Source organism: Gnatocerus cornutus, unplaced genomic scaffold (genome assembly GCF_029298725.1).
Source record: "Gnatocerus cornutus isolate USDA-ARS CGAHR unplaced genomic scaffold, icGnaCorn1.1 ctg00000103.1, whole genome shotgun sequence".
Lineage (NCBI taxonomy): Eukaryota > Metazoa > Arthropoda > Insecta > Coleoptera > Tenebrionidae > Gnatocerus > Gnatocerus cornutus.
In genome coordinates this window covers 18,911-90,454 of record NW_028275443.1, presented here as the reverse complement: position 1 = coordinate 90,454, position 71,544 = coordinate 18,911, and positions in this window count along the sequence as shown.

Here is a 71,544-nt window from a genome sequence, read left to right as displayed (position 1 = left end):
TTTCGTGCTCTTCTTTGCGAATTCAAGCCAGAAAACAACGAAAATCGGCGAGAAATCGTTGTTTTGCATCGAAATATGCGGTTTTCTGTAAGAATTTTGATGATTTCGTGCAGAATTCTGCTGTTTTCTTGCAATTCAGCTGTTGAATCTTGGTAAAAAGTCATGATTTTGTAGATTTCGTGCTCTTATTTGCAAATTCATGCCAGAAAACAACGAAAATCGGCGAGAAATCGTCGTTTTGCATCGAAATATGCGGTTTTCTGTAAGAATTTTGATGATTTCGTGCAGAATTCTGCTGTTTTCTTGCAATTCAGCCGTTGAGTCTTCGTAAAAAGTCATGATTTTGTAGATTTCGTGCTCTTCTTTGCGAATTCAAGCCAGAAAACAACGAAAATCGGCGAGAAATCGTCGTTTTGCATCGAAATATGCGGTATTCTGTAAGAATTTTGATGATTTCGTGCAGAATTCTGCTGTTTTCTTGCAATTCAGCCGTAGAATCTTGGTAAAAAGTGATGATTTTGTAGATTTCGTGCTCTTCTTTGCGAATTCAAGCCAGAAAACAACAAAAATCGGCGAGAAATCGTAGTTTTGCATCGAAATATGCGGTTTTCTGTAAGAATTTTGATGATTTCGTGCAGAATTCTGCTGTTTTCTTGCAATTCAGCCGTTGAATCTTGGTAAAAAGTCATGATTTTGTAGATTTCGTGCTCTTCTTTGCGAATTCAAGATAGAAAACAACGAAAATCGGCGAGAAATCGTCGTTTTGCATCGAAATATGCGGTTTTCTGTAAGAATTTTGATGATTTCGTGCAGAATTCTGCTGTTTTCTTGCAATTCAGCCGTTGAATCTTCGTAAAAAGTCATGATTTTGTAGATTTCGTGCTCTTATTTGCAAATTCATGCCAGAAAACAACGAAAATCGGCGAGAAATCGTCGTTTTGCATCGAAATATGCGGTTTTCTGTAAGAATTTTGATGATTTCGTGCTGAATTCTGCTGTTTTCTTGCAATTCAGCCGTTGAATCTTCGTAAGAAGTCATGATTTTGTAGATTTCGTGCTCTTCTTTGCGAATTCAAGCCAGAAAACAACGAAAATCGGCGAGAAATCGTCGTTTTGCATCAAAATATGCGGTTTTCTCTAAGAATTTTGACGATTTCGTGCAGAATTCTGCTGTTTTCTTGCAATTCAGCCGTTGAATCTTGGTAAAAAGTCATGATTTTGTAGATTTCGTGCTCTTCTTTGCGAATTCAAGCCAGAAAACAACGAAAATCGGCGAGAAATCGTCGTTTTGCATCGAAATATGCGGTTTTCTGTAAGAATTTTGATGATTTCGTGCAGAATTCTGCTGTTTTCTTGCAATTCAGCCGTTGAATCTAGGTAAAAAGTCATGATTTTGTAGATTTCGTGCTCTTCTTGGCAAATTCAAGATAGAAAACAACGAAAATCGGCGAGAAATCGTTGTTTTGCATCGAAATATGCGGTTTTCTGTAAGAATTTTGATGATTTCGTGCAGAATTCTGTTGTTTTCTTGCAATTCAGCCGTTGAATCTAGGTAAAAAGTCATGATTTTGTAGATTTCGTGCTCTTCTTTGCGAATTCAAGCCAGAAAACAACGAAAATCGGCGAGAAATCGTCGTTTTGCATCGAAATATGCGGTTTTCTGTAAGAATTTTGATGATTTCGTGCAGAATTCTGCTGTTTTCTTGCAATTCAGCCGTAGAATCTTGGTAAAAAGTAATGATTTTGTAGATTTCGTGCTCTTCTTTGCGAATTCAAGCCAGAAAACAACGAAAATCGGCGAGAAATCGTTGTTTTGCATCGAAATATGCGGTTTTCTGTAAGAATTTTGAGGATTTCGTGCAGAATTCTGCTGTTTTCTTGCAATTCAGCCGTTGAATCTTGGTAAAAAGTGATGATTTTGTAGATTTCGTGCTCTTTTTTGCGAATTCAAGCCAGAAAACAACGAAAATCGGCGAGAAATCGTCGTTTTGCATCAAAATATGCGGTTTTCTCTAAGAATTTTGACGATTTCGTGCAGAATTCTGCTGTTTTCTTGCAATTCAGCCGTTGAATCTTGGTAAAAAGTCATGATTTTGTAGATTTCGTGCTCTTCTTTGCGAATTCAAGATAGAAAACAACGAAAATCAGCAAGAAATCGTCGTTTTGCATCGAAATATGCGGTTTTCTCTAAGAATTTTGATGATTTCGTGCAGAATTCTGCTGTTTTCTTGCAATTCAGCCGTTGAATCTTGGTAAAAAGTCATGATTTTGTAGATTTCGTGCTCTTCTTTGCGAATTCAAGCCAGAAAACAACGAAAATCGGCGAGAAATCGTCATTTTGCATCGAAATATGCTGTTTTCTGTAAGAATTTTGATGATTTCGTGCAGAATTCTGCTGTTTTCTTGCAATTCAGCCGTTGAATCTAGGTAAAAAGTCATGATTTTGTAGATTTCGTGCTCTTCTTTGCGAATTCAAGCCAGAAAACAACGAAAATCGGCGAGAAATCGTCGTTTTGCATCGAAATATGCGGTTTTCTGTAAGAATTTTGATGATTTCGTGCAGAATTCTGCTGTTTTCTTGCAATTCAGCCGTAGAATCTTGGTAAAAAGTGATGATTTTGTAGATTTCGTGCTCTTCTTTGCAAATTCAAGCCAGAAAACAACGAAAATTGGCGAGAAATCGTTGTTTTGCATCGAAATATGCGGTTTTCTGTAAGAATTTTGATGATTTCGTGCAGAATTCTGCTGTTTTCTTGCAATTCAGCCGTTGAATCTTGGTAAAAAGTGATGATTTTGTAGATTTCGTGCTATTCTTTGCGAATTCAAGCCAGAAAACAACGAAAATCGGCGAGAAATCGTCGTTTTGCATTAAAATATGCGGTTTTCTCTAAGAATTTTGACGATTTCGTGCAGAATTCTGCTGTTTTCTTGCAATTCAGCCGTTGAATCTTGGTAAAAAGTCATGATTTTGTAGATTTCGTGCTCTTCTTTGCGAATTCAAGATAGAAAACAACGAAAATCAGCAAGAAATCGTCGTTTTGCATCGAAATATGCGGTTTTCTGTAAGAATTTTGATGATTTCGTGCAGAATTCTGCTGTTTTCTTGCAATTCAGCCGTTGAATCTTGGTAAAAAGTCATGATTTTGTAGATTTCGTGCTCTTCTTTGCGAATTCAAGCCAGAAAACAACGAAAATCGGCAAGAAATCGTCGTTTTGCATCGAAATATGCGGTTTTCTGTAAAAACTTTGATGATTTCGTGCAGAATTCTGCTGTTTTCTTGCAATTCAGCCGTTGAATCTTGGTAAAAAGTCATGATTTTGTAGATTCCGTGCTCTTCTTTGCGAATTCAAGCCAGAAAACAACGAAAATCGGCAAGAAATCGTCGTTTTGCATCGAAATATGCGGTTTTCTGTAAGAATTTTGATGATTTCGTGCAGAATTCTGCTGTTTTCTTGCAATTCAGCCGTTGAATCTTGGTAAAAAGTCATGATTTTGTAGATTTCGTGCTCTTCTTTGCGAATTCAAGATAGAAAACAACGAAAATCAGCGAGAAATCGTCGTTTTGCATCGAAATATGCGGTTTTCTGTAAGAATTTTGATGATTTCGTGCAGAATTCTGCTGTTTTCTTGCAATTCAGTTGTTGAATCTTGGTAAAAAGTCATGATTTTGTAGATTTCGTGCTCTTCTTTGCAAATTCATGCCTGAAAACAACGAAAATCGGCGAGAAATCGTCGTTTTGCATCGAAATATGCGGTTTTCTGTAAGAATTTTGATGATTTCGTGCAGAATTCTGCTGTTTTCTTGCAATTCAGCCGTTGAATCTTCGTAAAAAGTCATGATTTTGTAGATTTCGTGCTCTTCTTTGCGAATTCAAGCCAGAAAACAACGAAAATCGGCGAGAAATCGTCGTTTTGCATCGAAATATGCGGTTTTCTGTAAGAATTTTGATGATTTCGTGCAGAATTCTGCTGTTTTCTTGCGATTCAGCCGTTGAATCTAGGTAAAAAGTCATGATTTTGTAGATTTCGTGCTCTTCTTGGCAAATTCAAAATAGAAAACAACGAAAATCGGCGAGAAATCGTTGTTTTGCATCGAAATATGCGGTTTTCTGTAAGAATTTTGATGATTTCGTGCAGAATTCTGCTGTTTTCTTGCAATTCAGCTGTTGAATCTTGGTAAAAAGTGATGATTTTGTAGATTTCGTGCTCTTCTTTGCGAATTCAAGCCAGAAAACAACGAAAATCGGCGAGAAATCGTCGTTTTGCATCAAAATATGCGGTTTTCTCTAAGAATTTTGACGATTTCGTGCAGAATTCTGCTGTTTTCTTGCAATTCAGCCGTTGAATCTTGGTAAAAAGTGATGATTTTGTAGATTTCGTGCTATTCTTTGCGAATTCAAGCCAGAAAACAACGAAAATCGGCGAGAAATCGTCGTTTTGCATTAAAATATGCGGTTTTCTCTAAGAATTTTGATGATTTCGTGCAGAATTCTGCTGTTTTCTTGCAATTCAGCCGTTGAATCTTGGTAAAATGTCATGATTTTGTAGATTTCGTGCTCTTCTTTGCGAATTCAAGCCAGAAAACAACGAAAATCGGCAAGAAATCGTCGTTTTGCATCGAAATATGCGGTTTTCTGTAAGAATTTTGATGATTTCGTGCAGAATTCTGCTGTTTTCTTGCAATTCAGCTGTTGAATCTTGGTAAAAAGTCATGATTTTGTAGATTTCGTGCTCTTCTTTGCGAATTCAAGCCAGAAAACAACGAAAATCGGCAAGAAATCGTCGTTTTGCATCGAAATATGCGGTTTTCTGTAAAAACTTTGATGATTTCGTGCAGAATTCTGCTGTTTTCTTGCAATTCAGCCGTTGAATCTTGGTAAAAAGTCATGATTTTGTAGATTCCGTGCTCTTCTTTGCGAATTCAAGCCAGAAAACAACGAAAATCGGCAAGAAATCGTCGTTTTGCATCGAAATATGCTGTTTTCTGTAAGAATTTTGATGATTTCGTGCAGAATTCTGCTGTTTTCTTGCAATTCAGCCGTTGAATCTTGGTAAAAAGTCATGATTTTGTAGATTTCGTGCTCTTCTTTGCGAATTCAAGATAGAAAACAACGAAAATCAGCGAGAAATCGTCGTTTTGCATCGAAATATGCGGTTTTCTGTAAGAATTTTGATGATTTTGTGCAGAATTCTGCTGTTTTCTTGCAATTCAGCCGTTGAATCTTGGTAAAAAGTCATGATTTTGTAGATTTCGTGCTCTTCTTTGCAAATTCATGCCTGAAAACAACGAAAATCAGCGAGAAATCGTCGTTTTGCATCGAAATATGCGGTTTTCTGTAAGAACTTTGATGATTTCGTGCAGAATTCTGCTGTTTTCTTGCAATTCAGCCGTTGAATCTTCGTAAAAAGTCATGATTTTGTAGATTTCGTGCTCTTCTTTGCGAATTCAAGCCAGAAAACAACGAAAATCGGCGAGAAATCGTCGTTTTGCATCGAAATATGCGGTTTTCTGTAAGAATTTTGATGATTTCGTGCAGAATTCTGCTGTTTTCTTGCAATTCAGCCGTTGAATCTAGGTAAAAAGTCATGATTTTGTAGATTTCGTGCTCTTCTTGGCAAATTCAAAATAGAAAACAACGAAAATCGGCGAGAAATCGTTGTTTTGCATCGAAATATGCGGATTTCTGTAAGAATTTTGATGATTTCGTGCAGAATTCTGCTGTTTTCTTGCAATTCAGCCGTTGAATCTAGGTAAAAAGTCATGATTTTGTAGATTTCGTGCTCTTCTTTGCGAATTCAAGCCAGAAAACAACGAAAATCGGCGAGAAATCGTCGTTTTGCATCGAAATATGCGGTTTTCTGTAAGAATTTTGATAATTTCGTGCAGAATTCTGCTGTTTTTTTGCAATTCAGCCGTAGAATCTTGGTAAAACGTGATGATTTTGTAGATTTCGTGCTCTTCTTTGCGAATTCAAGCCAGAAAACAACGAAAATCGGCGAGAAATCGTTGTTTTGCATCGAAATATGCGGTTTTCTGTAAGAATTTTGATGATTTCGTGCAGAATTCTGCTGTTTTCTTGCAATTCAGCTGTTGAATCTTGGTAAAAAGTGATGATTTTGTAGATTTCGTGCTCTTCTTTGCGAATTCAAGCCAGAAAACAACGAAAATCGGCGAGAAATCGTCGTTTTGCATCAAAATATGCGGTTTTCTCTAAGAATTTTGACGATTTCGTGCAGAATTCTGCTGTTTTCTTGCAATTCAGCCGTTGAATCTTGGTAAAAAGTGATGATTTTGTAGATTTCGTGCTATTCTTTGCGAATTCAAGCCAGAAAACAACGAAAATCGGCGAGAAATCGTCGTTTTGCATAAAAATATGCGGTTTTCTCTAAGAATTTTGACGATTTCGTGCAGAATTCTGCTGTTTTCTTGCAATTCAGCCATTGAATCTTGGTAAAAAGTCATGATTTTGTAGATTTCGTGCTCTTCTTTGCGAATTCAAGATAGAAAACAACGAAAATCAGCAAGAAATCGTCGTTTTGCATCGAAATATGCGGTTTTCTCTAAGAATTTTGATGATTTCGTGCAGAATTCTGCTGTTTTCTTGCAATTCAGCCGTTGAATCTTGGTAAAAAGTCATGATTTTGTAGATTTCGTGCTCTTCTTTGCGAATTCAAGCCAGAAAACAACGAAAATCGGCAAGAAATCGTCGTTTTGCATCGAAATATGCGGTTTTCTGTAAGAATTTTGATGATTTCGTGCAGAATTCTGCTGTTTTCTTGCAATTCAGCTGTTGAATCTTGGTAAAAAGTCATGATTTTGTAGATTTCGTGCTCTTCTTTGCGAATTCAAGCCAGAAAACAACGAAAATCGGCAAGAAATCGTCGTTTTGCATCGAAATATGCGGTTTTCTGTAAAAACTTTGATGATTTCGTGCAGAATTCTGCTGTTTTCTTGCAATTCAGCCGTTGAATCTTGGTAAAAAGTCATGATTTTGTAGATTCCGTGCTCTTCTTTGCGAATTCAAGCCAGAAAACAACGAAAATCGGCAAGAAATCGTCGTTTTGCATCGAAATATGCGGTTTTCTGTAAGAATTTTGATAATTTCGTGCAGAATTCTGTTGTTTTCTTGCAATTCAGCCGTTGAATCTTGGTAAAAAGTCATGATTTTGTAGATTTCGTGCTCTTTTTTGCGAATTCAAGATAGAAAACAACGAAAATCAGCGAGAAATCGTCGTTTTGCATCGAAATATGCGGTTTTCTGTAAGAATTTTGATGATTTCGTGCAGAATTCTGCTGTTTTCTTGCAATTCAGCCGTTGAATCTTGGTAAAAAGTCATGATTTTGTAGATTTCGTGCTCTTCTTTGCAAATTCATGCCTGAAAACAACGAAAATCGGCGAGAAATCGTCGTTTTGCATCGAAATATGCGGTTTTCTGTAAGAATTTTGATGATTTCGTGCAGAATTCTGCTGTTTTCTTGCAATTCAGCCGTTGAATCTTCGTAAAAAGTCATGATTTTGTAGATTTCGTGTTCTTCTTTGCGAATTCAAGCCAGAAAACAACGAAAATCGGCGAGAAATCGTCGTTTTGCATCGAAATATGCGGTTTTCTGTAAGAATTTTGATGATTTCGTGCAGAATTCTGCTGTTTTCTTGCAATTCAGCCGTTGAATCTAGGTAAAAAGTCATGATTTTGTAGATTTCGTGCTCTTCTTGGCAAATTCAAAATAGAAAACAACGAAAATCGGCGAGAAATCGTTGTTTTGCATCGAAATATGCGGATTTCTGTAAGAATTTTGATGATTTCGTGCAGAATTCTGCTGTTTTCTTGCAATTCAGCCGTTGAATCTAGGTAAAAAGTCATGATTTTGTAGATTTCGTGCTCTTCTTTGCGAATTCAAGCCAGAAAACAACGAAAATCGGCGAGAAATCGTCGTTTTGCATCGAAATATGCGGTTTTCTGTAAGAATTTTGATGATTTCGTGCAGAATTCTGCTGTTTTTTTGCAATTCAGCCGTAGAATCTTGGTAAAAAGTGATGATTTTGTAGATTTCGTGCTCTTCTTTGCGAATTCAAGCCAGAAAACAACGAAAATCGGCGAGAAATCGTTGTTTTGCATCGAAATATGCGGTTTTCTGTAAGAATTTTGATGATTTCGTGCAGAATTCTGCTGTTTTCTTGCAATTCAGCTGTTGAATCTTGGTAAAAAGTGATGATTTTGTAGATTTCGTGCTCTTCTTTGCGAATTCAAGCCAGAAAACAACGAAAATCGGCGAGAAATCGTCGTTTTGCATCAAAATATGCGGTTTTCTCTAAGAATTTTGACGATTTCGTGCAGAATTCTGCTGTTTTCTTGCATTCAGCCGTTGAATCTTGGTAAAAAGTCATGATTTTGTAGATTTCGTGCTCTTCTTTGCGAATTCAAGATAGAAAACAGCGAAAATCAGCAAAAAATCGTCGTTTTGCATCGAAATATGCGGTTTTCTCTAAGAATTTTGATGATTTCGTGCAGAATTCTGCAGTTTTCTTGCAATTCAGCCGTTGAATCTTGGTAAAAAGTCATGATTTTGTAGATTTCGTGCTCTTATTTGCAAATTCATGCCAGAAAACAACGAAAATCGGCGAGAAATCGTCGTTTTGCATCGAAATATGCGGTTTTCTGTAAGAATTTTGATGATTTCGTGCAGAATTCTGCTGTTTTCTTGCAATTCAGCCGTTGAATCTTCGTAAAAAGTCATGATTTTGTAGATTTCGTGCTCTTCTTTGCGAATTCAAGCCAGAAAACAACGAAAATCGGCGAAAAATCGTCGTTTTGCATCGAAATATGCTGTTTTCTGTAAGAATTTTGATGATTTCGTGCAGAATTCTGCTGTTTTCTTGCAATTCAGCCGTAGAATCTTAGTAAAATGTGATGATTTTGTAGATTTCGTGCTCTTCTTTGCGAATTCAAGCCAGAAAACAACAAAAATCGGCGAGAAATCATAGTTTTGCATCGAAATATGCGGTTTTCTGTAAGAATTTTGATGACTTCGTGCAGAATTCTGCTGTTTTCTTGCAATTCAGCCGTTGAATCTTGGTAAAAAGTCATGATTTTGTAGATTTCGTGCTCTTCTTTGCGAATTCAAGATAGAAAACAGCGAAAATCAGCAAGAAATCGTCGTTTTGCATCGAAATATGCGGTTTTCTCTAAGAATTTTGATGATTTCGTGCAGAATTCTGCTGTTTTCTTGCAATTCAGCCGTTGAATCTTGGTAAAAGTCATGATTTTGTAGATTTCGTGCTCTTATTTGCAAATTCATGCCAGGAAACAACGAAAATCGGCGAGAAATCGTCGTTTTGCATCGAAATATGCGGTTTTCTGTGAGAATTTTGATGATTTCGTGCAGAATTCTGCTGTTTTCTTGCAATTCAGCCGTTGAATCTTCGTAAAAAGTCATGATTTTGTAGATTTCGTGCTCTTCTTTGCGAATTCAAGCCAGAAAACAACGAAAATCGGCGAGAAATCGTCGTTTTGCATCAAAATATGCGGTTTTCTCTAAGAATTTTGACGATTTCGTGCAGAATTCTGCTGTTTTCTTGCAATTCAGCCGTTGAATCTTGGTAAAAAGTCATGATTTTGTAGATTTCGTGCTCTTCTTTGCGAATTCAAGCCAGAAAACAACGAAAATCGGCGAGAAATCGTCGTTTTGCATCGAAATATGCGGTTTTCTGTAAGAATTTTGATGATTTCGTGCAGAATTCTGCTGTTTTCTTGCAATTCAGCCGTTGAATCTAGGTAAAAAGTTATGATTTTGTAGATTTCGTGCTCTTCTTGGCAAATTCAAGATAGAAAACAACGAAAATCGGCGAGAAATCGTTGTTTTGCATCGAAATATGCGGTTTTCTGTAAGAATTTTGATGATTTCGTGCAGAATTCTGCTGTTTTCTTGCAATTCAGCCGTTGAATCTAGGTAAAAAGTCATGATTTTGTAGATTTCGTGCTCTTCTTTGCGAATTCAAGCCAGAAAACAACGAAAATCGGCGAGAAATCGTCGTTTTGCATCGAAATATGCGGTTTTCTGTGAGAATTTTGATGATTTCGTGCAGAATTCTGCTGTTTTCTTGCAATTCAGCCGTAGAATCTTGGTAAAAAGTGATGATTTTGTAGATTTCGTGCTCTTCTTTGCGAATTCGAGCCAGAAAACAACGAAAATCGGCGAGAAATCGTTGTTTTGCATCGAAATATGCGGTTTTCTGTAAGAATTTTGAGGATTTCGTGCAGAATTCTGCTGTTTTCTTGCAATTCAGCCGTTGAATCTTGGTAAAAAGTCATGATTTTGTAGATTTCGTGCTCTTCTTTGCGAATTCAAGATAGAAAACAACGAAAATCAGCAAGAAATCGTCGTTTTGCATCGAAATATGCGGTTTTCTCTAAGAATTTTGATGATTTCGTGCAGAATTCTGCTGTTTTCTTGCAATTCAGCCGTTGAATCTTGGTAAAAAGTCATGATTTTGTAGATTTCGTGCTCTTCTTTGCAAATTCATGCCAGAAAACAACGAAAATCGGCGAGAAATCGTCGTTTTGCATCGAAATATGCGGTTTTCTGTAAGAATTTTGATGATTTCGTGCAGAATTCTGCTGTTTTCTTGCAATTCAGCCGTTGAATCTTGGTAAAAAGTCATGATTTTGTAGATTTCGTGCTCTTCTTTGCGAATTCAAGCCAGAAAACAACGAAAATCGGCGAGAAATCGTCGTTTTGCATCGAAATATGCGGTTTTCTGTAAGAATTTTGATGATTTCGTGCAGAATTCTGCTGTTTTCTTGCAATTCAGCCGTTGAATCTAGGTAAAAAGTCATGATTTTGTAGATTTCGTGCTCTTCTTGGCAAATTCAAGATAGAAAACAACGAAAATCGGCGAGAAATCGTTGTTTTGCATCGAAATATGCGGTTTTCTGTTAGAATTTTGATGATTTCGTGCAGAATTCTGCTGTTTTTTTGCAATTCAGCCGTTGAATCTAGGTAAAAAGTCATGATTTTGTAGATTTCGTGCTCTTCTTTGCGAATTCAAGCCAGAAAACAACGAAAATCGGCGAGAAATCGTCGTTTTGCATCGAAATATGCGGTTTTCTGTAAGAATTTTGATGATTTCGTGCAGAATTCTGCTGTTTTCTTGCAATTCAGCCGTAGAATCTTGGTAAAAAGTGATGATTTTGTAGATTTCGTGCTCTTCTTTGCGAATTCAAGCCAGAAAACAACGAAAATCGGCGAGAAATCGTTGTTTTGCATCGAAATATGCGGTTTTCTGTAAGAATTTTGATGATTTCGTGCAGAATTCTGCTGTTTTCTTGCAATTCAGCCGTTGAATCTTGGTAAAAAGTGATGATTTTGTAGATTTCGTGCTCTTCTTTGCGAATTCAAGCCAGAAAACAACGAAAATCGGCGAGAAATCGTCGTTTTGCATTAAAATATGCGGTTTTCTCTAAGAATTTTGACGATTTCGTGCAGAATTCTGCTGTTTTCTTGCAATTCAGCCGTTGAATCTTGGTAAAAAGTCATGATTTTGTAGATTTCGTGCTCTTCTTTGCGAATTCAAGATAGAAAACAACGAAAATCAGCAAGAAATCGTCGTTTTGCATCGAAATATGCGGTTTTCTCTAAGAATTTTGATGATTTCGTGCAGAATTCTGCTGTTTTCTTGCAATTCAGCCGTTGAATCTTGGTAAAAAGTCATGATTTTGTAGATTTCGTGCTCTTCTTTGCAAATTCAAGATAGAAAACAACGAAAATCAGCAAGAAATCGTCGTTTTGCATCGAAATATGCGGTTTTCTCTAAGAATTTTGATGATTTCGTGCAGAATTCTGCTGTTTTCTTGCAATTCAGCCGTTGAATCTTGGTAAAAAGTCATGATTTTGTAGATTTCGTGCTCTTCTTTGCGAATTCAAGCCAGAAAACAACGAAAATCGGCGAGAAATCGTCGTTTTGCATCAAAATATGCGGTTTTCTCTAAGAATTTTGACGATTTCGTGCAGAATTCTGCTGTTTTCTTGCAATTCAGCCGTTGAATCTTGGTAAAAAGTGATGATTTTGTAGATTTCGTGCTATTCTTTGCGAATTCAAGCCAGAAAACAACGAAAATCGGCGAGAAATCGTCGTTTTGCATTAAAATATGCGGTTTTCTCTAAGAATTTTGACGATTTCGTGCAGAATTCTGCTGTTTTCTTGCAATTCAGCCATTGAATCTTGGTAAAAAGTCATGATTTTGTAGATTTCGTGCTCTTCTTTGCGAATTCAAGATAGAAAACAACGAAAATCAGCAAGAAATCGTCGTTTTGCATCGAAATATGCGGTTTTCTCTAAGAATTTTGATGATTTCGTGCAGAATTCTGCTGTTTTCTTGCAATTCAGCCGTTGAATCTTGGTAAAAAGTCATGATTTTGTAGATTTCGTGCTCTTCTTTGCGAATTCAAGCCAGAAAACAACGAAAATCGGCAAGAAATCGTCGTTTTGCATCGAAATATGCGGTTTTCTGTAAGAATTTTGATGATTTCGTGCAGAATTCTGCTGTTTTCTTGCAATTCAGCTGTTGAATCTTGGTAAAAAGTCATGATTTTGTAGATTTCGTGCTCTTCTTTGCGAATTCAAGCCAGAAAACAACGAAAATCGGCAAGAAATCGTCGTTTTGCATCGAAATATGCGGTTTTCTGTAAAAACTTTGATGATTTCGTGCAGAATTCTGCTGCTTTCTTGCAATTCAGCCGTTGAATCTTGGTAAAAAGTCATGATTTTGTAGATTCCGTGCTCTTCTTTGCGAATTCAAGCCAGAAAACAACGAAAATCGGCAAGAAATCGTCGTTTTGCATCGAAATATGCGGTTTTCTGTAAGAATTTTGATAATTTCGTGCAGAATTCTGTTGTTTTCTTGCAATTCAGCCGTTGAATCTTGGTAAAAAGTCATGATTTTGTAGATTTCGTGCTCTTTTTTGCGAATTCAAGATAGAAAACAACGAAAATTAGCGAGAAATCGTCGTTTTGCATCGAAATATGCGGTTTTCTGTAAGAATTTTGATGATTTCGTGCAGAATTCTGCTGTTTTCTTGCAATTCAGCCGTTGAATCTTGGTAAAAAGTCATGATTTTGTAGATTTCGTGCTCTTCTTTGCAAATTCATGCCTGAAAACAACGAAAATCGGCGAGAAATCGTCGTTTTGCATCGAAATATGCGGTTTTCTGTAAGAATTTTGATGATTTCGTGCAGAATTCTGCTGTTTTCTTGCAATTCAGCCGTTGAATCTTCGTAAAAAGTCATGATTTTGTAGATTTCGTGTTCTTCTTTGCGAATTCAAGCCAGAAAACAACGAAAATCGGCGAGAAATCGTCGTTTTGCATCGAAATATGCGGTTTTCTGTAAGAATTTTGATGATTTCGTGCAGAATTCTGCTGTTTTCTTGCAATTCAGCCGTTGAATCTAGGTAAAAAGTCATGATTTTGTAGATTTCGTGCTCTTCTTGGCAAATTCAAAATAGAAAACAACGAAAATCGGCGAGAAATCGTTGTTTTGCATCGAAATATGCGGATTTCTGTAAGAATTTTGATGATTTCGTGCAGAATTCTGCTGTTTTCTTGCAATTCAGCCGTTGAATCTAGGTAAAAAGTCATGATTTTGTAGATTTCGTGCTCTTCTTTGCGAATTCAAGCCAGAAAACAACGAAAATCGGCGAGAAATCGTCGTTTTGCATCGAAATATGCGGTTTTCTGTAAGAATTTTGATGATTTCGTGCAGAATTCTGCTGTTTTTTTGCAATTCAGCCGTAGAATCTTGGTAAAAAGTGATGATTTTGTAGATTTCGTGCTCTTCTTTGCGAATTCAAGCCAGAAAACAACGAAAATCGGCGAGAAATCGTTGTTTTGCATCGAAATATGCGGTTATCTGTAAGAATTTTGATGATTTCGTGCAGAATTCTGCTGTTTTCTTGCAATTCAGCTGTTGAATCTTGGTAAAAAGTGATGATTTTGTAGATTTCGTCCTCTTCTTTGCGAATTCAAGCCAGAAAACAACGAAAATCGGCGAGAAATCGTCGTTTTGCATCAAAATATGCGGTTTTCTCTAAGAATTTTGACGATTTCGTGCAGAATTCTGCTGTTTTCTTGCAATTCAGCCGTTGAATCTTGGTAAAAAGTCATGATTTTGTAGATTTCGTGCTCTTCTTTGCAAATTCATGCCTGAAAACAACGAAAATCGGCGAGAAATCGTCGTTTTGCATCGAAATATGCGGTTTTCTGTAAGAATTTTGATGATTTCGTGCAGAATTCTGCTGTTTTCTTGCAATTCAGCCGTTGAATCTTCGTAAAAAGTCATGATTTTGTAGATTTCGTGTTCTTCTTTGCGAATTCAAGCCAGAAAACAACGAAAATCGGCGAGAAATCGTCGTTTTGCATCGAAATATGCGGTTTTCTGTAAGAATTTTGATGATTTCGTGCAGAATTCTGCTGTTTTCTTGCAATTCAGCCGTTGAATCTAGGTAAAAAGTCATGATTTTGTAGATTTCGTGCTCTTCTTGGCAAATTCAAAATAGAAAACAACGAAAATCGGCGAGAAATCGTTGTTTTGCATCGAAATATGCGGATTTCTGTAAGAATTTTGATGATTTCGTGCAGAATTCTGCTGTTTTCTTGCAATTCAGCCGTTGAATCTAGGTAAAAAGTCATGATTTTGTAGATTTCGTGCTCTTCTTTGCGAATTCAAGCCAGAAAACAACGAAAATCGGCGAGAAATCGTCGTTTTGCATCGAAATATGCGGTTTTCTGTAAGAATTTTGATGATTTCGTGCAGAATTCTGCTGTTTTTTTGCAATTCAGCCGTAGAATCTTGGTAAAAAGTGATGATTTTGTAGATTTCGTGCTCTTCTTTGCGAATTCAAGCCAGAAAACAACGAAAATCGGCGAGAAATCGTTGTTTTGCATCGAAATATGCGGTTATCTGTAAGAATTTTGATGATTTCGTGCAGAATTCTGCTGTTTTCTTGCAATTCAGCTGTTGAATCTTGGTAAAAAGTGATGATTTTGTAGATTTCGTCCTCTTCTTTGCGAATTCAAGCCAGAAAACAACGAAAATCGGCGAGAAATCGTCGTTTTGCATCAAAATATGCGGTTTTCTCTAAGAATTTTGACGATTTCGTGCAGAATTCTGCTGTTTTCTTGCAATTCAGCCGTTGAATCTTGGTAAAAAGTCATGATTTTGTAGATTTCGTGCTCTTCTTTGCGAATTCAAGATAGAAAACAGCGAAAATCAGCAAAAAATCGTCGTTTTGCATCGAAATATGCGGTTTTCTCTAAGAATTTTGATGATTTCGTGCAGAATTCTGCTGTTTTCTTGCAATTCAGCCGTTGAATCTTGGTAAAAAGTCATGATTTTGTAGATTTCGTGCTCTTATTTGCAAATTCATGCCAGAAAACAACGAAAATCGGCGAGAAATCGTCGTTTTGCATCGAAATATGCGGTTTTCTGTAAGAATTTTGATGATTTCGTGCAGAATTCTGCTGTTTTCTTGCAATTCAGCCGTTGAATCTTCGTAAAAAGTCATGATTTTGTAGATTTCGTGCTCTTCTTTGCGAATTCAAGCCAGAAAACAACGAAAATCGGCGAAAAATCGTCGTTTTGCATCGAAATATGCTGTTTTCTGTAAGAATTTTGATGATTTCGTGCAGAATTCTGCTGTTTTCTTGCAATTCAGCCGTAGAATCTTAGTAAAATGTGATGATTTTGTAGATTTCGTGCTCTTCTTTGCGAATTCAAGCCAGAAAACAACAAAAATCGGCGAGAAATCATAGTTTTGCATCGAAATATGCGGTTTTCTGTAAGAATTTTGATGACTTCGTGCAGAATTCTGCTGTTTTCTTGCAATTCAGCCGTTGAATCTTGGTAAAAAGTCATGATTTTGTAGATTTCGTGCTCTTCTTTGCGAATTCAAGATAGAAAACAGCGAAAATCAGCAAGAAATCGTCGTTTTGCATCGAAATATGCGGTTTTCTCTAAGAATTTTGATGATTTCGTGCAGAATTCTGCTGTTTTCTTGCAATTCAGCCGTTGAATCTTGGTAAAAGTCATGATTTTGTAGATTTCGTGCTCTTATTTGCAAATTCATGCCAGGAAACAACGAAAATCGGCGAGAAATCGTCGTTTTGCATCGAAATATGCGGTTTTCTGTGAGAATTTTGATGATTTCGTGCAGAATTCTGCTGTTTTCTTGCAATTCAGCCGTTGAATCTTCGTAAAAAGTCATGATTTTGTAGATTTCGTGCTCTTCTTTGCGAATTCAAGCCAGAAAACAACGAAAATCGGCGAGAAATCGTCGTTTTGCATCAAAATATGCGGTTTTCTCTAAGAATTTTGACGATTTCGTGCAGAATTCTGCTGTTTTCTTGCAATTCAGCCGTTGAATCTTGGTAAAAAGTCATGATTTTGTAGATTTCGTGCTCTTCTTTGCGAATTCAAGCCAGAAAACAACGAAAATCGGCGAGAAATCGTCGTTTTGCATCGAAATATGCGGTTTTCTGTAAGAATTTTGATGATTTCGTGCAGAATTCTGCTGTTTTCTTGCAATTCAGCCGTTGAATCTAGGTAAAAAGTTATGATTTTGTAGATTTCGTGCTCTTCTTGGCAAATTCAAGATAGAAAACAACGAAAATCGGCGAGAAATCGTTGTTTTGCATCGAAATATGCGGTTTTCTGTAAGAATTTTGATGATTTCGTGCAGAATTCTGCTGTTTTCTTGCAATTCAGCCGTTGAATCTAGGTAAAAAGTCATGATTTTGTAGATTTCGTGCTCTTCTTTGCGAATTCAAGCCAGAAAACAACGAAAATCGGCGAGAAATCGTCGTTTTGCATCGAAATATGCGGTTTCCTGTGAGAATTTTGATGATTTCGTGCAGAATTCTGCTGTTTTCTTGCAATTCAGCCGTAGAATCTTGGTAAAAAGTGATGATTTTGTAGATTTCGTGCTCTTCTTTGCGAATTCAAGCCAGAAAACAACGAAAATCGGCGAGAAATCGTTGTTTTGCATCGAAATATGCGGTTTTCTGTAAGAATTTTGAGGATTTCGTGCAGAATTCTGCTGTTTTCTTGCAATTCAGCCGTTGAATCTTGGTAAAAAGTCATGATTTTGTAGATTTCGTGCTCTTCTTTGCAAATTCATGCCAGAAAACAACGAAAATCGGCGAGAAATCGTCGTTTTGCATCGAAATATGCGGTTTTCTGTAAGAATTTTGATGATTTCGTGCAGAATTCTGCTGTTTTCTTGCAATTCAGCCGTTGAATCTTGGTAAAAAGTCATGATTTTGTAGATTTCGTGCTCTTCTTTGCGAATTCAAGCCAGAAAACAACGAAAATCGGCGAGAAATCGTCGTTTTGCATCGAAATATGCGGTTTTCTGTAAGAATTTTGATGATTTCGTGCAGAATTCTGCTGTTTTCTTGCAATTCAGCCGTTGAATCTAGGTAAAAAGTCATGATTTTGTAGATTTCGTGCTCTTCTTGGCAAATTCAAGATAGAAAACAACGAAAATCGGCGAGAAATCGTTGTTTTGCATCGAAATATGCGGTTTTCTGTTAGAATTTTGATGATTTCGTGCAGAATTCTGCTGTTTTTTTGCAATTCAGCCGTTGAATCTAGGTAAAAAGTCATGATTTTGTAGATTTCGTGCTCTTCTTTGCGAATTCAAGCCAGAAAACAACGAAAATCGGCGAGAAATCGTCGTTTTGCATCGAAATATGCGGTTTTCTGTAAGAATTTTGATGATTTCGTGCAGAATTCTGCTGTTTTCTTGCAATTCAGCCGTAGAATCTTGGTAAAAAGTGATGATTTTGTAGATTTCGTGCTCTTCTTTGCGAATTCAAGCCAGAAAACAACGAAAATCGGCGAGAAATCGTTGTTTTGCATCGAAATATGCGGTTTTCTGTAAGAATTTTGATGATTTCGTGCAGAATTCTGCTGTTTTCTTGCAATTCAGCCGTTGAATCTTGGTAAAAAGTGATGATTTTGTAGATTTCGTGCTCTTCTTTGCGAATTCAAGCCAGAAAACAACGAAAATCGGCGAGAAATCGTCGTTTTGCATTAAAATATGCGGTTTTCTCTAAGAATTTTGACGATTTCGTGCAGAATTCTGCTGTTTTCTTGCAATTCAGCCGTTGAATCTTGGTAAAAAGTCATGATTTTGTAGATTTCGTGCTCTTCTTTGCGAATTCAAGATAGAAAACAACGAAAATCAGCAAGAAATCGTCGTTTTGCATCGAAATATGCGGTTTTCTCTAAGAATTTTGATGATTTCGTGCAGAATTCTGCTGTTTTCTTGCAATTCAGCCGTTGAATCTTGGTAAAAAGTCATGATTTTGTAGATTTCGTGCTCTTCTTTGCAAATTCATGCCAGAAAACAACGAAAATCGGCGAGAAATCGTCGTTTTGCATCGAAATATGCGGTTTTCTGTAAGAATTTTGATGATTTCGTGCAGAATTCTGCTGTTTTCTTGCAATTCAGCCGTTGAATCTTCGTAAAAAGTCATGATTTTGTAGATTTCGTGCTCTTCTTTGCAAATTCAAGCCAGAAAACTACGAAAATCGGCGAGAAATCGTCGTTTTGCATCGAAATATGCGGTTTTCTGTAAGAATTTTGATGATTTCGTGCAGAAGTCTGCTGTTTTCTTGCAATTCAGCCGTTGAATCTTGGTAAAAAGTGATGATTTTGTAGATTTCGTGCTCTTCTTTGCGAATTCAAGCCAGAAAACAACGAAAATCGGCGAGAAATCGTCGTTTTGCATCAAAATATGCGGTTTTCTCTAAGAATTTTGACGATTTCGTGCAGAATTCTGCTGTTTTCTTGCAATTCAGCCGTTGAATCTTGGTAAAAAGTCATGATTTTGTAGATTTCGTGCTCTTCTTTGCGAATTCAAGATAGAAAACAACGAAAATCAGCAAGAAATCGTCGTTTTGCATCGAAATATGCGGTTTTCTGTAAGAATTTTGATGATTTCGTGCAGAATTCTGCTGTTTTCTTGCAATTCAGCCGTTGAATCTTCGTAAAAAGTCATGATTTTGTAGATTTCGTGCTCTTCTTTGCGAATTCAAGCCAGAAAACAACGAAAATCGGCGAGAAATCGTCGTTTTGCATCGAAATATGCGGTTTTCTGTAAGAATTTTGATGATTTCGTGCAGAATTCTGCTGTTTTCTTGCAATTCAGCCGTAGAATCTTGGTAAAAAGTGATGATTTTGTAGATTTCGTGCTCTTCTTTGCAAATTCAAGCCAGAAAACAACAAAAATCGGCGAGAAATCGTAGTTTTGCATCGAAATATGCGGTTTTCTGTAAGAATTTTGATGATTTCGTGCAGAATTCTGCTGTTTTCTTGCAATTCAGCCGTTGAATCTTGGTAAAAAGTCATGATTTAGTAGATTTCGTGCTCTTCTATGCGAATTCAAGCCAGAAAACAACGAAAATCGGCGAGAAATCGTCGTTTTGCATCGAAAAATGCGGTTTTCTGTAAGAATTTTGATGATTTCGTGCAGAATTCTGCTGTTTTCTTGCAATTCAGCTGTTGAGTCTTGGTAAAAAGTCATGATTTTGTAGATTTCGTGCTCTTCTTTGCGAATTCAAGCCAGAAAACAACGAAAATCGGCAAGAAATCGTCGTTTTGCATCGAAATATGCGGTTTTCTGTAAGAATTTTGATGATTTCGTGCAGAATTCTGCTGTTTTCTTGCAATTCAGCCGTTGAATCTTGGTAAAAAGTCATGATTTTGTAGATTTCGTGCTCTTCTTTGCGAATTCAAGCCAGAAAACAACGAAAATCGGCGAGAAATCGTCGTTTTGCATCGAAATATGCGGTTTTCTGTAAGAATTTTGATGATTTCGTGCAGAATTCTGCTGTTTTCTTGCAATTCAGCCGTTGAATCTAGGTAAAAAGTCATGATTTTGTAGATTTCGTGCTCTTCTTGGCAAATTCAAGATAGAAAACAACGAAAATCGGCGAGAAATCGTTGTTTTGCATCGAAATATGCGGTTTTCTGTTAGAATTTTGATGATTTCGTGCAGAATTCTGCTGTTTTTTTGCAATTCAGCCGTTGAATCTAGGTAAAAAGTCATGATTTTGTAGATTTCGTGCTCTTCTTTGCGAATTCAAGCCAGAAAACAACGAAAATCGGCGAGAAATCGTCGTTTTGCATCGAAATATGCGGTTTTCTGTAAGAATTTTGATGATTTCGTGCAGAATTCTGCTGTTTTCTTGCAATTCAGCCGTAGAATCTTGGTAAAAAGTGATGATTTTGTAGATTTCGTGCTCTTCTTTGCGAATTCAAGCCAGAAAACAACGAAAATCGGCGAGAAATCGTTGTTTTGCATCGAAATATGCGGTTTTCTGTAAGAATTTTGATGATTTCGTGCAGAATTCTGCTGTTTTCTTGCAATTCAGCCGTTGAATCTTGGTAAAAAGTGATGATTTTGTAGATTTCGTGCTCTTCTTTGCGAATTCAAGCCAGAAAACAACGAAAATCGGCGAGAAATCGTCGTTTTGCATTAAAATATGCGGTTTTCTCTAAGAATTTTGACGATTTCGTGCAGAATTCTGCTGTTTTCTTGCAATTCAGCCGTTGAATCTTGGTAAAAAGTCATGATTTTGTAGATTTCGTGCTCTTCTTTGCGAATTCAAGATAGAAAACAACGAAAATCAGCAAGAAATCGTCGTTTTGCATCGAAATATGCGGTTTTCTCTAAGAATTTTGATGATTTCGTGCAGAATTCTGCTGTTTTCTTGCAATTCAGCCGTTGAATCTTGGTAAAAAGTCATGATTTTGTAGATTTCGTGCTCTTCTTTGCAAATTCATGCCAGAAAACAACGAAAATCGGCGAGAAATCGTCGTTTTGCATCGAAATATGCGGTTTTCTGTAAGAATTTTGATGATTTCGTGCAGAATTCTGCTGTTTTCTTGCAATTCAGCCGTTGAATCTTCGTAAAAAGTCATGATTTTGTAGATTTCGTGCTCTTCTTTGCAAATTCAAGCCAGAAAACTACGAAAATCGGCGAGAAATCGTCGTTTTGCATCGAAATATGCGGTTTTCTGTAAGAATTTTGATGATTTCGTGCAGAAGTCTGCTGTTTTCTTGCAATTCAGCCGTTGAATCTTGGTAAAAAGTGATGATTTTGTAGATTTCGTGCTCTTCTTTGCGAATTCAAGCCAGAAAACAACGAAAATCGGCGAGAAATCGTCGTTTTGCATCAAAATATGCGGTTTTCTCTAAGAATTTTGACGATTTCGTGCAGAATTCTGCTGTTTTCTTGCAATTCAGCCGTTGAATCTTGGTAAAAAGTCATGATTTTGTAGATTTCGTGCTCTTCTTTGCGAATTCAAGATAGAAAACAGCGAAAATCAGCAAAAAATCGTCGTTTTGCATCGAAATATGCGGTTTTCTCTAAGAATTTTGATGATTTCGTGCAGAATTCTGCTGTTTTCTTGCAATTCAGCCGTTGAATCTTGGTAAAAAGTCATGATTTTGTAGATTTCGTGCTCTTATTTGCAAATTCATGCCAGAAAACAACGAAAATCGGCGAGAAATCGTCGTTTTGCATCGAAATATGCGGTTTTCTGTAAGAATTTTGATGATTTCGTGCAGAATTCTGCTGTTTTCTTGCAATTCAGCCGTTGAATCTTCGTAAAAAGTCATGATTTTGTAGATTTCGTGCTCTTCTTTGCGAATTCAAGCCAGAAAACAACGAAAATCGGCGAAAAATCGTCGTTTTGCATCGAAATATGCTGTTTTCTGTAAGAATTTTGATGATTTCGTGCAGAATTCTGCTGTTTTCTTGCAATTCAGCCGTAGAATCTTAGTAAAATGTGATGATTTTGTAGATTTCGTGCTCTTCTTTGCGAATTCAAGCCAGAAAACAACAAAAATCGGCGAGAAATCATAGTTTTGCATCGAAATATGCGGTTTTCTGTAAGAATTTTGATGACTTCGTGCAGAATTCTGCTGTTTTCTTGCAATTCAGCCGTTGAATCTTGGTAAAAAGTCATGATTTTGTAGATTTCGTGCTCTTCTTTGCGAATTCAAGATAGAAAACAGCGAAAATCAGCAAGAAATCGTCGTTTTGCATCGAAATATGCGGTTTTCTCTAAGAATTTTGATGATTTCGTGCAGAATTCTGCTGTTTTCTTGCAATTCAGCCGTTGAATCTTGGTAAAAGTCATGATTTTGTAGATTTCGTGCTCTTATTTGCAAATTCATGCCAGGAAACAACGAAAATCGGCGAGAAATCGTCGTTTTGCATCGAAATATGCGGTTTTCTGTGAGAATTTTGATGATTTCGTGCAGAATTCTGCTGTTTTCTTGCAATTCAGCCGTTGAATCTTCGTAAAAAGTCATGATTTTGTAGATTTCGTGCTCTTCTTTGCGAATTCAAGCCAGAAAACAACGAAAATCGGCGAGAAATCGTCGTTTTGCATCAAAATATGCGGTTTTCTCTAAGAATTTTGACGATTTCGTGCAGAATTCTGCTGTTTTCTTGCAATTCAGCCGTTGAATCTTGGTAAAAAGTCATGATTTTGTAGATTTCGTGCTCTTCTTTGCGAATTCAAGCCAGAAAACAACGAAAATCGGCGAGAAATCGTCGTTTTGCATCGAAATATGCGGTTTTCTGTAAGAATTTTGATGATTTCGTGCAGAATTCTGCTGTTTTCTTGCAATTCAGCCGTTGAATCTAGGTAAAAAGTTATGATTTTGTAGATTTCGTGCTCTTCTTGGCAAATTCAAGATAGAAAACAACGAAAATCGGCGAGAAATCGTTGTTTTGCATCGAAATATGCGGTTTTCTGTAAGAATTTTGATGATTTCGTGCAGAATTCTGCTGTTTTCTTGCAATTCAGCCGTTGAATCTAGGTAAAAAGTCATGATTTTGTAGATTTCGTGCTCTTCTTTGCGAATTCAAGCCAGAAAACAACGAAAATCGGCGAGAAATCGTCGTTTTGCATCGAAATATGCGGTTTCCTGTGAGAATTTTGATGATTTCGTGCAGAATTCTGCTGTTTTCTTGCAATTCAGCCGTAGAATCTTGGTAAAAAGTGATGATTTTGTAGATTTCGTGCTCTTCTTTGCGAATTCAAGCCAGAAAACAACGAAAATCGGCGAGAAATCGTTGTTTTGCATCGAAATATGCGGTTTTCTGTAAGAATTTTGAGGATTTCGTGCAGAATTCTGCTGTTTTCTTGCAATTCAGCCGTTGAATCTTGGTAAAAAGTCATGATTTTGTAGATTTCGTGCTCTTCTTTGCAAATTCATGCCAGAAAACAACGAAAATCGGCGAGAAATCGTCGTTTTGCATCGAAATATGCGGTTTTCTGTAAGAATTTTGATGATTTCGTGCAGAATTCTGCTGTTTTCTTGCAATTCAGCCGTTGAATCTTGGTAAAAAGTCATGATTTTGTAGATTTCGTGCTCTTCTTTGCGAATTCAAGCCAGAAAACAACGAAAATCGGCGAGAAATCGTCGTTTTGCATCGAAATATGCGGTTTTCTGTAAGAATTTTGATGATTTCGTGCAGAATTCTGCTGTTTTCTTGCAATTCAGCCGTTGAATCTAGGTAAAAAGTCATGATTTTGTAGATTTCGTGCTCTTCTTGGCAAATTCAAGATAGAAAACAACGAAAATCGGCGAGAAATCGTTGTTTTGCATCGAAATATGCGGTTTTCTGTTAGAATTTTGATGATTTCGTGCAGAATTCTGCTGTTTTTTTGCAATTCAGCCGTTGAATCTAGGTAAAAAGTCATGATTTTGTAGATTTCGTGCTCTTCTTTGCGAATTCAAGCCAGAAAACAACGAAAATCGGCGAGAAATCGTCGTTTTGCATCGAAATATGCGGTTTTCTGTAAGAATTTTGATGATTTCGTGCAGAATTCTGCTGTTTTCTTGCAATTCAGCCGTAGAATCTTGGTAAAAAGTGATGATTTTGTAGATTTCGTGCTCTTCTTTGCGAATTCAAGCCAGAAAACAACGAAAATCGGCGAGAAATCGTTGTTTTGCATCGAAATATGCGGTTTTCTGTAAGAATTTTGATGATTTCGTGCAGAATTCTGCTGTTTTCTTGCAATTCAGCCGTTGAATCTTGGTAAAAAGTGATGATTTTGTAGATTTCGTGCTCTTCTTTGCGAATTCAAGCCAGAAAACAACGAAAATCGGCGAGAAATCGTCGTTTTGCATTAAAATATGCGGTTTTCTCTAAGAATTTTGACGATTTCGTGCAGAATTCTGCTGTTTTCTTGCAATTCAGCCGTTGAATCTTGGTAAAAAGTCATGATTTTGTAGATTTCGTGCTCTTCTTTGCGAATTCAAGATAGAAAACAACGAAAATCAGCAAGAAATCGTCGTTTTGCATCGAAATATGCGGTTTTCTCTAAGAATTTTGATGATTTCGTGCAGAATTCTGCTGTTTTCTTGCAATTCAGCCGTTGAATCTTGGTAAAAAGTCATGATTTTGTAGATTTCGTGCTCTTCTTTGCAAATTCATGCCAGAAAACAACGAAAATCGGCGAGAAATCGTCGTTTTGCATCGAAATATGCGGTTTTCTGTAAGAATTTTGATGATTTCGTGCAGAATTCTGCTGTTTTCTTGCAATTCAGCCGTTGAATCTTCGTAAAAAGTCATGATTTTGTAGATTTCGTGCTCTTCTTTGCAAATTCAAGCCAGAAAACTACGAAAATCGGCGAGAAATCGTCGTTTTGCATCGAAATATGCGGTTTTCTGTAAGAATTTTGATGATTTCGTGCAGAAGTCTGCTGTTTTCTTGCAATTCAGCCGTTGAATCTTGGTAAAAAGTGATGATTTTGTAGATTTCGTGCTCTTCTTTGCGAATTCAAGCCAGAAAACAACGAAAATCGGCGAGAAATCGTCGTTTTGCATCAAAATATGCGGTTTTCTCTAAGAATTTTGACGATTTCGTGCAGAATTCTGCTGTTTTCTTGCAATTCAGCCGTTGAATCTTGGTAAAAAGTCATGATTTTGTAGATTTCGTGCTCTTCTTTGCGAATTCAAGATAGAAAACAACGAAAATCAGCAAGAAATCGTCGTTTTGCATCGAAATATGCGGTTTTCTGTAAGAATTTTGATGATTTCGTGCAGAATTCTGCTGTTTTCTTGCAATTCAGCCGTTGAATCTTCGTAAAAAGTCATGATTTTGTAGATTTCGTGCTCTTCTTTGCGAATTCAAGCCAGAAAACAACGAAAATCGGCGAGAAATCGTCGTTTTGCATCGAAATATGCGGTTTTCTGTAAGAATTTTGATGATTTCGTGCAGAATTCTGCTGTTTTCTTGCAATTCAGCCGTAGAATCTTGGTAAAAAGTGATGATTTTGTAGATTTCGTGCTCTTCTTTGCAAATTCAAGCCAGAAAACAACAAAAATCGGCGAGAAATCGTAGTTTTGCATCGAAATATGCGGTTTTCTGTAAGAATTTTGATGATTTCGTGCAGAATTCTGCTGTTTTCTTGCAATTCAGCCGTTGAATCTTGGTAAAAAGTCATGATTTAGTAGATTTCGTGCTCTTCTATGCGAATTCAAGCCAGAAAACAACGAAAATCGGCGAGAAATCGTCGTTTTGCATCGAAAAATGCGGTTTTCTGTAAGAATTTTGATGATTTCGTGCAGAATTCTGCTGTTTTCTTGCAATTCAGCTGTTGAATCTTGGTAAAAAGTCATGATTTTGTAGATTTCGTGCTCTTCTTTGCGAATTCAAGCCAGAAAACAACGAAAATCGGCAAGAAATCGTCGTTTTGCATCGAAATATGCGGTTTTCTGTAAGAATTTTGATGATTTCGTGCAGAATTCTGCTGTTTTCTTGCAATTCAGCCGTTGAATCTTGGTAAAAAGTCATGATTTTGTAGATTTCGTGCTCTTCTTTGCGAATTCAAGCCAGAAAACAACGAAAATCGGCGAGAAATCGTCGTTTTGCATCGAAATATGCGGTTTTCTGTAAGAATTTTGATGATTTCGTGCAGAATTCTGCTGTTTTCTTGCAATTCAGCCGTTGAATCTAGGTAAAAAGTCATGATTTTGTAGATTTCGTGCTCTTCTTGGCAAATTCAAGATAGAAAACAACGAAAATCGGCGAGAAATCGTTGTTTTGCATCGAAATATGCGGTTTTCTGTTAGAATTTTGATGATTTCGTGCAGAATTCTGCTGTTTTTTTGCAATTCAGCCGTTGAATCTAGGTAAAAAGTCATGATTTTGTAGATTTCGTGCTCTTCTTTGCGAATTCAAGCCAGAAAACAACGAAAATCGGCGAGAAATCGTCGTTTTGCATCGAAATATGCGGTTTTCTGTAAGAATTTTGATGATTTCGTGCAGAATTCTGCTGTTTTCTTGCAATTCAGCCGTAGAATCTTGGTAAAAAGTGATGATTTTGTAGATTTCGTGCTCTTCTTTGCGAATTCAAGCCAGAAAACAACGAAAATCGGCGAGAAATCGTTGTTTTGCATCGAAATATGCGGTTTTCTGTAAGAATTTTGATGATTTCGTGCAGAATTCTGCTGTTTTCTTGCAATTCAGCCGTTGAATCTTGGTAAAAAGTGATGATTTTGTAGATTTCGTGCTCTTCTTTGCGAATTCAAGCCAGAAAACAACGAAAATCGGCGAGAAATCGTCGTTTTGCATTAAAATATGCGGTTTTCTCTAAGAATTTTGACGATTTCGTGCAGAATTCTGCTGTTTTCTTGCAATTCAGCCGTTGAATCTTGGTAAAAAGTCATGATTTTGTAGATTTCGTGCTCTTCTTTGCGAATTCAAGATAGAAAACAACGAAAATCAGCAAGAAATCGTCGTTTTGCATCGAAATATGCGGTTTTCTCTAAGAATTTTGATGATTTCGTGCAGAATTCTGCTGTTTTCTTGCAATTCAGCCGTTGAATCTTGGTAAAAAGTCATGATTTTGTAGATTTCGTGCTCTTCTTTGCAAATTCATGCCAGAAAACAACGAAAATCGGCGAGAAATCGTCGTTTTGCATCGAAATATGCGGTTTTCTGTAAGAATTTTGATGATTTCGTGCAGAATTCTGCTGTTTTCTTGCAATTCAGCCGTTGAATCTTCGTAAAAAGTCATGATTTTGTAGATTTCGTGCTCTTCTTTGCAAATTCAAGCCAGAAAACTACGAAAATCGGCGAGAAATCGTCGTTTTGCATCGAAATATGCGGTTTTCTGTAAGAATTTTGATGATTTCGTGCAGAAGTCTGCTGTTTTCTTGCAATTCAGCCGTTGAATCTTGGTAAAAAGTGATGATTTTGTAGATTTCGTGCTCTTCTTTGCGAATTCAAGCCAGAAAACAACGAAAATCGGCGAGAAATCGTAGTTTTGCATCGAAATATGCGGTTTTCTGTAAGAATTTTGATGATTTCGTGCAGAATTCTGCTGTTTTCTTGCAATTCAGCCGTTGAATCTTGGTAAAAAGTCATGATTTAGTAGATTTCGTGCTCTTCTATGCGAATTCAAGCCAGAAAACAACGAAAATCGGCGAGAAATCGTCGTTTTGCATCGAAAAATGCGGTTTTCTGTAAGAATTTTGATGATTTCGTGCAGAATTCTGCTGTTTTCTTGCAATTCAGCTGTTGAATCTTGGTAAAAAGTCATGATTTTGTAGATTTCGTGCTCTTCTTTGCGAATTCAAGCCAGAAAACAACGAAAATCGGCAAGAAATCGTCGTTTTGCATCGAAATATGCGGTTTTCTGTAAGAATTTTGATGATTTCGTGCAGAATTCTGCTGTTTTCTTGCAATTCAGCCGTTGAATCTTGGTAAAAAGTCATGATTTTGTAGATTCCGTGCTCTTCTTTGCGAATTCAAGATAGAAAACAACGAAAATCGGCAAGAAATCGTCGTTTTGCATCGAAATATGCGGTTTTCTGTAAGAATTTTGATGATTTCGTGCAGAATTCTGCTGTTTTCTTGCAATTCAGCCGTTGAATCTTGGTAAAAAGTCATGATTTTGTAGATTCCGTGCTCTTCTTTGCGAATTCAAGCCAGAAAACAACGAAAATCGGCAAGAAATCGTCGTTTTGCATCGAAATATGCGGTTTTCTGTAAGAATTTTGATGATTTCGTGCAGAATTCTGCTGTTTTCTTGCAATTCAGCCGTTGAATCTTGGTAAAAAGTCATGATTTTGTAGATTTCGTGCTCTTCTTTGCGAATTCAAGATAGAGAACAACGAAAATCAGCGAGAAATCGTCGTTTTGCATCGAAATATGCGGTTTTCTCTAAAAATTTTGATGATTTCGTGCAGAATTCTGCTGTTTTCTTGCAATTAAGCCGTTGAATCTTGGTAAAAAGTCATGATTTTGTAGATTTCGTGCTCTTCTTTGCAAATTCATGCCTGAAAACAACGAAAATCGGCGAGAAATCGTCGTTTTGCATCGAAATATGCGGTTTTCTGTAAGAATTTTGATGATTTCGTGCAGAATTCTGCTGTTTTCTTGCAATTCAGCCGTTGAATCTTGGTAAAAAGTCATGATTTTGTAGATTTCGTGCTCTTCTTTGCGAATTCAAGCCAAAAAACAACGAAAATCGGCGAGAAATCGTCGTTTTGCATCGAAATATGCGGTTTTCTGTAAGAATTTTGATGATTTCGTGCAGAATTCTGCTGTTTTCTTGCAATTCAGCCGTTGAATCTAGGTAAAAAGTCATGATTTTGTAGATTTCGTGCTCTTCTTGGCAAATTCAAGATAGAAAATAACGAAAATCGGCGAGAAATCGTTGTTTTGCATCGAAATATGCGGATTTCTGTAAGAATTTTGATGATTTCGTGCAGAATTCTGCTGTTTTCTTGCAATTCAGCCGTTGAATCTAGGTAAAAAGTCATGATTTTGTAGATTTCGTGCTCTTCTTTGCGAATTCAAGCCAGAAAACAACGAAAATCGGCGAGAAATCGTCGTTTTGCATCGAAATATGCGGTTTTCTGTAAGAATTTTGATGATTTCGTGCAGAATTCTGCTGTTTTCTTGCAATTCAGCCGTAGAATCTTGGTAAAAAGTGATGATTTTGTAGATTTCGTGCTCTTCTTTGCAAATTCAAGCCAGAAAACAACGAAAATAGGCGAGAAATCGTTGTTTTGCATCGAAATATGCGGTTTTCTGTAAGAATTTTGATGATTTCGTGCAGAATTCTGCTGTTTTCTTGCAATTCAGCCGTTGAATCTTGGTAAAAAGTCATGATTTTGTAGATTTCGTGCTCTTCTTTGCGAATTCAAGCCAAAAAACAACGAAAATCGGCGAGAAATCGTCGTTTTGCATCGAAATATGCGGTTTTCTGTAAGAATTTTGATGATTTCGTGCAGAATTCTGCTGTTTTCTTGCAATTCAGCCGTTGAATCTAGGTAAAAAGTCATGATTTTGTAGATTTCGTGCTCTTCTTGGCAAATTCAAGATAGAAAATAACGAAAATCGGCGAGAAATCGTTGTTTTGCATCGAAATATGCGGATTTCTGTAAGAATTTTGATGATTTCGTGCAGAATTCTGCTGTTTTCTTGCAATTCAGCCGTTGAATCTAAGTAAAAAGTCATGATTTTGTAGATTTCGTGCTCTTCTTTGCGAATTCAAGCCAGAAAACAACGAAAATCGGCGAGAAATCGTCGTTTTGCATCGAAATATGCGGTTTTCTGTAAGAATTTTGATGATTTCGTGCAGAATTCTGCTGTTTTCTTGCAATTCAGCCGTAGAATCTTGGTAAAAAGTGATGATTTTGTAGATTTCGTGCTCTTCTTTGCAAATTCAAGCCAGAAAACAACGAAAATAGGCGAGAAATCGTTGTTTTGCATCGAAATATGCGGTTTTCTGTAAGAATTTTGATGATTTCGTGCAGAATTCTGCTGTTTTCTTGCAATTCAGCTGTTGAATCTTGGTAAAAAGTGATGATTTTGTAGATTTCGTGCTCTTCTTTGCGAATTCAAGCCAGAAAACAACGAAAATCGGCGAGAAATCGTCGTTTTGCATCAAAATATGCGGTTTTCTCTAAGAATTTTGACGATTTCGTGCAGAATTCTGCTGTTTTCTTGCAATTCAGCCGTTGAATCTTGGTAAAAAGTCATGATTTTGTAGATTTCGTGCTCTTCTTTGCGAATTGAAGATAGAAAACAGCGAAAATCAGCAAAAAATCGTCGTTTTGCATCGAAATATGCGGTTTTCTCTAAGAATTTTGATGATTTCGTGCAGAATTCTGCTGTTTTCTTGCAATTCAGCCGTTGAATCTTGGTAAAAAGTCATGATTTTGTAGATTTCGTGCTCTTATTTGCAAATTCATGCCAGAAAACAACGAAAATCGGCGAGAAATCGTCGTTTTGCATCGAAATATGCGGTTTTCTGTAAGAATTTTGATGATTTCGTGCAGAATTCTGCTGTTTTCTTGCAATTCAGCCGTTGAATCTTCGTAAAAAGTCATGATTTTGTAGATTTCGTGCTCTTCTTTGCGAATTCAAGCCAGAAAACAACGAAAATCGGCGAGAAATCGTCGTTTTGCATCGAAATATGCGGTTTTCTGTAAGAATTTTGATGATTTCGTGCAGAATTCTGCTGTTTTCTTGCAATTCAGCCGTTGAATCTTGGTAAAAAGTCATGATTTTGTAGATTTCGTGCTCTTCTTTGCGAATTCAAGCCAGAAAACAACGAAAATCGGCGAGAAATCGTCGTTTTGCATCGAAATATGCGGTTTTCTGTCAGAATTTTGATGATTTCGTTCAGAATTCTGCTGTTTTCTTGCAATTCAACCGTTGAATCTTGGTAAAAAGTCATGATTTTGTAGATTTCGTGCTCTTCTTTGCGAATTCAAGCCAGAAAACAACGAAAATCGGCGAGTAATCGTCGTTTTGCATCGAAATATGCGGTTTTCTGTAAGAATTTTGATGATTTCGTGCAGAATTCTGCTGTTTTCTTGCAATTCAGCCGTTGAATCTAGGTAAAAAGTCATGATTTTGTAGATTTCGTGCTCTTCTTGGCAAATTCAAGATAGAAAACAACGAAAATCGGCGAGAAATTGTTGTTTTGCATCGAAATATGCGGTTTTCTGTAAGAATTTTGATGATTTCGTGCAGAATTCTGCTGTTTTCTTGCAATTCAGCCGTTGAATCTAGGTAAAAAGTCATGATTTTGTAGATTTCGTGCTCTTCTTTGCGAATTCAAGCCAGAAAACAACGAAAATCGGCGAGAAATCGTCGTTTTGCATCGAAATATGCGGTTTTCTGTAAGAATTTTGATGATTTCGTGCAGAATTCTGCTGTTTTCTTGCAATTCAGCCGTAGAATCTTGGTAAAAAGTAATGATTTTGTAGATTTCGTGCTCTTCTTTGCGAATTCAAGCCAGAAAACAACGAAAATCGGCGAGAAATCGTTGTTTTGCATCGAAATTTGCGGTTTTCTGTAAGAATTTTGATGATTTCGTGCAGAATTCTGCTGTTTTCTTGCAATTCAGCCGTTGAATCTTGGTAAAAAGTGATGATTTTGTAGATTTCGTGCTCTTCTTTGCGAATTCAAGCCAGAAAACAACGAAAATCGGCGAGAAATCGTCGTTTTGCATCAAAATATGCGGTTTTCTCTAAGAATTTTGACGATTTCGTGCAGAATTCTGCTGTTTTCTTGCAATTCAGCCGTTGAATCTTGGTAAAAAGTCATGATTTTGTAGATTTCGTGCTCTTCTTTGCGAATTCAAGATAGAAAACAACGAAAATCAGCAAGAAATCGTCGTTTTGCATCGAAATATGCGGTTTTCTCTAAGAATTTTGATGATTTCGTTTTCTTGCAATTCAGCCGTTGAATCTTGGTAAAAAGTCATGATTTTGTAGATTTCGTGCTCTTCTTTGCAAATTCATGCCAGAAAACAACGAAAATCGGCGAGAAATCGTCGTTTTGCATCGAAATATGCGGTTTTCTGTAAGAATTTTGATGATTTCGTGCAGAATTCTGCTGTTTTCTTGCAATTCAGCCGTTGAATCTTCGTAAAAAGTCATGATTTTGTAGATTTCGTGCTCTTCTTTGCGAATTCAAGCCAGAAAACAACGAAAATCGGCGAGAAATCGTCGTTTTGCATCGAAATATGCGGTTTTCTGTAAGAATTTTGATGATTTCGTGCAGAATTCTGCTGTTTTCTTGCAATTCAGCCGTTGAATCTTGGTAAAAAGTCATGATTTTGTAGATTTCGTGCTCTTCTTTGCGAATTCAAGCCAGAAAACAACGAAAATCGGCGAGAAATCGTCGTTTTGCATCGAAATATGCGGTTTTCTGTCAGAATTTTGATGATTTCGTTCAGAATTCTGCTGTTTTCTTGCAATTCAACCGTTGAATCTTGGTAAAAAGTCATGATTTTGTAGATTTCGTGCTCTTCTTTGCGAATTCAAGCCAGAAAACAACGAAAATCGGCGAGTAATCGTCGTTTTGCATCGAAATATGCGGTTTTCTGTAAGAATTTTGATGATTTCGTGCAGAATTCTGCTGTTTTCTTGCAATTCAGCCGTTGAATCTAGGTAAAAAGTCATGATTTTGTAGATTTCGTGCTCTTCTTGGCAAATTCAAGATAGAAAACAACGAAAATCGGCGAGAAATTGTTGTTTTGCATCGAAATATGCGGTTTTCTGTAAGAATTTTGATGATTTCGTGCAGAATTCTGCTGTTTTCTTGCAATTCAGCCGTTGAATCTAGGTAAAAAGTCATGATTTTGTAGATTTCGTGCTCTTCTTTGCGAATTCAAGCCAGAAAACAACGAAAATCGGCGAGAAATCGTCGTTTTGCATCGAAATATGCGGTTTTCTGTAAGAATTTTGATGATTTCGTGCAGAATTCTGCTGTTTTCTTGCAATTCAGCCGTAGAATCTTGGTAAAAAGTAATGATTTTGTAGATTTCGTGCTCTTCTTTGCGAATTCAAGCCAGAAAACAACGAAAATCGGCGAGAAATCGTTGTTTTGCATCGAAATTTGCGGTTTTCTGTAAGGATTTTGATGATTTCGTGCAGAATTCTGCTGTTTTCTTGCAATTCAGCCGTTGAATCTTGGTAAAAAGTGATGATTTTGTAGATTTCGTGCTCTTCTTTGCGAATTCAAGCCAGAAAACAACGAAAATCGGCGAGAAATCGTCGTTTTGCATCAAAATATGCGGTTTTCTCTAAGAATTTTGACGATTTCGTGCAGAATTCTGCTGTTTTCTTGCAATTCAGCCGTTGAATCTTGGTAAAAAGTCATGATTTTGTAGATTTCGTGCTCTTCTTTGCGAATTCAAGATAGAAAACAACGAAAATCAGCAAGAAATCGTCGTTTTGCATCGAAATATGCGGTTTTCTCTAAGAATTTTGATGATTTCGTTTTCTTGCAATTCAGCCGTTGAATCTTGGTAAAAAGTCATGATTTTGTAGATTTCGTGCTCTTCTTTGCAAATTCATGCCAGAAAACAACGAAAATCGGCGAGAAATCGTCGTTTTGCATCGAAATATGCGGTTTTCTGTAAGAATTTTGATGATTTCGTGCAGAATTCTGCTGTTTTCTTGGAATTCAGCCGTTGAATCTTGGTAAAAAGTCATGATTTTGTAGATTTCGTGCTCTTCTTTGCGAATTCAAGCCAGAAAACAACGAAAATCGGCGAGAAATCGTCGTTTTGCATCGAAATATGCGGTTTTCTGTAAGAATTTTGATGATTTCGTGCAGAATTCTGCTGTTTTCTTGCAATTCAGCCGTTGAATCTAGGTAAAAAGTCATGATTTTGTAGATTTCGTGCTCTTCTTGGCAAATTCAAGCCAGAAAACAACGAAAATCGGCGAGAAATCGTCGTTTTGCATCGAAATATGCGGTTTTCTGTAAGAATTTTGATGATTTCGTGCAGAATTCTGCAGTTTTCTTGCAATTCAGCCGTTGAATCTAGGTAAAAAGTCATGATTTTGTAGATTTCGTGCTCTTCTTGGCAAATTCAAGATAGAAAACAACGAAAATCGGCGAGAAATTGTTGTTTTGCATCGAAATATGCGGTTTTCTGTAAGAATTTTGATGATTTCGTGCAGAATTCTGCTGTTTTCTTGCAATTCAGCCGTTGAATCTAGGTAAAAAGTCATGATTTTTTAGATTTCGTGCTCTTCTTTGCGAATTCAAGCCAGAAAACAACGAAAATCGGCGAGAAATCGTCGTTTTGCATCGAAATATGCGGTTTTCTGTAAGAATTTTGATGATTTCGTGCAGAATTCTGCTGTTTTCTTGCAATTCAGCCGTAGAATCTTGGTAAAAAGTAATGATTTTGTATATTTCGTGCTCTTCTTTGCGAATTCAAGCCAGAAAACAACGAAAATCGGCGAGAAATCGTTGTTTTGCATCGAAATTTGCGGTTTTCTGTAAGAATTTTGATGATTTCGTGCAGAATTCTGCTGTTTTCTTGCAATTCAGCCGTTGAATCTTGGTAAAAAGTGATGATTTTGTAGATTTCGTGCTCTTCTTTGCGAATTCAAGCCAGAAAACAACGAAAATCGGCGAGAAATCGTCGTTTTGCATCAAAATATGCGGTTTTCTCTAAGAATTTTGACGATTTCGTGCAGAATTCTGCTGTTTTCTTGCAATTCAGCCGTTGAATCTTGGTAAAAAGTCATGATTTTGTAGATTTCGTGCTCTTCTTTGCGAATTCAAGATAGAAAACAACGAAAATCAGCAAGAAATCGTCGTTTTGCATCGAAATTTGCGGTTTTCTGTAAGAATTTTGATGATTTCGTGCAGAATTCTGCTGTTTTCTTGCAATTCAGCCGTTGAATCTTGGTAAAAAGTGATGATTTTGTAGATTTCGTGCTCTTCTTTGCGAATTCAAGCCAGAAAACAACGAAAATCGGCGAGAAATCGTCGTTTTGCATCAAAATATGCGGTTTTCTCTAAGAATTTTGACGATTTCGTGCAGAATTCTGCTGTTTTCTTGCAATTCAGCCGTTGAATCTTGGTAAAAAGTCATGATTTTGTAGATTTCGTGCTCTTCTTTGCGAATTCAAGATAGAAAACAACGAAAATCAGCAAGAAATCGTCGTTTTGCATCGAAATATGCGGTTTTCTCTAAGAATTTTGATGATTTCGTTTTCTTGCAATTCAGCCGTTGAATCTTGGTAAAAAGTCATGATTTTGTAGATTTCGTGCTCTTCTTTGCAAATTCATGCCAGAAAACAACGAAAATCGGCGAGAAATCGTCGTTTTGCATCGAAATATGCGGTTTTCTGTAAGAATTTTGATGATTTCGTGCAGAATTCCGCTGTTTTCTTGCAATTCAGCCGTTGAATCTTGGTAAAAAGTCATGATTTTGTAGATTTCGTGCTCTTCTTTGCGAATTCAAGCCAGAAAACAACGAAAATCGGCGAGAAATCGTCGTTTTGCATCGAAATGTGCGGTTTTCTGTAAGAATTTTGATGATTTCGTGCAGAATTCTGCTGTTTTCTTGCAATTCAGCCGTTGAATCTAGGTAAAAAGTCATGATTTTGTAGATTTCGTGCTTTTCTTGGCAAATTCAAGCCAGAAAACAACGAAAATCGGCGAGAAATCGTCGTTTTGCATCGAAATATGCGGTTTTCTGTAAGAATTTTGATGATTTCGTGCAGAATTCTGCTGTTTTCTTGCAATTCAGCGGTTGAATCTAGGTAAAAAGTCATGATTTTGTAGATTTCGTGCTCTTCTTGGCAAATTCAAGATAGAAAACAACGAAAATCGGCGAGAAATTGTTGTTTTGCATCGAAATATGCGGTTTTCTGTAAGAATTTTGATGATTTCGTGCAGAATTCTGCTGTTTTCTTGCAATTCAGCCGTTGAATCTAGGTAAAAAGTCATGATTTTTTAGATTTCGTGCTCTTCTTTGCGAATTCAAGCCAGAAAACAACGAAAATCGGCGAGAAATCGTCGTTTTGCATCGAAATATGCGGTTTTCTGTAAGAATTTTGATGATTTCGTGCAGAATTCTGCTGTTTTCTTGCAATTCAGCCGTAGAATCTTGGTAAAAAGTAATGATTTTGTATATTTCGTGCTCTTCTTTGCGAATTCAAGCCAGAAAACAACGAAAATCGGCGAGAAATCGTTGTTTTGCATCGAAATTTGCGGTTTTCTGTAAGAATTTTGATGATTTCGTGCAGAATTCTGCTGTTTTCTTGCAATTCAGCCGTTGAATCTAGGTAAAAAGTCATGATTTTGTAGATTTCGTGCTCTTCTTGGCAAATTCAAGCCAGAAAACAACGAAAATCGGCGAGAAATCGTCGTTTTGCATCGAAATATGCGGTTTTCTGTAAGAATTTTGATGATTTCGTGCAGAATTCTGCTGTTTTCTTGCAATTCAGCGGTTGAATCTAGGTAAAAAGTCATGATTTTGTAGATTTCGTGCTCTTCTTGGCAAATTCAAGATAGAAAACAACGAAAATCGGCGAGAAATTGTTGTTTTGCATCGAAATATGCGGTTTTCTGTAAGAATTTTGATGATTTCGTGCAGAATTCTGCTGTTTTCTTGCAATTCAGCCGTTGAATCTAGGTAAAAAGTCATGATTTTTTAGATTTCGTGCTCTTCTTTGCGAATTCAAGCCAGAAAACAACGAAAATCGGCGAGAAATCGTCGTTTTGCATCGAAATATGCGGTTTTCTGTAAGAATTTTGATGATTTCGTGCAGAATTCTGCTGTTTTCTTGCAATTCAGCCGTAGAATCTTGGTAAAAAGTAATGATTTTGTATATTTCGTGCTCTTCTTTGCGAATTCAAGCCAGAAAACAACGAAAATCGGCGAGAAATCGTTGTTTTGCATCGAAATTTGCGGTTTTCTGTAAGAATTTTGATGATTTCGTGCAGAATTCTGCTGTTTTCTTGCAATTCAGCCGTTGAATCTTGGTAAAAAGTGATGATTTTGTAGATTTCGTGCTCTTCTTTGCGAATTCAAGCCAGAAAACAACGAAAATCGGCGAGAAATCGTCGTTTTGCATCAAAATATGCGGTTTTCTCTAAGAATTTTGACGATTTCGTGCAGAATTCTGCTGTTTTCTTGCAATTCAGCCGTTGAATCTTGGTAAAAAGTCATGATTTTGTAGATTTCGTGCTCTTCTTTGCGAATTCAAGATAGAAAACAACGAAAATCAGCAAGAAATCGTCGTTTTGCATCGAAATATGCGGTTTTCTGTAAGAATTTTGATGATTTCGTGCAGAATTCTGCTGTTTTCTTGCAATTCAGCCGTTGAATCTTGGTAAAAAGTCATGATTTTGTAGATTTCGTGCTCTTCTTTGCGAATTCAAGCCAGAAAACAACGAAAATCGGCGAGAAATCGTCGTTTTGCATCGAAATATGCGGTTTTCTGTAAGAATTTTGATGATTTCGTGCAGAATTCTGCTGTTTTCTTGCAATTCAGCGGTTGAATCTAGGTAAAAAGTCATGATTTTGTAGATTTCGTGCTCTTCTTGGCAAATTCAAGATAGAAAACAACGAAAATCGGCGAGAAATTGTTGTTTTGCATCGAAATATGCGGTTTTCTGTAAGAATTTTGATGATTTCGTGCAGAATTCTGCTGTTTTCTTGCAATTCAGCCGTTGAATCTAGGTAAAAAGTCATGATTTTTTAGATTTCGTGCTCTTCTTTGCGAATTCAAGCCAGAAAACAACGAAAATCGGCGAGAAATCGTCGTTTTGCATCGAAATATGCGGTTTTCTGTAAGAATTTTGATGATTTCGTGCAGAATTCTGCTGTTTTCTTGCAATTCAGCCGTAGAATCTTGGTAAAAAGTAATGATTTTGTATATTTCGTGCTCTTCTTTGCGAATTCAAGCCAGAAAACAACGAAAATCGGCGAGAAATCGTTGTTTTGCATCGAAATTTGCGGTTTTCTGTAAGAATTTTGATGATTTCGTGCAGAATTCTGCTGTTTTCTTGCAATTCAGCCGTTGAATCTTGGTAAAAAGTGATGATTTTGTAGATTTCGTGCTCTTCTTTGCGAATTCAAGCCAGAAAACAACGAAAATCGGCGAGAAATCGTCGTTTTGCATCAAAATATGCGGTTTTCTCTAAGAATTTTGACGATTTCGTGCAGAATTCTGCTGTTTTCTTGCAATTCAGCCGTTGAATCTTGGTAAAAAGTCATGATTTTGTAGATTTCGTGCTCTTCTTTGCGAATTCAAGATAGAAAACAACGAAAATCAGCAAGAAATCGTCGTTTTGCATCGAAATATGCGGTTTTCTGTAAGAATTTTGATGATTTCGTGCAGAATTCTGCTGTTTTCTTGCAATTCAGCCGTTGAATCTTCGTAAAAAGTCATGATTTTGTAGATTTCGTGCTCTTCTTTGCGAATTCAAGCCAGAAAACAACGAAAATCGGCGAGAAATCGTCGTTTTGCATCGAAATATGCGGTTTTCTCTAAGAATTTTGATGATTTCGTGCAGAATTCTGCTGTTTTCTTGCAATTCAGCCGTTGAATCTTGGTAAAAAGTCATGATTTTGTAGATTTCGTGCTCTTCTTTGCAAATTCATGCCAGAAAACAACGAAAATCGGCGAGAAATCGTCGTTTTGCATCGAAATATGCGGTTTTCTGTAAGAATTTTGATGATTTCGTGCAGAATTCTGCTGTTTTCTTGCAATTCAGCCGTTGAATCTTGGTAAAAAGTCATGATTTTGTAGATTTCGTGCTCTTCTTTGCGAATTCAAGCCAGAAAACAACGAAAATCGGCGAGAAATCGTCGTTTTGCATCGAAATATGCGGTTTTCTGTAAGAATTTTGATGATTTCGTGCAGAATTCTGCTGTTTTCTTGCAATTCAGCCGTTGAATCTAGGTAAAAAGTCATGATTTTGTAGATTTCGTGCTCTTCTTGGCAAATTCAAGATAGAAAACAACGAAAATCGGCGAGAAATCGTTGTTTTGCATCGAAATATGCGGTTTTCTGTAAGAATTTTGATGATTTCGTGCAGAATTCTGCTGTTTTTTTGCAATTCAGCCGTTAAATCTAGGTAAAAAGTCATGATTTTGTAGATTTCGTGCTCTTCTTTGCGAATTCAAGCCAGAAAACAACGAAAATCGGCGAGAAATCGTCGTTTTGCATCGAAATATGCGGTTTTCTGTAAGAATTTTGATGATTTCGTGCAGAATTCTGCTGTTTTCTTGCAATTCAGCCGTAGAATCTTGGTAAAAAATGATGATTTTGTAGATTTCGTGCTCTTCTTTGCGAATTCAAGCCAGAAAACAACGAAAATCGGCGAGAAATCGTTGTTTGCATCGAAATATGCGGTTTTCTGTAAGAATTTTGATGATTTCGTGCAGAATTCTGCTGTTTTCTTGCAATTCAGCCGTTGAATCTTGGTAAAAAGTGATGATTTTGTAGATTTCGTGCTCTTCTTTGCGAATTCAAGCCAGAAAACAACGAAAATCGGCGAGAAATCGTCGTTTTGCATCAAAATATGCGGTTTTCTCTTAGAATTTTGACGATTTCGTGCAGAATTCTGCTGTTTTCTTGCAATTCAGCCGTTGAATCTTGGTAAAAAGTCATGATTTTGTAGATTTCGTGCTCTTCTTTGCGAATTCAAGATAGAAAACAACGAAAATCAGCAAGAAATCGTCGTTTTGCATCGAAATATGCGGTTTTCTCTAAGAATTTTGATGATTTCGTGCAGAATTCTGCTGTATTCTTGCAATTCAGCCGTAGAATCTTGGTAAAAAGTGATGATTTTGTAGATTTCGTGCTCTTCTTTGCGAATTCAAGCCAGAAAACAACGAAAATCGTCGAGAAATCGTCGTTTTGCATCGAAATATACGGTTTTCTGTAAGAATTTTGATGATTTCGTGCAGAATTCTGCTGTTTTCTTGCAATTCAGCCGTAAAATCTTGGTAAAACGTGATGATTTTGTAGATTTCGTGCACTTCTTTGCGAATTCAAGCCAGAAAACCACGAAAATCGGCGAGAAATCGTCGTTTTGCATCGAAAAATGCGGTTTTCTGTAAGAATTTTGATGATTTCGTGCAGAATTCTGCTGTTTTCTTGGAATTCAGCCGTTGAATCTTGGTAAAAAGTCATGATTTTGTAGATTTCGTTCTCTTCTTTGCGAATTCAAGCCAGAAAACAACGAAAATCGGCGAGAAATAATCGTTTTGCATCGAAATGTGCGGTTTTCTGTAAGAATTTTGATGATTTCGTGCAAAATTCTGCTGTTTTCTTGCAATTCAGCCGTTGAATCTTGGAAAAAAGTCATGATTTTGTAGATTTCGTGCTCTTCTTTGCGAATTCAAGCCAGAAAACCACGAAAATCGGCGAGAAATCGTCGTTTTGCATCGAAATATGCGGTTTTCTCTAAGAATTTTGATGATTTCGTGCAGAATTCTGCTGTTTTCTTGCAATTCAGCCGTTGAATCTTGGTAAAAAGTGACGATTTTGTAGATTTCGTGCTCTTCTTTGCGAATTCAAGCCAAAAAACAACGAAAATCGGCGAGAAATCGTCGTTTTGCATCGAAATATGCGGTTTTCTCTAAGAATTTTGACGATTTCGTGCAGAATTCTGCTGTTTTCTTGCAATTCAGCCGTTGAATCTTGGTAAAAAGTCATAATTTTGTAGATTTCGTGCTCTTCTTGGCGAATTCAAGATAGAAAACAACGAAAACCGGCGAGAAATCGTTGTTTTGCATCGAAATATGCAGTTTTCTCTAAGAATTTTGATGATTTCGTGCAGAATTCTGCTGTTTTCTTGCAATTCAGCCGTTGAATCTTGGTAAAAAGTCATGATTTTGTAGATTTCGTGCTCTTCTTTGCGAATTCAAGCCAGAAAACAACGAAAATCGGCGAGAAATCGTCGTTTTGCATCGAAATATGCGGTTTTCTGTAAGAATTTTGATGATTTCGTGCAGAATTCTGCTGTTCTCTTGCAATTCAGCCGTAAAATCTTGGTAAAAAGTGATGATTTTGTAGATTTCGTGCTCTTCTTTGCGAATTCAAGCCAGAAAACAACGAAAATCGGCGAGAAATCGTTGTTATGCGTCGAAATATGCGGTTTTCTGTAAGAATTTTGACGATTTCGTGCAGAATTCTGCTGTTTTCTTGCAATTCAGCCGTAGAATCTTAGTAAAAAGTGATGATTTTGTAGATTACGTGCTCTTCTTTGCGAATTCTAGCCAGAAAACAACGAAAATCGGCGAGAAATCGTCGTTTTGCATCAAAATATGCGGTTTTCTGTAAGAATTTTGATGATTTCGTGCGGAATTCTGCTGTTTTCTTGCAATTCAGCCGTAGAATCTTGGTAAAAAGTGATGATTTTGTAGATTTCGTGCTCTTCTTTGCGAATTCAAGCCAGAAAACAACGAAAATCGGCGAAAAATCGTTGTTTTGCATCGAAATATGCGGTTTTCTGTAAGAATTTTGATGATTTCGTGCAGAATTCTGCTGTTTTCTTGCAATTCAGCCGTTGAATCTTGGTAAAAAGTTATGATTTTGTAGATTTCGTGCTCTTCTTTGCGAATTCAAGCCAGAAAACAACGAAAATCGGCGAGAAATCGTCGTTTTGCATCGAAAAATGCGGTTTTCTGTAAGAATTTTGATGATTTCGTGCAGAATTCTGCTGTTTTCTTGCATTCAGCCGTTGAATCTTGGTAAAAAGTCATGATTTTGTAGATTTCGTGCTCTTCTTTGCGAATTCAAGCCAGAAAACAACGAAAATCGGCGAGAAATCGTCGTTTTGCATCAAAATATGCGGTTTTCTCTAAGAATTTTGATGATTTCGTGCAGAATTCTGCTGTTTTCTTGCAATTGAGCCGTTGAATCTTGGTAAAGATTGATGATTTTGTAGATTTCGTGCTCTTCTTTGCGAATTCAAGCCAGAAAACAACGAAAATCGGCGAGAAATCGTCGTTTTGCATCGAAATATGCGGTTTTCTCTAAGAATTTTGATGATTTCGTGCAGAATTCTGCTGTTTTCTTGCAATTCAGCCGTTGAATCTTGGTAAAAAGTCATGATTTTGTAGATTTCGTGCTCTTCTTTGCAAATTCATGCCAGAAAACAACGAAAATCGGCGAGAAATCGTCGTTTTGCATCGAAAAATGCGGTTTTCTGTATGAATTTTGATGATTTCGTGCAGAATTCTGCTGTTTTCTTGCAATTCAGCCGTAGAATCTTGGTAAAAAGTGATGATTTTGTAGATTTCGTGCTCTTCTTTGTGAATTCAAGCCAGAAAACAACGAAAATCGGCGAGAAATCGTTGTTATGCGTCGAAATATGCGGTTTTCTGTAAAAATTTTGATGATTTCGTGCAGAATTCTGCCGTTGTCTTGCAATTCAGCCGTAAAATCTTGGTAAAAAGTGATGATTTTGTAGATTTCGTGCTCTTCTTTGCGAATTCAAGCCAGAAAACAACGAAAATCGGCGAGAAATCGTTGTTTTGCATCGAAATATGCGGTTTTCTGTAAGAATTTTGATGATTTTGTGCAGAATTCTGCTGTTTTCTTGCAATTCAGCCGTTGAATCTTGGTAAAAAGTGATGATTTTGTAGATTTCGTGCTCTTCTTTGCGAATTCAAGCCAGAAAACAACGAAAATCGGCGAGAAATCGTCGTTTTGCATCGAAATATGCGGTTTTCTCTAAGAATTTTGATGATTTCGTGCAGAATTCTGCTGTTTTCTTGCAATTCAGCCGTTGAATCTTGGTAAAAAGTGATGATTTTGTAGATTTCGTGCTCTTCTTTGCGAATTCAAGCCAGAATACAACGAAAACCGGCGTGAAATCGTCGTTTTGCATCGAAATATGCGGTTTTCTCTAAGAATTTTGACAATTTCGTGCAGAATTCTGCTGTTTTCTTGCAATTCAGCCGTTGAATCTTGGTAAAAAGTCATGATTTTGTAGATTTCGTGCTCTTCTTTGCAAATTCAAGCCAGAAAACAACGAAAATAGGCGAGAAATCGTTGTTTTGCATCGAAATATGCGGTTTTCTGTAAGAATTTTGATGATTTCGTGCAGAATTCTGCTGTTTTCTTGCAATTCAGCTGTTGAATCTTGGTAAAAAGTGATGATTTTGTAGATTTCGTGCTCTTCTTTGCGTATTCAAGCCAGAAAACAACGAAAATCGGCGAGAAATCGTCGTTTTGCATCAAAATATGCGGTTTTCTCTAAGAATTTTGACGATTTCGTGCAGAATTCTGCTGTTTTCTTGCAATTCAGCCGTTGAATCTTGGTAAAAAGTCATGATTTTGTAGATTTCGTGCTCTTCTTTGCGAATTGAAGATAGAAAACAGCGAAACTCAGCAAAAAATCGTCGTTTTGCATCGAAATATGCGGTTTTCTCTAAGAATTTTGATGATTTCGTGCAGAATTCTGCTGTTTTCTTGCAATTCAGCCGTAGATTCTTGGTAAAAAGTGATGATTTTGTAGATTTCGTGCTCTTCTTTGCAAATTCAAGCCAGAAAACAACGAAAATAGGCGAGAAATCGTTGTTTTGCATCGAAATATGCGGTTTTCTGTAAGAATTTTGATGATTTCGTGCAGAATTCTGCTGTTTTCTTGCAATTCAGCTGTTGAATCTTGGTAAAAAGTGATGATTTTGTAGATTTCGTGCTCTTCTTTGCGTATTCAAGCCAGAAAACAACGAAAATCGGCGAGAAATCGTCGTTTTGCATCAAAATATGCGGTTTTCTCTAAGAATTTTGACGATTTCGTGCAGAATTCTGCTGTTTTCTTGCAATTCAGCCGTTGAATCTTGGTAAAAAGTCATGATTTTGTAGATTTCGTGCTCTTCTTTGCGAATTGAAGATAGAAAACAGCGAAACTCAGCAAAAAATCGTCGTTTTGCATCGAAATATGCGGTTTTCTCTAAGAATTTTGATGATTTCGTGCAGAATTCTGCTGTTTTCTTGCAATTCAGCCGTTGAATCTTGATAAAAAGTCATGATTTTGTAGATTTCGTGCTCTTATTTGCAAATTCATGCCAGAAAACAAGGAAAATCGGCGAGAAATCGTCGTTTTGCATCGAAATATGCGGTTTTCTGTAAGAATTTTGATGATTTCGTGCAGAATTCTGCTGTTTTCTTGCAATTCAGCCGTTGAATCTTGGTAAAAAGTCATGATTTTGTAGATTTCGTGCTCTTCTTTGCGAATTCAAGCCAGAAAACAACGAAAATCGGCGAGAAATCGTCGTTTTGCATCGAAATATGCGGTTTTCTGTAAGAATTTTGATGATTTCGTGCAGAATTCTGCTGTTTTCTTGCAATTCAACCGTTGAATCTTGGTAAAAAGTCATGATTTTGTAGATTTCGTGCTCTTCTTTGCGAATTCAAGCCAGAAAACAACGAAAATCGGCGAGAAATCGTCGTTTTGCATCGAAATATGCGGTTTTCTGTAAGAATTTTGAAGATTTCGTGCAGAATTCTGCTGTTTTCTTGCAATTCAGCCGTTGAATCTAGGTAAAAAGTCATGATTTTGTAGATTTCGTGCTCTTCTTGGCAAATTCAAGATAGAAAACAACGAAAATCGGCGAGAAATCGTTGTTTTGCATCGAAATATGCGGTTTTCTGTAAGAATTTTGATGATTTCGTGCAGAATTCTGCTGTTTTCTTGCAATTCAGCCGTTGAATCTAGGTAAAAAGTCATGATTTTGTAGATTTCGTGCTCTTATTTGCGAATTCAAGCCAGAAAACAACGAAAATCGGCGAGAAATCGTCGTTTTGCATCAAAATATGCGGTTTTCTCTAAGAATTTTGACGATTTCGTGCAGAATTCTTCTGTTTTCTTGCAATTCAGCCGTTGAATCTTGGTAAAAAGTCATGATTTTGTAGATTTCGTGCTCTTCTTTGCGAATTCAAGATAGAAAACAACGAAAATCAGCAAGAAATCGTCGTTTTGCATCGAAATATGCGGTTTTCTCTAAGAATTTTGATGATTTCGTTTTCTTGCAATTCAGCCGTTGAATCTTGGTAAAAAGTCATGATTTTGTAGATTTCGTGCTCTTCTTTGCAAATTCATGCCAGAAAACAACGAAAATCGGCGAGAAATCGTCGTTTTGCATCGAAATATGCGGTTTTCTGTAAGAATTTTGATGATTTCGTGCAGAATTCTGCTGTTTTCTTGCAATTCAGCCGTTGAATCTTGGTAAAAAGTCATGATTTTGTAGATTTCGTGCTCTTCTTTGCGAATTCAAGCCAGAAAACAACGAAAATCGGCGAGAAATCGTCGTTTTGCATCGAAATATGCGGTTTTCTGTAAGAATTTTGATGATTTCGTGCAGAATTCTGCTGTTTTCTTGCAATTCAGCCGTTGAATTTAGGTAAAAAGTCATGATTTTGTAGATTTCGTGCTCTTCTTGGCAAATTCAAGCCAGAAAACAACGAAAATCGGCGAGAAATCGTCGTTTTGCATCGAAATATGCGGTTTTCTGTAAGAATTTTGATGATTTCGTGCAGAATTCTGCTGTTTTTTTGCAATTCAGCCGTTAAATCTAGGTAAAAAGTCATGATTTTGTAGATTTCGTGCTCTTCTTTGCGAATTCAAGCCAGAAAACAACGAAAATCGGCGAGAAATCGTCGTTTTGCATCGAAATATGCGGTTTTCTGTAAGAATTTTGATGATTTCGTGCAGAATTCTGCTGTTTTCTTGCAATTCAGCCGTTGAATCTTGGTAAAAAGTCATGATTTTGTAGATTTCGTGCTCTTCTTTGCGAATTCAAGCCAGAAAACAACGAAAATCGGCGAGAAATCGTTGTTTGCATCGAAATATGCGGTTTTCTGTAAGAATTTTGATGATTTCGTGCAGAATTCTGCTGTTTTCTTGCAATTCAGCCGTTGAATCTTGGTAAAAAGTGATGATTTTGTAGATTTCGTGCTCTTCTTTGCAAATTCAAGCCAGAAAACAACGAAAATCGGCGAGAAATCGTCGTTTTGCATCAAAATATGCGGTTTTCTCTAAGAATTTTGACGATTTCGTGCAGAATTCTGCTGTTTTCTTGCAATTCAGCCGTTGAATCTTGGTAAAAAGTCATGATTTTGTAGATTTCGTGCTCTTCTTTGCGAATTCAAGATAGAAAACAACGAAAATCAGCAAGAAATCGTCGTTTTGCATCGAAATATGCGGTTTTCTGTAAGAATTTTGATGATTTCGTGCAGAATTCTGCTGTTTTCTTGCAATTCAGCCGTTGAATCTTCGTAAAAAGTCATGATTTTGTAGATTTCGTGCTCTTCTTTGCGAATTCAAGCCAGAAAACAACGAAAATCGGCGAGAAATCGTCGTTTTGCATCGAAATATGCGGTTTTCTGTAAGAATTTTGATGATTTCGTGCAGAATTCTGCTGTTTTCTTGCAATTCAGCCGTAAAATCTTGTAAAAAGTGATGATTTTGTAGATTTCGTGCACTTCTTTGCGAATTCAAGCCAGAAAACCACGAAAATCGGCGAGAAATCGTCGTTTTGCATCGAAAAATGCGGTTTTCTGTAAGAATTTTGATGATTTCGTGCAGAATTCTGCTGTTTTCTTGCAATTCAGCCGTTGAATCTTGGTAAAAAGTCATGATTTTGTAGATTTCGTTCTCTTCTTTGCGAATTCAAGCCAGAAAACAACGAAAATCGGCGAGAAATAATCGTTTTGCATCGAAATGTGCGGTTTTCTGTAAGAATTTTGATGATTTCGTGCAAAATTCTGCTGTTTTCTTGCAATTCAGCCGTTGAATCTTGGAAAAAAGTCATGATTTTGTAGATTTCGTGCTCTTCTTTGCGAATTCAAGCCAGAAAACCACGAAAATCGGCGAGAAATCGTCGTTTTGCATCGAAATATGCGGTTTTCTCTAAGAATTTTGATGATTTCGTGCAGAATTCTGCTGTTTTCTTGCAATTCAGCCGTTGAATCTTGGTAAAAAGTCATGATTTTGTAGATTTCGTGCTCTTCTTTGCGAATTCAAGCCAGAAAACAACGAAAATCGGCGAGAAATCGTCGTTTTGCATCGAAATATGCGGTTTTCTGTAAGAATTTTGATGATTTCGTGCAGAATTCTGCTGTTTTCTAGCAATTCAGCCGTTGAATCTAGGTAAAAAGTCATGATTTTGTAGATTTCGTGCTCTTCTTGGCAAATTCAAGCCAGAAAACAACGAAAATCGGCGAGAAATCGTCGTTTTGCATCGAAATATGCGGTTTTCTGTAAGAATTTTGATGATTTCGTGCAGAATTCTGCTGTTTTTTTGCAATTCAGCCGTTAAATCTAGGTAAAAAGTCATGATTTTGTAGATTTCGTGCTCTTCTTTGCGAATTCAAGCCAGAAAACAACGAAAATCGGCGAGAAATCGTCGTTTTGCATCGAAATATGCGGTTTTCTGTAAGAATTTTGATGATTTCGTGCAGAATTCTGCTGTTTTCTTGCAATTCAGCCGTTGAATCTTGGTAAAAAGTCATGATTTTGTAGATTTCGTGCTCTTCTTTGCGAATTCAAGCCAGAAAACAACGAAAATCGGCGAGAAATCGTTGTTTGCATCGAAATATGCGGTTTTCTGTAAGAATTTTGATGATTTCGTGCAGAATTCTGCTGTTTTCTTGCAATTCAGCCGTTGAATCTTGGTAAAAAGTGATGATTTTGTAGATTTCGTGCTCTTCTTTGCGAATTCAAGCCAGAAAACAACGAAAATCGGCGAGAAATCGTCGTTTTGCATCAAAATATGCGGTTTTCTCTAAGAATTTTGACGATTTCGTGCAGAATTCTGCTGTTTTCTTGCAATTCAGCCGTTGAATCTTGGTAAAAAGTCATGATTTTGTAGATTTCGTGCTCTTCTTTGCGAATTCAAGATAGAAAACAACGAAAATCAGCAAGAAATCGTCGTTTTGCATCGAAATATGCGGTTTTCTGTAAGAATTTTGATGATTTCGTGCAGAATTCTGCTGTTTTCTTGCAATTCAGCCGTTGAATCTTCGTAAAAAGTCATGATTTTGTAGATTTCGTGCTCTTCTTTGCGAATTCAAGCCAGAAAACAACGAAAATCGGCGAGAAATCGTCGTTTTGCATCGAAATATGCGGTTTTCTGTAAGAATTTTGATGATTTCGTGCAGAATTCTGCTGTTTTCTTGCAATTCAGCCGTAAAATCTTGTAAAAAGTGATGATTTTGTAGATTTCGTGCACTTCTTTGCGAATTCAAGCCAGAAAACCACGAAAATCGGCGAGAAATCGTCGTTTTGCATCGAAAAATGCGGTTTTCTGTAAGAATTTTGATGATTTCGTGCAGAATTCTGCTGTTTTCTTGCAATTCAGCCGTTGAATCTTGGTAAAAAGTCATGATTTTGTAGATTTCGTTCTCTTCTTTGCGAATTCAAGCCAGAAAACAACGAAAATCGGCGAGAAATAATCGTTTTGCATCGAAATGTGCGGTTTTCTGTAAGAATTTTGATGATTTCGTGCAAAATTCTGCTGTTTTCTTGCAATTCAGCCGTTGAATCTTGGAAAAAAGTCATGATTTTGTAGATTTCGTGCTCTTCTTTGCGAATTCAAGCCAGAAAACCACGAAAATCGGCGAGAAATCGTCGTTTTGCATCGAAATATGCGGTTTTCTCTAAGAATTTTGATGATTTCGTGCAGAATTCTGCTGTTTTCTTGCAATTCAGCCGTTGAATCTTGGTAAAAAGTGACGATTTTGTAGATTTCGTGCTCTTCTTTGCGAATTCAAGCCAAAAAACAACGAAAATCGGCGAGAAATCGTCGTTTTGCATCGAAATATGCGGTTTTCTCTAAGAATTTTGACGATTTCGTGCAGAATTCTGCTGTTTTCTTGCAATTCAGCCGTTGAATCTTGGTAAAAAGTCATGATTTTGTAGATTTCGTGCTCTTCTTGGCGAATTCAAGATAGAAAACAACGAAAACCGGCGAGAAATCGTTGTTTTGCATCGAAATATGCAGTTTTCTCTAAGAATTTTGATGATTTCGTGCAGAATTCTGCTGTTTTCTTGCAATTCAGCCGTAGAATCTTAGTAAAAAGTGATGATTTTGTAGATTTCGTGCTCTTCTTTGCGAATTCAAGCCAGAAAACAACGAAAATCGGCGAGAAATCGTCGTTTTGCATCAAAATATGCGGTTTTCTGTAAGAATTTTGATAATTTCGTGCAGAATTCTGCTGTTTTCTTGCAATTCAGCCGTAGAATCTTGGTAAAAAGTGATGATTTTGTAGATTTCGTGCTCTTCTTTGCGAATTCAAGCCAGAAAACAACGAAAATCGGCGAAAAATCGTTGTTTTGCATCGAAATATGCGGTTTTCTGTAAGAATTTTGATGATTTCGTGCAGAATTCTGCTGTTTTCTTGCAATTCAGCCGTTGAATCTTGGTAAAAAGTTATGATTTTGTAGATTTCGTGCTCTTCTTTGCGAATTCAAGCCAGAAAACAACGAAAATCGGCGAGAAATCGTCGTTTTGCATCGAAAAATGCGGTTTTCTGTAAGAATTTTGATGATTTCGTGCAGAATTCTGCTGTTTTCTTGCATTCAGCCGTTGAATCTTGGTAAAAAGTCATGATTTTGTAGATTTCGTGCTCTTCTTTGAGAATTCAAGCCAGAAAACAACGAAAATCGGCGAGAAATCGTCGTTTTGCATCGAAATATGCGGTTTTCTCTAAGAATTTTGATGATTTCGTGCAGAATTCTGCTGTTTTCTTGCAATTCAGCCGTTGAATCTTGGTAAAGATTGATGATTTTGTAGATTTCGTGCTCTTCTTTGCGAATTCAAGCCAGAAAACAACGAAAATCGGCGAGAAATCGTCGTTTTGCATCGAAATATGCGGTTTTCTCGAAGAATTTTGATGATTTCGTGCAGAATTCTGCTGTTTTCTTGCAATTCAGCCGTTGAATCTTGGTAAAAATTCATGATTCTGTAGATTTCGTGCTCTTCTTTGCAAATTCATGCCAGAAAACAACGAAAATCGGCGAGAAATCGTCGTTTTGCATCGAAAAATGCGGTTTTCTGTATGAATTTTGATGATTTCGTGCAGAATTCTGCTGTTTTCTTGCAATTCAGCCGTAGAATCTTGGTAAAAAGTGATGATTTTGTAGATTTCGTGCTCTTCTTTGCGAATTCAAGCCAGAAAACAACGAGAATCGGCGAGAAATCGTTGTTATGCGTCGAAATATGCGGTTTTCTGTAAAAATTTTGATGATTTCGTGCAGACTTCTGCTGTTTTCTTGCAATTCAGCCGTAAAATCTTGGTAAAAAGTGATGATTTTGTAGATTTCGTGCTCTTCTTTGCGAATTCAAGCCAGAAAACAACGAAAATCGGCGAGAAATCGTTGTTTTGCATCGAAATATGCGGTTTTCTGTAAGAATTTTGATGATTTCGTGCAGAATTCTGCTGTTTTCTTGCAATTCAGCCGTTGAATCTTGGTAAAAAGTGATGATTTTGTAGATTTCGTGCTCTTCTTTGCGAATTCAAGCCAGAAAACAACGAAAATCGGCGAGAAATCGTCGTTTTGCATCGAAATATGCGGTTTTCTCTAAGAATTTTGATGATTTCGTGCAGAATTCTGCTGTTTTCTTGCAATTCAGCCGTTGAATCTTGGTAAAAAGTGATGATTTTGTAGATTTCGTGCTCTTCTTTGCGAATTCAAGCCAGAATACAACGAAAATCGGCGTGAAATCGTCGTTTTGCATCGAAATATGCGGTTTTCTCTAAGAATTTTGACAATTTCGTGCAGAATTCTGCTGTTTTCTTGCAATTCAGCCGTTGAATCTTGGTAAAAAGTCATGATTTTGTAGATTTCGTGCTCTTCTTTGCAAATTGATGCCAGAAAACAACGAAAATCGGCGAGAAATCGTCGTTTTGCATCGAAAAATGCGGTTTTCTGTAAGAATTTTGATGATTTCGTGCAGAATTCTGCTGTTTTCTTGCAATTCAGCCGTAGAATCTTGGTAAAAAGTGATGATTTTGTAGATTTCGTGCTCTTCTTTGCGAATTCAAGCCAGAAAACAACGAAAATCGGCGAGAAATCGTTGTTATGCGTCGAAATATGCGGTTTTCTGTAAGAATTTTGATGGTTTCGTGCAGAATTCTGCTGTTTTCTTGCAATTCAGCCGTAGAATCTTGGTAAAACGTGATGATTTTGTAGATTTCGTGCTCTTCTTTGCGAATTTAAGCCAGAAACAACGAAAATCGTCGAGAAATCGTCGTTTTGCATCGAAATATGCGGTTTTCTGTAAGAATTTTGATGATTTCGTGCAGAATTCTGCTGTTTTCTTGCAATTCAGCCGTAGAATCTTGGTAAAAAGTGATGATTTTGTAGATTTCGTGCTCTTCTTTGCGAATTCAAGCCAGAAAACAACGAAAATCGGCGAGAAATCGTTGTTTTGCATCGAAATATGCGGTTTTCTGTAAGAATTTTGATGATTTCTTGCAGAGTTCTGCTGTTTTCTTGCAATTCAGCCGTTGAATCTTGGTAAAAAGTTATGATTTTGTAGATTTCGTGCTCTTCTTTGCGAATTAAAGCCAGAAAACAACGAAAATCGGCGAGAAATCGTCGTTTTGCATCGAAATATGCGGTTTTCTCTAAGAATTTTGATGATTTCGTGCAGAATTCTGCTGTTTACTTGCAATTCAGCTGTTGAATCTTAGTAAAAAGCCATGATTTTGTAGATTTCGTGCTCTTCTTTGCGAATTCAAGATAGAAAACAACGAAAATCAGCGAGAAATCGTCGTTTTGCATCGAAATATGCGGTTTTCTCTAAGAATTTTGATGATTTCGTGCAGAATTCTGCTGTTTTCTTGCAATTCAGCCGTTGAATCTTGGTAACAAGTCATGATTTTGTAGACTTCGTGCTCTTCTTTGCGAATTCAAGCGAGAAAACAACGAAGATCGGCGAGAAATCGTCGTTTTGCATCGAAATATGCGGTTTTCTGTAAGAATTTTGATGATTTCGTGCAGAATTCTGCTGTTTTCTTGCAATTCAGATGTTGAATCTTGGTAAAAAGTGATGATTTTGTAGATTTCGTGCTCTTCTTTGCGAATTCAAGCCAGAAAACAACGAAAATCGGCGAGAAATCGTCGTTTTGCATCGAAATATGCGGTTTTCTCTAAGAATTTTGATAATTTCGTGCAGAATTCTGCTGTTTTCTTGCAATTCAGCCGTTGAATCTTGGTAAAAAGTCATGATTTTGTAGATTTCGTGCTCTTCTTTGCGAATTCAAGCCAGAAAACAACGAAAATCGGCGAGAAATCGTCGTTTTGCATCGAAATATGCGGTTTTCTCTTAGAATTTTGATGATTTCGTGCAGAATTCTGCTGTTTTCTTGCAATTCAGCTGTTGAATCTAGGTAAAAAGTCATGATTTTGTAGATTTCGTGCTCTTCTTTGCGAATTCAAGCCAGAAAACCACGAAAATCGGCGAGAAATCGTCGTTTTGCATCGAAATATGCGGTTTTCTCTAAGAATTTTGATGATTTCGTGCAGAATTCTGCTGTTTTCTTGCAATTCAGCCGTTGAATCTTGGTAAAAAGTGACGATTTTGTAGATTTCGTGCTCTTCTTTGCGAATTCAAGCCAAAAAACAACGAAAATCGGCGAGAAATCGTCGTTTTGCATCAAAATATGCGGTTTTCTGTAAGAATTTTGATGATTTCGTGCAGAATTCTGCTGTTTTCTTGCAATTCAGCCGTAGAATCTTGGTAAAAAGTGATGATTTTGTAGATTTCGTGCTCTTCTTTGCGAATTCAAGCCAGAAAACAACGAAAATCGGCGAAAAATCGTTGTTTTGCATCGAAATATGCGGTTTTCTGTAAGAATTTTGATGATTTCGTGCAGAATTCTGCTGTTTTCTTGCAATTCAGCCGTTGAATCTTGGTAAAAAGATATGATTTTGTAGATTTCGTGCTCTTCTTTGCGAATTCAAGCCAGAAAACAACGAAAATCGGCGAGAAATCGTCGTTTTGCATCGAAAAATGCGGTTTTCTGTAAGAATTTTGATGATTTCGTGCAGAATTCTGCTGTTTTCTTGCAGTCAGCCGTTGAATCTTGGTAAAAAGTCATGATTTTGTAGATTTCGTGCTCTTCTTTGCGAATTCAAGCCAGAAAACAACGAAAATCGGCGAGAAATCGTCGTTTTGCATCGAAATATGCGGTTTTCTCTAAGAATTTTGATGATTTCGTGCAGAATTCTGCTGTTTTCTTGCAATTCAGCCGTTGAATCTTGGTAAAGATTGATGATTTTGTAGATTTCGTGCTCTTCTTTGCGAATTCAAGCCAGAAAACAACGAAAATCGGCGAGAAATCGTCGTTTTGCATCGAAATATGCGGTTTTCTCTAAGAATTTTGATGATTTCGTGCAGAATTCTGCTGTTTTCTTGCAATTCAGCCGTTGAATCTTGGTAAAAAGTCATGATTTTGTAAATTTCGTGCTCTTCTTTGCAAATTCATGCCAGAAAACAACGAAAATCGGCGAGAAATCGTCGTTTTGCATCGAAAAATGCGGTTTTCTGTATGAATTTTGATGATTTCGTGCAGAATTCTGCTGTTTTCTTGCAATTCAGCCGTAGAATCTTGGTAAAAAGTGATGATTTTGTAGATTTCGTGCTCTTCTTTGCGAATTCAAGCCAGAAAACAACGAAAATCGGCGAGAAATCGTTGTTATGCGTCGAAATATGCGGTTTTCTGTAAAAATTTTGATGATTTCGTGCAGAATTCTGCTGTTTTCTTGCAATTCAGCCGTAAAATCTTGGTAAAAAGTGATGATTTTGTAGATTTCGTGCTCTTCTTTGCGAATTCAAGCCAGAAAACAACGAAAATCGGCGAGAAATCGTTGTTTTGCATCGAAATATGCGGTTTTCTGTAAGAATTTTGATGATTTCGTGCAGAATTCTGCTGTTTTCTTGCAATTCAGCCGTTGAATCTTGGTAAAAAGTGATGATTTTGTAGATTTCGTGCTCTTCTTTGCGAATTCAAGCCAGAAAACAACGAAAATCGGCGAGAAATCGTCGTTTTGCATCGAAATATGCGGTTTTCTCTAAGAATTTTGATGATTTCGTGCAGAATTCTGCTGTTTTCTTGCAATTCAGCCGTTGAATCTTGGTAAAAAGTGATGATTTTGTAGATTTCGTGCTCTTCTTTGCGAATTCAAGCCAGAAAACAACGAAAATCGGCGAGAAATCGTTGTTATGCGTCGAAATATGCGGTTTTCTGTAAAAATTTTGATGATTTCGTGCAGAATTCTGCTGTTTTCTTGCAATTCAGCCGTAAAATCTTGGTAAAAAGTGATGATTTTGTAGATTTCGTGCTCTTCTTTGCGAATTCAAGCCAGAAAACAACGAAAATCGGCGAGAAATCGTTGTTTTGCATCGAAATATGCGGTTTTCTGTAAGAATTTTGATGATTTCGTGCAGAATTCTGCTGTTTTCTTGCAATTCAGATGTTGAATCTTGGTAAAAAGTGATGATTTTGTAGATTTCGTGCTCTTCTTTGCGAATTCAAGCCAGAAAACAACGAAAATCGGCGAGAAATCGTCGTTTTGCATCGAAATATGCGGTTTTCTCTAAGAATTTTGATAATTTCGTGCAGAATTCTGCTGTTTTCTTGCAATTCAGCCGTTGAATCTTGGTAAAAAGTCATGATTTTGTAGATTTCGTGCTCTTCTTTGCGAATTCAAGCCAGAAAACAACGAAAATCGGCGAGAAATCGTCGTTTTGCATCGAAATATGCGGTTTTCTCTTAGAATTTTGATGATTTCGTGCAGAATTCTGCTGTTTTCTTGCAATTCAGCTGTTGAATCTAGGTAAAAAGTCATGATTTTGTAGATTTCGTGCTCTTCTTTGCGAATTCAAGCCAGAAAACCACGAAAATCGGCGAGAAATCGTCGTTTTGCATCGAAATATGCGGTTTTCTCTAAGAATTTTGATGATTTCGTGCAGAATTCTGCAGTTTTCTTGCAATTCAGCCGTTGAATCTTGGTAAAAAGTGACGATTTTGTAGATTTCGTGCTCTTCTTTGCGAATTCAAGCCAAAAAACAACGAAAATCGGCGAGAAATCGTCGTTTTGCATCAAAATATGCGGTTTTCTGTAAGAATTTTGATGATTTCGTGCAGAATTCTGCTGTTTTCTTGCAATTCAGCCGTAGAATCTTGGTAAAAAGTGATGATTTTGTAGATTTCGTGCTCTTCTTTGCGAATTCAAGCCAGAAAACAACGAAAATCGGCGAAAAATCGTTGTTTTGCATCGAAATATGCGGTTTTCTGTAAGAATTTTGATGATTTCGTGCAGAATTCTGCTGTTTTCTTGCAATTCAGCCGTTGAATCTTGGTAAAAAGTTATGATTTTGTAGATTTCGTGCTCTTCTTTGCGAATTCAAGCCAGAAAACAACGAAAATCGGCGAGAAATCGTCGTTTTGCATCGAAAAATGCGGTTTTCTGTAAGAATTTTGATGATTTCGTGCAGAATTCTGCTGTTTTCTTGCATTCAGCCGTTGAATCTTGGTAAAAAGTCATGATTTTGTAGATTTCGTGCTCTTCTTTGCGAATTCAAGCCAGAAAACAACGAAAATCGGCGAGAAATCGTCGTTTTGCATCGAAATATGCGGTTTTCTCTAAGAATTTTGATGATTTCGTGCAGAATTCTGCTGTTTTCTTGCAATTCAGCCGTTGAATCTTGGTAAAGATTGATGATTTTGTAGATTTTGTGCTCTTCTTTGCGAATTCAAGCCAGAAAACAACGAAAATCGGCGAGAAATCGTCGTTTTGCATCGAAATATGCGGTTTTCTCTAAGAATTTTGATGATTTCGTGCAGAATTCTGCTGTTTTCTTGCAATTCAGCCGTTGAATCTTGGTAAAAAGTCATGATTTTGTAAATTTCGTGCTCTTCTTTGCAAATTCATGCCAGAAAACAACGAAAATCGGCGAGAAATCGTCGTTTTGCATCGAAAAATGCGGTTTTCTGTATGAATTTTGATGATTTCGTGCAGAATTCTGCTGTTTTCTTGCAATTCAGCCGTAGAATCTTGGTAAAAAGTGATGATTTTGTAGATTTCGTGCTCTTCTTTGCGAATTCAAGCCAGAAAACAACGAAAATCGGCGAGAAATCGTTGTTATGCGTCGAAATATGCGGTTTTCTGTAAATATTTTGATGATTTCGTGCAGAATTCTGCTGTTTTCTTGCAATTCAGCCGTAAAATCTTGGTAAAAAGTGATGATTTTGTAGATTTCGTGCTCTTCTTTGCGAATTCAAGCCAGAAAACAACGAAAATCGGCGAGAAATCGTTGTTTTGCATCGAAATATGCGGTTTTCTGTAAGAATTTTGATGATTTCGTGCAGAATTCTGCTGTTTTCTTGCAATTCAGCCGTTGAATCTTGGTAAAAAGTGATGATTTTGTAGATTTCGTGCTCTTCTTTGCCAATTCAAGCCAGAAAACAACGAAAATCGGCGAGAAATCGTCGTTTTGCATCGAAATATGCGGTTTTCTCTAAGAATTTTGATGATTTCGTGCAGAATTCTGCTGTTTTCTTGCAATTCAGCCGTTGAATCTTGGTAAAAAGTGATGATTTTGTAGATTTCGTGCTCTTCTTTGCGAATTCAAGCCAGAATACAACGAAAATCGTCGTGAAATCGTCGTTTTGCATCGAAATATGCGGTTTTCTCTAAGAATTTTGACAATTTCGTGCAGAATTCTGCTGTTTTCTTGCAATTCAGCCGTTGAATCTTGGTAAAAAGTCATGATTTTGTAGATTTCGTGCTCTTCTTTGCAAATTCATGCCAGAAAACAACGAAAATCGGCGAGAAATCGTCGTTTTGCATCGAAAAATGCGGTTTTCTGTTAGAATTTTGATGATTTCGTGCAGAATTCTGCTGTTTTCTTGCAATTCAGCCGTAGAATCTTGGTAAAAAGTGATGATTTTGTAGATTTCGTGCTCTTCTTTGCGAATTCAAGCCAGAAAACAACGAAAATCGGCGAGAAATCGTTGTTATGCGTCGAAATATGCGGTTTTCTGTAAGAATTTTGATGGTTTCGTGCAGAATTCTGCTGGTTTCTTGCAATTCAGCCGTAGAATCTTGGTAAAAAGTGATGATTTTGTAGATTTCGTGCTCTTCTTTGCGAATTCAAGCCAGAAACAACGAAAATCGTCGAGAAATCGTCGTTTTGCATCGAAATATGCGGTTTTCTGTAAGAATTTTGATGATTTCGTGCAGAATTCTGCTGTTTTCTTGCAATTCAGCCGTAGAATCTTGGTAAAAAGTGATGATTTTGTAGATTTCGTGCTCTTCTTTGCGAATTCAAGCCAGAAAACAACGAAAATCGGCGAGAAATCGTTGTTTTGCATCGAAATATGCGGTTTTCTGTAAGAATTTTGATGATTTCGTGCAGAATTCTGCTGTTTTCTTGCAATTCAGCCGTTGAATCTTGGTAAAAAGTTATGATTTTGTAGATTTCGTGCTCTTCTTTGCGAATTGAAGCCAGAAAACAACGAAAATCGGCGAGAAATCGTCGTTTTGCATCGAAATATGCGGTTTTCTCTAAGAATTTTGATGATTTCGTGCAGAATTCTGCTGTTTACTTGCAATTCAGCCGTTGAATCTTAGTAAAAAGTCATGATTTTGTAGATTTCGTGCTCTTCTATGCGAATTCAAGATAGAAAACAACGAAAATCAGCGAGAAATCGTCGTTTTGCATCGAAATATGCGGTTTTCTCTAAGAATTTTGATGATTTCGTGCAGAATTCTGCTGTTTTCTTGCAATTCAGCCGTTGAATCTTGGTAACAAGTCATGATTTTGTAGACTTCGTGCTCTTCTTTGCGAATTCAAGCGAGAAAACAACGAAGATCGGCGAGAAATCGTCGTTTTGCATCGAAATATGCGGTTTTCTGTAAGAATTTTGATGATTTCGTGCAGAATTCTGCTGTTTTCTTGCAATTCAGATGTTGAATCTTGGTAAAAAGTGATGATTTTGTAGATTTCGTGCTCTTCTTTGCGAATTCAAGCCAGAAAACAACGAAAATCGGCGAGAAATCGTCGTTTTGCATCGAAATATGCGGTTTTCTCTAAGAATTTTGATAATTTCGTGCAGAATTCTGCTGTTTTCTTGCAATTCAGCCGTTGAATATTGGTAAAAAGTGATGATTTTGTAGATTTCGTGCTCTTCTTTGCGAATTCAAGCCAGAAAACAACGAAAATCGGCGAGAAATCGTCGTTTTGCATCGAAATATGCGGTTTTCTCTAAGAATTTCGACGATTTCGTGCAGAATTCTGCTGTTTTCTTGCAATTCAGCCGTTGAATCTTGGTAAAAAGTCATGATTTTGTAGATTTTGTGCTCTTCTTTGCGAACTCAAGATAGAAAACAACGAAAATCAGCGAGAAATCGTCGTTTTGCATCGAAATATGCGGTTTTCTCTAAGAATTTTGATGATTTCGTGCAGAATTCTGCTGTTTTCTTGCAATTCAGCCGTTGAATCTTGGTAAAAAGTCATGATTTTGTAGATTTCGTGCTCTTCTCAGCAAATTCATGCTAGAAAACAACGAAAATCGGCGAGAAATCGTCGTTTTGCATCGAAATATGCGGTTTTCTGTAAGAATTTTGATGATTTCGTGCAGAATTCTGCTGTTTTCTTGCAATTCAGCCGTTGAATCTTGGTAAAAAGTTATGATTTTGTAGATTTCGTGCTCTTCTTTGCGAATTGAAGCCAGAAAACAACGAAAATCGGCGAGAAATCGTCGTTTTGCATCGAAATATGCGGTTTTCTCTAAGAATTTTGATGATTTCGTGCAGAATTCTGCTGTTTACTTGCAATTCAGCCGTTGAATCTTAGTAAAAAGTCATGATTTTGTAGATTTCGTGCTCTTCTATGCGAATTCAAGATAGAAAACAACGAAAATCAGCGAGAAATCGTCGTTTTGCATCGAAATATGCGGTTTTCTCTAAGAATTTTGATGATTTCGTGCAGAATTCTGCTGTTTTCTTGCAATTCAGCCGTTGAATCTTGGTAACAAGTCATGATTTTGTAGACTTCGTGCTCTTCTTTGCGAATTCAAGCGAGAAAACAACGAAGATCGGCGAGAAATCGTCGTTTTGCATCGAAATATGCGGTTTTCTGTAAGAATTTTGATGATTTCGTGCAGAATTCTGCTGTTTTCTTGCAATTCAGATGTTGAATCTTGGTAAAAAGTGATGATTTTGTAGATTTCGTGCTCTTCTTTGCGAATTCAAGCCAGAAAACAACGAAAATCGGCGAGAAATCGTCGTTTTGCATCGAAATATGCGGTTTTCTCTAAGAATTTTGATAATTTCGTGCAGAATTCTGCTGTTTTCTTGCAATTCAGCCGTTGAATATTGGTAAAAAGTGATGATTTTGTAGATTTCGTGCTCTTCTTTGCGAATTCAAGCCAGAAAACAACGAAAATCGGCGAGAAATCGTCGTTTTGCATCGAAATATGCGGTTTTCTCTAAGAATTTCGACGATTTCGTGCAGAATTCTGCTGTTTTCTTGCAATTCAGCCGTTGAATCTTGGTAAAAAGTCATGATTTTGTAGATTTTGTGCTCTTCTTTGCGAACTCAAGATAGAAAACAACGAAAATCAGCGAGAAATCGTCGTTTTGCATCGAAATATGCGGTTTTCTCTAAGAATTTTGATGATTTCGTGCAGAATTCTGCTGTTTTCTTGCAATTCAGCCGTTGAATCTTGGTAAAAAGTCATGATTTTGTAGATTTCGTGCTCTTCTCAGCAAATTCATGCTAGAAAACAACGACAATCGGCGAGAAATCGTCGTTTTGCATCGAAATATGCGGTTTTCTGTAAGAATTTTGATGATTTCGTGCAGAATTCTGCTGTTTTCTTGCAATTCAGCCGTTGAATCTTGGTAAAAAGTCATGATTTTGTAGATTTCATGCTCTTCTTTGCGAATTCAAGCCAGAAAACAACGAAAATCGGCGAAAAATCGTCGCTTTGCATCGAAATATGCGGTTTTCTGTAAGAATTTTGATGATTTCGTGCAGAATTCTGCTGTTTTCTTGCAATTCAGCCGTTGAATCTTGGTAAAAAGTTATGATTTTGTAGATTTCGTGCTCTTCTTAGCAAATTCATGCTAGAAAACAACGAAAATCGGCGAGAAATCGTCGTTTTGCATCGAAATATGCGGTTTTCTGTAAGAATTTTGATGATTTCGTGCAGAATTCTGCTGTTTTCTTGCAATTCAGCCGTTGAATCTTGGTAAAAAGTCATGATTTTGTAGATTTCATGCTCTTCTTTGCGAGTTCAAGCCAGAAAACAACGAAAATCGGCGAAAAATCGTCGCTTTGCATCGAAATATGCGGTTTTCTGTAAGAATTTTGATGATTTCGTGCAGAATTCTGCTGTTTTCTTGCAATTCAGCCGTTGAATCTTGGTGAAAAGTCATGATTTTGTAGATTTCGTGCTCTTCTTTGCGAACTCAAGAGAGAAAACAACGAAACTCGGCGAGAAATCGTCGTTTTGCATCGAAATATGCGGTTTTCTGTAAGAATTTTGATGATTTCGTGCAGAATTCTGCTGTTTTCTTGCAATTCAGCTGTTGAATCTATGTAAAAAGTCATGATTTTGTAGATTTCGTGCTCTTCTTGGCAAATTCAAGATAGAAAACAACGAAAATCGGCGAGAAATCGTTGTTTTGCATCGAAATATGCAGTTTTCTCTAAGAATTCTGATGATTTCGTGCAGAATTCTGCTGTTTTCTTGCAATTTAGCCGTTGAATCTTGGTAAAAAGTCATGATTTTGTAGATTTCGTGCTCTTCTTTGCGAATTCAAGCCAGAAAACAACGAAAACCGGCGAGAAATCGTCGTTTTGCATCGAAATATGCGGTTTTCTGTAAGAATTTTGATGATTTCGTGCAGAATTCTGCTGTTTTCTTGCAATTCAGCCGTTGAATCTTGGTAAAAAGTCATGATTTTGTAGATTTCGTGCTCTTCTTAGCAAATTCATGCTAGAAAACAACGAAAATCGGCGAGAAATCGTCGTTTTGCATCGAAATATGCGGTTTTCTGTAAGAATTTTGATGATTTCGTGCAGAATTCTGCTGTTTTCTTGCAATTCAGCCGTTGAATCTTGGTAAAAAGTCATGATTTTGTAGATTTCATGCTCTTCTTTGCGAATTCAAGCCAGAAAACAACGAAAATCGGCGAAAAATCGTCGCTTTGCATCGAAATATGCGGTTTTCTGTAAGAATTTTGATGATTTCGTGCAGAATTCTGCTGTTTTCTTGCAATTCAGCCGTTGAATCTTGGTAAAAAGTCATGATTTTGTAGATTTCGTGCTCTTCTTAGCAAATTCATGCTAGAAAACAACGAAAATCGGCGAGAAATCGTCGTTTAGCATCGAAATATGCGGTTTTCTGTAAGAATTTTGATGATTTCGTGCAGAATTCTGCTGTTTTCTTGCAATTCAGCCGTTGAATCTTGGTAAAAAGTCATGATTTTGTAGATTTCATGCTCTTCTTTGCGAATTCAAGCCAGAAAACAACGAAAATCGGCGAAAAATCGTCGCTTTGCATCGAAATATGCGGTTTTCTGTAAGAATTTTGATGATTTCGTGCAGAATTCTGCTGTTTTCTTGCAATTCAGCCGTTGAATCTTGGTAAAAAGTTATGATTTTGTAGATTTCGTGCTCTTCTTAGCAAATTCATGCTAGAAAACAACGAAAATCGGCGAGAAATCGTCGTTTTGCATCGAAATATGCGGTTTTCTGTAAGAATTTTGATGATTTCGTGCAGAATTCTGCCGTTTTCTTGCAATTCAGCCGTTGAATCTTGGTAAAAAGTCATGATTTTGTAGATTTCATGCTCTTCTTTGCGAATTCAAGCCAGAAAACAACGAAAATCGACGAAAAATCGACGCTTTGCATCGAAATATGCGGTTTTCTGTAAGAATTTTGATGATTTCGTGCAGAATTCTGCTGTTTTCTTGCAATTCAGCCGTTGAATCTTGGTGAAAAGTCATGATTTTGTAGATTTCGTGCTCTTCTTTGCGAACTCAAGAGAGAAAACAACGAAACTCGGCGAGAAATCGTCGTTTTGCATCGAAATATGCGGTTTTCTGTAAGAATTTTGATGATTTCGTGCAGAATTCTGCTGTTTTCTTGCAATTCAGCCGTTGAATCTATGTAAAAAGTCATGATTTTGTAGATTTCGTGCTCTTCTTGGCAAATTCAAGATAGAAAACAACGAAAATCGGCGAGAAATCGTTGTTTTGCATCGAAATATGCAGTTTTCTCTAAGAATTTTGATGATTTCGTGCAGAATTCTGCTGTTTTCTTGCAATTTAGCCGTTGAATCTTGGTAAAAAGTCATGATTTTGTAGATTTCGTGCTCTTCTTTGCGAATTCAAGCCAGAAAACAACGAAAATCGGCGAGAAATCGTCGTTTTGCATCGAAATATGCGGTTTTCTGTAAGAATTTTGATGATTTCGTGCAGAATTCTGCTGTTTTCTTGCAATTCAGCCGTTGAATCTTGGTAAAAAGTCATGATTTTGTAGATTTCGTGCTCTTCTTAGCAAATTCATGCTAGAAAACAACGAAAATCGGCGAGAAATCGTCGTTTTGCATCGAAATATGCGGTTTTCTGTAAGAATTTTGATGATTTCGTGCAGAATTCTGCTGTTTTCTTGCAATTCAGCCGTTGAATCTAGGTAAAAAGTCATGATTTTGTAGATTTCGTGCTCTTCTTGGCGAATTCAAGATAGAAAACAACGAAAATCGGCGAGAAATCGTTGTTTTGCATCGAAATATGCGGTTTTCTGAAAGAATTTTGATGATTTTGTGCAGAATTCTGCTGTTTTCTTGCAATTCAGCCGTTGAATCTAGGTAAAAAGTCATGATTTTGTAGATTTCGTGCTCTTCTTTGCGAATTCAAGCCAGAAAACAACGAAAATCGGCGAGAAATCGTCGTTTTGCATCGAAATATGCGGTTTTCTGTAAGAATTTTGATGATTTCGTGCAGAATTCTGCTGTTTTCTTGCAATTCAGCCGTTGAATCTTGGTAAAAAGTCATGATTTTGTAGATTTCGTGCTCCTCTTTGCGAATTCAAGCCAGAAAACCACTAAAATCGGCGAGAAATCGCCGTTTTGCATCAAAATATGCGGTTTTCTCTAAGAATTTTGACGATTTCGTGCAGAATTCTGCTGTTTTCTTGCAATTCAGCTGTTGAATCTAGGTAAAAAGTCATGATTTTGTAGATTTCGTGCTCTTCTTTGCGAATTAAAGCCAGAAAACAACGAAAATCGGCGAGAAATCGAATGTTTTGCATCGAAATATGCGGTTTTCTGTAAGAATTTTGATGATTTCGTGCAGAATTCTGCTGTTTTCTTGCAATTCAGCCGTTGAATCTTGGTAAAAAGTCATGGTTTTGTAGATTTCGTGCTCCTCTTTGCGAATTCAAGCCAGAAAACAACGAAAATCAGCGAGAAATCGTCGTTTTGCATCGAAATGTGCGGTTTTCTCTAAGAATTTTGATGATTTCGTGCAGAATTCTGCTGTTTTCTTCCAATTCAGCCGTTGAATCTTGGTAAAAAGTGGTAATTTTGTAGATTTCGCGCTCTTCTTTGCGAATTCAAGCCAGAAAACAACGAAAATCGGCGAGAAATCGTCGTTTTGCATCGAAATATGCGGTTTTCCCTAAGAATTTTGATGATTTCGTGCAGAATTCTGCTGTTTTCTTGCAATTCAGCCGTTGAATCTTGGTAAAAAGTGATGATTTTGTAGATTTCGTGCTCTTCTTTGCGAATTCAAGCCAGAAAACAACGAAAATCGGCGAGAAATCGTCGTTTTGCATCGAAATATGCGGTTTTCTGTAAGAATTTTGATGATTTCGTGCAGAATTCTGCTGTTTTCTTGCAATTCAGCCGTTGAATCTTGGTAAAAAGTCATGAGTTTGTAGATTTCGTGCTCTTCTTTGCGAATTCAAGCCAGAAAACAACGAAAATCGGCGAGAAATCGTCGTTTTGCATCGAAATATGCGGTTTTCTGTAAGAATTTTGATGATTTCGTGCAGAATTCTGCTGTTTTCTTGCAATTCAGCCGTTGAACCTTGGTAAAAAGTCATGATTTTGTAGATTTCGTGCTCTTCTTTGCAAATTCAAGCCAGAAAACAACGAAAATCGGCGAGAAATCGTCGTTTTGCATCGAAATATGCGGTTTTCTGTAAGAATTTTGATGATTTCGTGCAGAATTCTGCTGTTTTCTTGCAATTCAGCCGTTGAATCTAGGTAAAAAGTCATGATTTTGTAGATTTCGTGCTCTTCTTGGCGAATTCAAGATAGAAAACAACGAAAATCGGCGAGAAATCGTTGTTTTGCATCGAAATATGCGGTTTTCTGTAAGAATTTTGATGATTTTGGGCAGAATTCTGCTGTTTTCTTGCAATTCAGCCGTTGAATCTAGGTAAAAAGTCATGATTTTGTAGATTTCGTGCTTTTCTTGGCGAATTCAAGATAGAAAACAACAAAAATCGGCGAGAAATCGTTGTTTTGCATCGAAATATGCAGTTTTCTCTAAGAATTTTGATGATTTCGTGCAGAATTCTGCTGTTTTCTTGCAATTCAGCCGTTGAATCTTGGTAAAAAGTCATGATTTTGTAGATTTCGTGCTCTTCTTTGCGAATTCAAGCCAGAAAACAACGAAAATCGGTGAGAAATCGTCGTTTTGCATCGAAATATGCGGTTTTCTGTAAGAATTTTGATGATTTCCTGCAAAATTCTGCTGTTTTCTTGCAATTCAGCCGTTGAATCTTGGTAAAAAGTCATGATTTTGTAGATTTCGTGCTCTTCTTTGCGAATTCAAGCCAGAAAACAACGAAAATCGGCGAGAAATCGTCGTTTTGCATCGAAATATGCGGTTTTCTGTAAGAATTTTGATGATTTCGTGCAGAATTCTGCTGTTTTCTTGCAATTCAGCCGTTGAATCTTGGTAAAAAGTCATGATTTTGTAGATTTCGTGCTCTTCTTTGCGAATTCAAGCCAGAAAACAACGAAAATCGGCGAGAAATAATCGTTTTGCATCGAAATATGCGGTTTTCTGTAAGAATTTTGATGATTTCGTGCAGAATTCTGCTGTTTTCTTGCAATTCAGCTGTTGAATCTTGGTAAAAAGTCATGATTTTGTAGATTTCGTGCTCCTCTTTGCGAATTCAAGCCAGAAAACCACGAAAATCGGCGAGAAATCGCCGTTTTGCATCGAAATATGCTGTTTTCTCTAAGAATTTTGACGATTTCGTGCAGAATTCTGCTGTTTTCTTGCAATTCAGCTGTTGAATCTAGGTAAAAAGTCATGATTTTGTAGATTTCGTGTTCTTCTTTGCGAATTCAAGCCAGAAAACAACGAAAATCGGCGAGAAATCGTCGTTTTGCATCGAAATATGCGGTTTTCTGTAAGAATTTTGATGATTTCGTGCAGAATTCTGCTGTTTTCTTGCAATTCAGCCGTTGAATCTTGGTAAAAAGTCATGGTTTTGTAGATTTCGTGCTCTTCTTTGCGAATTCAAGCCAGAAAACAACGAAAATCGGCGAGAAATCGTCGTTTTGCATCGAAATATGCGGTTTTCCCTAAGAATTTTGATGATTTCGTGCAGAATTCTGCTGTTTTCTTGCAATTCAGCCGTTGAATCTTGGTAAAAAGTGATGATTTTGTAGATTTCGTGCTCTTCTTTGCGAATTCAAGCCAGAAAACAACGAAAATCGGCGAGAAATCGTCGTTTTGCATCGAAATATGCGGTTTTCTGTAAGAATTTTGATGATTTCGTGCAGAATTCTGCTGTTTTCTTGCAATTCAGCCGTTGAATCTTGGTAAAAAGTCATGAGTTTGTAGATTTCGTGCTCTTCTTTGCGAATTCAAGCCAGAAAACAACGAAAATCGGCGAGAAATCGTCGTTTTGCATCGAAATATGCGGTTTTCTGTAAGAATTTTGATGATTTCGTGCAGAATTCTGCTGTTTTCTTGCAATTCAGCCGTTGAACCTTGGTAAAAAGTCATGATTTTGTAGATTTCGTGCTCTTCTTTGCAAATTCAAGCCAGAAAACAACGAAAATCGGCGAGAAATCGTCGTTTTGCATCGAAATATGCGGTTTTCTGTAAGAATTTTGATGATTTCGTGCAGAATTCTGCTGTTTTCTTGCAATTCAGCCGTTGAATCTAGGTAAAAAGTCATGATTTTGTAGATTTCGTGCTCTTCTTGGCGAATTCAAGATAGAAAACAACGAAAATCGGCGAGAAATCGTTGTTTTGCATCGAAATATGCGGTTTTCTGTAAGAATTTTGATGATTTTGGGCAGAATTCTGCTGTTTTCTTGCAATTCAGCCGTTGAATCTAGGTAAAAAGTCATGATTTTGTAGATTTCGTGCTCTTCTTGGCGAATTCAAGATAGAAAACAACAAAAATCGGCGAGAAATCGTTGTTTTGCATCGAAATATGCAGTTTTCTCTAAGAATTTTGATGATTTCGTGCAGAATTCTGCTGTTTTCTTGCAATTCAGCCGTTGAATCTTGGTAAAAAGTCATGATTTTGTAGATTTCGTGCTCTTCTTTGCGAATTCAAGCCAGAAAACAACGAAAATCGGTGAGAAATCGTCGTTTTGCATCGAAATATGCGGTTTTCTGTAAGAATTTTGATGATTTCCTGCAAAATTCTGCTGTTTTCTTGCAATTCAGCCGTTGAATCTTGGTAAAAAGTCATGATTTTGTAGATTTCGTGCTTTTCTTTGCGAATTCAAGCCAGAAAACAACGAAAATCGGCGAGAAATCGTCGTTTTGCATCGAAATATGCGGTTTTCTGTAAGAATTTTGATGATTTCGTGCAGAATTCTGCTGTTTTCTTGCAATTCAGCCGTTGAATCTTGGTAAAAAGTCATGATTTTGTAGATTTCGTGCTCTTCTTTGCGAATTCAAGCCCGAAAACAACGAAAATCGGCGAGAAATAATCGTTTTGCATCGAAATATGCGGTTTTCTGTAAGAATTTTGATGATTTCGTGCAGAATTCTGCTGTTTTCTTGCAATTCAGCTGTTGAATCTTGGTAAAAAGTCATGATTTTGTAGATTTCGTGCTTCTCTTTGCGAATTCAAGCCAGAAAACCACGAAAATCGGCGAGAAATCGCCGTTTTGCATCGAAATATGCGGTTTTCTCTAAGAATTTTGACGATTTCGTGCAGAATTCTGCTGTTTTCTTGCAATTCAGCTGTTGAATCTAGGTAAAAAGTCATGATTTTGTAGATTTCGTGCTCTTTTTTGCGAATTCAAGCCAGAAATCAACGAAAATCGGCGAGAAATCGTCGTTTTGCATCGAAATATGCGGTTTTCTGTAAGAATTTTGATGATTTCGTGCAGAATTCTGCTGTTTTCTTGCAATTCAGCCGTTGAATCTTGGTAAAAAGTCATGGTTTTGTAGATTTCGTGCTCCTCTTTGCGAATTCAAGCTAGAAAACAACGAAAATCAGCGAGAAATCGTCGTTTTGCATCGAAATGTGCGGTTTTCTCTAAGAATTTTGATGATTTCGTGCAGAATTCTGCTGTTTTCTTCCAATTCAGCCGTTGAATCTTGGTAAAAAGTGATAATTTTGTAGATTTCGTGCTCTTCTTTGCGAATTCAAGCCAGAAAACAACGAAAATCGGCGAGAAATCGTCGTTTTGCATCGAAATATGCGGTTTTCCCTAAGAATTTTGATGATTTCGTGCAGAATTCTGCTGTTTTCTTGCAATTCAGCCGTTGAATCTTGGTAAAAAGTGATGCTTTTGTAGATTTCGTGCTCTTCTTTGCGAATTCAAGCCAGAAAACAACGAAAATCGGCGAGAAATCGTCGTTTTGCATCGAAATATGCGGTTTTCTGTAAGAATTTTGATGATTTCGTGCAGAATTCTGCTGTTTTCTTGCAATTCAGCCGTTGAATCTTGGTAAAAAGTCATGATTTTGTAGATTTCGTGCTCTTCTTTGCGAATTCAAGCCAGAAAACAACGAAAATCGGCGAGAAATCGTCGTTTTGCATCGAAATATGCGGTTTTCTGTAAGAATTTTGATGATTTCGTGCAGAATTCTGCTGTTTTCTTGCAATTCAGCCGTTGAACCTTGGTAAAAAGTCATGATTTTGTAGATTCCGTGCTCTTCTTTGCAAATTCAAGATAGAAAACAACGAAAATCAGCGAGAAATCGTCGTTTTGCATCGAAATATGCGGTTTTCTCTAAGAATTTTGATGATTTCGAGCAGAATTCTGCTGTTTTCTTGCAATTCAGCCGTTGAATCTTGGTAAAAAGTGATGATTTTGTAGATTTCGTGCTCTTCTTTGCGAATTCAAGCCAGAAAACAACGAAAATCGGCGAGAAATCGTCGTTTTGCATCGAAATATGCGGTTTTCCCTAAGAATTTTGATGATTTCGTGCAGAATTCTGCTGTTTTCTTGCAATTCAGCCGTTGAATCTTGGTAAAAAGTGATGATTTTGTAGATTTCGTGCTCTTCTTTGCGAATTCAAGCCAGAAAACAACGAAAATCGGCGAGAAATCGTCGTTTTGCATCGAAATATGCGGTTTTCTGTAAGAATTTTGATGATTTCGTGCAGAATTCTGCTGTTTTCTTGCAATTCAGCCGTTGAATCTTGGTAAAAAGTCATGATTTTGTAGATTTCGTGCTCTTCTTTGCGAATTCAAGCCAGAAAACCACGAAAATCGGCGAGAAATCGTCGTTTTGCATCGAAATATGCGGTTTTCTCTAAGAATTTTGATGATTTCGTGCAGAATTCTGCTGTTTTCTTGCAATTCAGCCGTTGAATCTTGATAAGAAGTCATGATTTTGTAGATTTCGGGCTCTCCTTTGCGAATTCAAGATAGAAAACAACGAAAATCAGCGAGAAATCGTCGTTTTGCAACGAAATATGCGGTTTTCTGTAAGAATTTTGATGATTTCGTGCAGAATTCTGCTGTTTTCTTGCAATTCAGCCGTTGAATCTTGGTAAAAAGTCATGATTTTGTAGATTTCGTGCTCTTCTTGGCGAACTCAAGATAGAAAACAACGAAAATCGGCGAGAAATCGTTGTTTTGCATCGAAATATGCGGTTTTCTGTAAGAATTTTGATGATTTCGTGCAGAATTCTGCTGTTTTCTTGCAATTCAGCCGTTGAATCTAGGTAAAAAGTCATGATTTTGTAGATTTCGTGCTATTTTTGGCGAATTCAAGATAGAAAACAACGAAAATCGGCGAGAAATCGTTGTTTTGCATCGAAATATGCAGTTTTCTCTAAGAATTTTGATGATTTTGTGCAGAATTCTGCTGTTTTCTTGCAATTCAGCCGTTGAATCTTGGTAAAAAGTCATGATTTTGTAGATTTCGTTCTCTTCTTTGCGAACTCAAGCCAGAAAACAACGAAAATCGGCGAGAAATCGTCGTTTTGCATCGAAATATGCGGTTTTCTGTAAGAATTTTGATGATTTCGTGCAGAATTCTGCTGTTTTCTTACAATTCAGCCGTTGAATCTAGGTAAAATGTCATGATTTTGTAGATTTCGTGCTCTTCTTGGCGAATTCAAGATAGAAAACAACGAAAATCGGCGAGAAATCGTTGTTTTGCATCGAAATATGCGGTTTTCTGTAAGAATTTTGATGATTTTGTGCAGAATTCTGCTGTTTTCTTGCAATTCAGCCGTTGAATCTTGGTAAAAAGTCATGATTTTGTAGATTTCGTTCTCTTCTTTGCGAACTCAAGCCAGAAAACAACGAAAATCGGCGAGAAATCGTCGTTTTGCATCGAAATATGCGGTTTTCTGTAAGAATTTTGATGATTTCGTGCAGAATTCTGCTGTTTTCTTACAATTCAGCCGTTGAATCTAGGTAAAAAGTCATGATTTTGTAGATTTTGTGCTCTTTTTGGCGAATTCAAGATAGAAAACAACGAAAATCGGCGAGAAATCGTTGTTTTGCATCGAAATATGAGGTTTTCTGTAAGAATTTTGATGATTTCGTGCAGAATTCTGCTGTTTTCTTGCAATTCAGCCGTTGAATCTAGGTAAAAAGTCATGATTTTGTAGATTTCGTGCTCTTTTTGGCGAATTCAAGATTGAAAACAACGAAAATCGGCGAGAAATCGTTGTTTTGCATCGAAATATGCAGTTTTCTCTAAGAATTTTGATGATTTCGTGCAGAATTCTGCTGTTTTCTTGCAATTCAGCCGTTGAATCTTGGTAAAAAGTCATGATTTTGTAGATTTCGTGCTCTTCTTTGCGAATTCAAGCCAGAAAACAACGAAAATCGGCGAGAAATCGTCGTTTTGCATCGAAATATGCGGTTTTCTGTAAGAATTTTGATGATTTCGTGCAGAATTCTGCTGTTTTCTTGCAATTCAGCCGTTGAATCTACGTAAAAAGTTATGATTTTGTAGATTTCGTGCTCTTCTTGGCGAATTCAAGATAGAAAACAACGAAAATCGGCGAGAAATCGTTGTTTTGCATCGAAATATGCGGTTTTCTGTAAGAATTTTGATGATTTTGTGCAGAATTCTGCTGTTTTCTTGCAATTCAGCCGTTGAATCTAGGTAAAAAGTCATGATTTTGTAGATTTCGTGCTCTTCTTGGCGAATTCAAGATAGAAAACAACGAAAATCGGCGAGAAATCGTTGTTTTGCATCGAAATATGCAGTTTTCTCTAAGAATTTTGATGATTTCGTGCAGAATTCTGCTGTTTTCTTGCAATTCAGCCGTTGATCCTGGTAAAAAATCATGATTTTGTAGATTTCGTGCTCTTCTTTGCGAATTCAAGCCAGAAAACAACGAAAATCGGCGAGAAATCGTCGTTTTGCATCGAAATATGCGGTTTTCTCTAAGAATTTCGACGATTTCGTGCAGAATTCTGCTGTTTTCTTGCAATTCAGCTGTTGAATCTTGGTAAAAAGTTATGATTTTGTAGATTTTGTGCTCTTCTTTGCGAATTCAAGATAGAAAACAACGAAAATCAGCGAGAAATCGTCGTTTTGCATCGAAATATGCGGTTTTCTCTAAGAATTTTGATGATTTTGTGCAGAATTCTGCTGTTTTCTTGCAATTCAGCCGTTGAATCTAGGTAAAAAGTCATGATTTTGTAGATTTCGTGCTCTTCTTGGCGAATTCAAGATAGAAAACAACGAAAATTGGCGAGAAATCGTCGTTTTGCATCGAAATATGCGGTTTTCTCTAAGAATTTTGATGATTTCGTGCAGAATTCTGCTGTTTTCTTGCAATTCAGCCGTTGAATCTTGGTAAAAAGTGATGATTTTGTAAATTTCGTGCTCTTCTTTGCAAATTCAAGCCAGAAAACAACGAAAATCGGCGAGAAATCGTCGTTTTGCATCGAAATATGCGGTTTTCTGTAAGAATTTTGATGATTTCGTGCAGAATTCTGCTGTTTTCTTGCAATTCAGCCGTTGAATCTTGGTAAAAAGTCATGATTTTGTAGATTTCGTGCTCTTCTTAGCAAATTCATGCTAGAAAACAACGAAAATCGGCGAGAAATCGTCGTTTTGCATCGAAATATGCGGTTTTCTGTAAGAATTTTGATGATTTCGTGCAGAATTCTGCTGTTTTCTTGCAATTCAGCCGTTGAATCTTGGTAAAAAGTCATGATTTTGTAGATTTCATGCTCTCCTTTGCGAATTCAAGCCAGAAAACAACGAAAA